The following is a 67,259-nucleotide window of genomic DNA, read 5'->3' as shown; positions in this document are numbered from 1 at the left end:
GGATCGGGTTAGGCTTAGCGTTAGGGTCAGGATTACGGTTAGTGTTAGGGTTAGTGTTAGGTTTGGGGTTAGGGTTATGGTTAGGGATTAGGGTTAGGGTCAGGATTACGGTGAGTGTTAGGTTTAGGGTTAGGGTTAGGGTTAGGTTAAGTGTTTTGGTTAGGGTTAGGTTTTGGTTTAGGGTTACGTTTAAGGTTAGGTTTAAGGTAAGTGTTACGGTTAGTGTGAGATTTAGGGTTAGGGTTAGTTTCGGGATAAGTGTTGAAGTTAGTGTTAGGCTTAGGGTTAGGTTTAGTGTTAGGGTTAGGATTAGGAATAGGGTTAGGTGTTAAAGTGATGTTTAATTTAGGTTTTGGTTCAGGGTTATGATTAGGGTTCAGGCTATGGTTAGGGTTAGGGTTAAGTTAAGGTTATTGTTAGGACTACAGGTTAGGGTTAGGGATTATGTGTTTGGATTAGGATCAGTGTTAGTGCTAGGCAAGTTTAGGTTTAGGGTTATCGTAGCGTTAGTGTTAGGGTTAGGGTTACGGTTAGGGTTAGAGTTTAGGATCAGAGTTAGGGTTAGGGTTAGTGTTACAGTTAGGATTATAGTTAAGTTTAGGGATTAGTGTTAGAGTTAGGGTTAAGGTTATGTTCAGGGCTAGGGTTAGGGTTAGTGTTAGGATTAGGGTTATTGTTAGGGTTAGATGTTAGGGTTAGGGTTAGGGGTATGTTTAGAGTTTAGAGGTTAGGGTTAGGGTTTGGTTTAGGGTTAAGATTAGGTTTAGGGTTTGGATTAGGGTTAGGGTTAGAGTTAGCAATAGGGGTAGGCTTAGGGTTAGGGTTTGGGTTAATGTTAGGGTTAGGTTTAGGTTTAGGGTTAAGTTTATTGTTAGGGCTACATTTCAGGGTAAGGGGTTATGGGTTAGGATTAGTATTAGGGTTAGTGCTAGGAAGGGTTAGGTTTAGTGTTAGGCTTGGGTTATCGTAGTGTTAATGTTTGGGTTAGGGTTATGGTTAGTGTTTGAGTTTAGGGTCAGGGTTAGGGTTAGGGTTAGGGTTCTGATTATTTTTCAGGTTAGAGATTAGTGTTAGTGTTTGGGTTAGGTTTAGGGTTGGGTCAGGTTTAGTGTTAGGGTTAGTGTTAGGATTAGGGTTATTGTTAGGCTTAGAGGTTAGATTTGGGTTAGGGTTATGGTTTGATGTTAGAGGTTAGGGTTAGCATTTGGATTAGGGTTAAGAGTTAGGGTTTGGATTAGGGTTAGGGTTAGGGTTAGGGATTGAGTTAGGTTTAGGGTTAGGCTTATGGTTATGGTTAGGGATCGGGTTAGGCTTAGCGTTAGGCTTAGGGTCAGGATTAGGGTTAGTGTTAGGGTTTTGGTTACAGTTAGGCATCATGGTTAGGGTTAGTGTTAGGTTTAGTGTTAGAGTTACGTTTAGGGTTAGGGTTAGTGGTTAGTGTTAGGTTTAGTGTTAGGGTGAGGGTTAGGGTTAGGGTGAGAGGTTAGGGTTAGGGTTAGTGTTATGGTTTGAGGTTAGATGTTAGGGTTAGCATTTGGATTAGGGTTAAAGTAAGGGTTAGGGTGTGGAGTAGGGTTAGGGTTAGGCTTAGGGTCAGGGTTAGGGATCGGGTTAGGCTTAGCGTTAGGGTCAGGATTACGGTTAGTGTTAGGGTTAGTGTTAGGTTTGGGGTTAGGGTTATGGTTAGGGATTAGGGTTAGGGTCAGGATTACGGTGAGTGTTAGGTTTAGGGTTAGGGTTAGGGTTAGGTTAAGTGTTTTGGTTAGGGTTAGGTTTTGGTTTAGGGTTTCATTTAAGGTTAGGTTTAAGGTAAGTGTTATGGTTAGTGTGAGGTTTAGGGTTAGGGTTAGTTTCGGGATAAGTGTTGAAGTTAGGGTTAGGCTTAGGGTTAGGTTTAGTGTTAGGGTTAGGATTAGGAATAGGGTTAGGTGTTAAAGTGATGTTTAATTTAGGTTTTGGTTCAGGGTTATGATTAGGGTTCAGGCTATGGTTAGGGTTAGGGTTAAGTTAAGGTTATTGTTAGGACTACAGGTTAAGGTTAGGGATTATGTGTTTGGATTAGGATTAGTGTTAGTGCTAGGCAAGTTTAGGTTTAGGGTTATCGTAGCGTTAGTGTTAGGGTTAAGGTTACAGTTAGGGTTAGAGTTTAGGATCAGAGTTAGGGTTAGGGTTAGTGTTACAGTTAGGATTATAGTTAAGTTTAGGGATTAGTGTTAGAGTTAGGGTTAAGTTTATGTTCAGGGCTAGGGTTAGGGTTAGTGTTAGGATTAGGGTTATTGTTAGGGTTAGATGTTAGGGTTAGGGTTAGGGTTATGGTTAGAGTTTAGAGGTTAGGGTTAGGGTTTGGATTAGGGTTAAGGTTAGGGTTAGGGTTTGGATTAGGGTTAGGGTTAGAGTTAGCAATAGGGGTAGGCTTAGGGTTAGGGTTTGGGTTAATGTTAGGGTTAGGTTTAGGTTTAGCGTTAAGTTTATTGTTAGGGCTACATTTCAGGGTAAGGGGTTTTGGGTTAGGATTAGTATTAGGGTTAGTGCTAGGAAGGGTTAGGTTTAGTGTTAGGCTTGGGTTATCGTAGCGTTAATGTTTGGGTTCGGGTTACGGTTAGGGTTTGAGTTTAGGGTCAGGGTTAGGGTTAGGGTTAGGGTTAGGGTTCTGATTATTGTTCAGGTTAGAGATTAGTGTTAGTGTTTGGGTTAGGTTTAGGGTTGGGTCAGGTTTAGTGTTAGGGTTAGTGTTAGGATTAGGGTTATTGTTAGGGTTAGAGGTTAGATTTGGGTTAGGGTTATGGTTTGAGGTTAGAGGTTAGGGTTAGCATTTGGATTAGGGTTAAGGTAAGAGTTAGGGTTTGGATTAGGGTTAGGGTTAGGGTTAGGGACTGAGTTAGGTTTAGGGTTAGGCTTATGGTTATGGTTAGGGATCGGGTTAGGCTTAGCGTTAGGCTTAGGGTCAGGATTAGGGTTAGTGTTAGGGTTTTGGTTACAGTTAGGCATCATGGATAGGGTTAGTGTTAGGTTTAGTGTTAGAGTTACGTTTAGGGTTAGGGTTAGTGGTTAGTGTTAGGTTTAGTGTTAGGGTGAGGGTTAGGGTTAGGGTGAGAGGTTAGGGTTAGGGTTAGTGTTAGGGTTAGTGTTATGGTTTGAGGTTAGATGTTAGGGTTATCATTTGGATTAGGGTTAAAGTAAGGTTTAGGGTGTGGAGTAGGGTTAGGGTTAGGGTTAGAGTTAGGGTTAGGGTTAGGCTTAGGGTCAGGGTTAGGGATCGGGTTAGGCTTAGCGTTAGGGTCAGGATTACGGTTAGTGTTAGGGTTAGTGTTAGGTTTGGGGTTAGGGTTATGGTTAGGGATTAGGGTTAGGGTCAGGATTACGGTGAGTGTTAGGTTTAGGGTTAGGGTTAGGGTTAGGTTAAGTGTTTTGGTTAGGGTTAGGTTTTGGTTTAGGGTTACGTTTAAGGTTAGGTTTAAAGTAAGTGTTATGGTTAGTGTGAGATTTAGGGTTAGGGTTAGTTTCGGGATAAGTGTTGAAGTTAGGGTTAGGCTTAGGGTTAGGTTTAGTGTTAGGGTTAGGATTAGGAATAGGGTTAGGTGTTAAAGTGATGTTTAATTTAGGTTTTGGTTCAGGGTTATGATTAGGGTTCAGGCTATGGTTAGGGTTAGGGTTAAGTTAAGGTTATTGTTAGGACTACAGGTTAGGGTTAGGGATTATGTGTTTGGATTAGGATCAGTGTTAGTGCTAGGCAAGTTTAGGTTTAGGGTTATCGTAGCGTTAGTGTTAGGGTTAGGGTTACGCATAGGGTTAGAGTTTAGGATCAGAGTTAGGGTTAGGGTTAGTGTTACAGTTAGGATTATACTTAAGTTTAGGGATTAGTGTTAGAGTTAGGGTTAAGGTTATGTTCAGGGCTAGGGTTAGGGTTAGTGTTAGGATTAGGGTTATTGTTAGGGTTAGATGTTAGGGTTAGGTTTAGGGATTGAGTTAGGTTTAGGGTTAGGCTTATGGTTATGGTTAAGGATCGGGTTAGGCTTAGCGTTAGGCTTAGGGTCAGGATTAGGGTTAGTGTTAGGGTTTTGGTTACAGTTAGGCATCATGGTTAGGGTTAGTGTTAGGTTTAGTGTTAGAGTTACGTTTAGGGTTAGGGTTAGTGGTTAGTGTTAGGTTTAGTGTTAGGGTGAGTGTTAGGGTTAGGGTGAGAGGTTAGGGTTAGGGTTAGTGTTAGGGTTAGTGTTATGGTTTGAGGTTAGATGTTGGGGTTAGCATTTGGATTAGGGTTAAAGTAAGTTTAGGGTGTGGAGTAGGGTTAGGGTTAGGGTTAGAGTTAGGGTTAGGGTTAGGCTTAGGGTCAGGGTTAGGGATCGGGTTAGGCTTAGCTTTAGGGTCAGGAATACGGTTAGTGTTAGGGTTAGTGTTAGGTTTGGGGTTAGGGTTATGGTTAGGGATTAGGGTTAGGGTCAGGATTACGGTGAGTGTTAGGTTTAGGGTTAGGGTTAGGGTTAGGTTAAGTGTTTTGGTTAGTGTTAGGTTTTTGTTTAGGGTTACGTTTAAGGTTAGGTTTAAGGTAAGTGTTACGGTTAGTGTGAGGTTTAGGGTTAGGGTTAGTTTCGGGATAAGTGTTGAAGTTAGGGTTAGGCTTAGGGTTAGGTTTAGTGTTAGGGTTAGGATTAGGAATAGGGTTAGGTGTTAAAGTGATGTTTAATTTAGGTTTTGGTTCAGGGTTATGATTAGGGTTCAGGCTATGGTTAGGGTTAGGGTTAAGTTAAGGTTATTGTTAGGACTACAGGTTAGGGTTAGGGATTATGTGTTTGGATTAGGATCAGTGTTAGTGCTAGGCAAGTTTAGGTTTAGGGTTATCGTAGCGTTAGTGTTAGGGTTAGGGTTACGGTTAGGGTTAGAGTTTAGGATCAGAGTTAGGGTTAGGGTTAGTGTTACAGTTAGGATTATAGTTAAGTTTAGGGATTAGTGTTAGAGTTAGGGTTAAGGTTATGTTCAGGGCTAGGGTTAGGGTTAGTGTTAGGATTAGGGTTATTTTAGGGTTAGATGTTAGGGTTAGGGTTAGGGTTATGGTTAGAGTTTGGAGGTTAGGGTTAGGGTTTGGATTAGGGTTAAGGTTAGGGTTAGGGTTTGGATTAGGGTTAGGGTTAGAGTTAGAAATAGGGGTAGACTTAGGGTTAGGGTTTGGGTTAATGTTAGGGTTAGGTTTAGGTTTAGGGTTAAGTTTATTTTTAGGGCTACATTTCAGGGTAAGGGGTTATGGGTTAGGATTAGTATTAGGGTTACTGCTAGGAAGGGTTAGGTTTAGTGTTAGGCTTGGGTTATCGTAGCGTTAATGTTTGGGTTAGGGTTATGGTTAGTGTTTGAGTTTAGGGTCAGGGTTAGGGTTAGGGTTAGGGTTAGGGTTCTGATTATTGTTCAGGTTAGAGATTAGTGTTAGTGTTTGGGTTAGGTTTAGGGTTAGGTCAGGTTTAGTGTTAGGGTTAGTGTTAGGATTAGGGTTATTGTTAGGCTTAGAGGTTAGATTTGGGTTAGGGTTATGGTTTGAGGTTAGAGGTTAGGGTTAGCATTTGGATTAGGGTTAAGGTAAGAGTTAGTGTTTGGATTAGGGTTAGGGTTAGGGTTAGGGATTGAGTTAGGTTTAGGGTTAGGCTTATTGTTATGTTTAGGGATCGGGTTAGGCTTAGCGTTAGGCTTAGGGTAAGGATTAGTGTTAGTGTTATGGTTTTGGTTACAGTTAGGCATCATGGTTAGGGTTAGTGTTAGGTTTAGTGTTAGAGTTACGTTTAGGGTTAGGGTTAGTGGTTAGTGTTAGGTTTAGTGTTAGGGTGAGGGTTAGGGTTAGGGTGAGAGGTTAGGGTTAGGGTTAGTGTTAGGGTTAGTGTTATGGTTTGAGGTTAGATGTTGGGGTTAGCATTTGGATTAGGGTTAAAGTAAGGGTTAGGGTGTGGAGTAGGGTTAGGGTTAGGGTTAGAGTTAGGGTTAGGGTTAGGCTTAGGGTCATGGTTAGGGATCGGGTTAGGCTTAGCTTTAGGGTCAGGAATACGGTTAGTGTTAGGGTTAGTGTTAGGTTTGGGGTTAGGGTTATGGTTAGGGATTAGGGTTAGGGTCAGGATTACGGTGAGTGTTAGGTTTAGGGTTAGGTTTAGGGTTAGGTTAAGTGTTTTGGTTAGGGTTAGGTTTTGGTTTAGGGTTACGTTTAAGGTTAGGTTTAAGGTAAGTGTTACGGTTAGTGTGAGGTTTAGGGTTAGGGTTAGTTTCGGGATAAGTGTTGAAGTTAGGGTTAGGCTTAGGGTTAGGTTTAGTGTTAGGGTTAGGATTAGGAATAGGGTTAGGTGTTAAAGTGATGTTTAATTTAGGTTTTGGTTCAGGGTTATGATTAGGGTTCAGGCTATGGTTAGGGTTAGGGTTAAGTTAAGGTTATTGTTAGGACTACAGGTTAGGGTTAGGGATTATGTGTTTGGATTAGGATCAGTGTTAGTGCTAGGCAAGTTTAGGTTTAGGGTTATCGTAGCGTTAGTGTTAGGGTTAGGGTTACGGTTAGGGTTAGAGTTTAGGATCAGAGTTAGGGTTAGGGTTAGTGTTACAGTTAGGATTATAGTTAAGTTTAGGGATTAGTGTTAGAGTTAGGGTTAAGGTTATGTTCAGGGCTAGGGTTAGGGTTAGTGTTAGGATTAGGGTTATTGTTAGGGTTAGATGTTAGGGTTAGGGTTAGGGTTATGGTTAGAGTTTAGAGGTTAGGGTTAGGGTTTGGATTAGGGTTAAGGTTAGGGTTAGGGTTTGGATTAGGGTTAGGGTTAGAGTTAGCAATAGGGGTAGACTTAGGGTTAGGGTTTGGGTTAATGTTAGGGTTAGGTTTAGGTTTAGGGTTAAGTTTATTGTTAGGGCTACATTTCAGGGTAAGGGGTTATGGGTTAGGATTAGTATTAGTGTTAGTGCTAGGAAGGGTTAGGTTTAGTGTTAGGCTTGTTTTATCGTAGCGTTAATGTTTGGGTTAGGGTTACGGTTAGGGTTTGAGTTTAGGGTCAGGGTTAGGGTTAGGGTTAGTGTTAGGGTTCTGATTATTGTTCAGGTTAGAGATTAGTGTTAGTGTTTGGGTTAGGTTTAGCATTGGGTCCGGTTTACTGTTAGGGTTAGTGTTAGGATTAGGATTATTGTTAGGGTTAGAGGTTAGAGTTGGGGTTAGGGTTATGGTTTGAGGTTAGAGGTTAGGGTTAGCATTTGGATTAGGGTTAAGGTAAGGGTTAGGGTTTGGATTAGGGTTAGGGTTAGGGTTTGAGATAGGTTTAGGGTTAGGCTTAGGGTTATGGTTAGGGATCGGGTTAGGCTTATCATTAGGCTTAGGGTCAGGATTAGGGTTAGTGTCAGGGTTTTGTTTACAGTTAGGCATCATGGTTAGGGTTAGTGTTAGGTTTAGTGTTAGAGTTACGTTTAGGGTTAGGGTTAGGGTTAGGGTTAGGGTTAGGGTTAGGGTGAGGGTTAGGTTTAGTGTGAGATGTTAGGGTTAGTGTTAGTGTTAGGGTTAAGATTATGGTTTGAGGTTAGGGTTAGGGTTAGGGTTAGGGTTAGGGTTAGGGTTAGGGTTAGGGTGAGGGTTAGGTTTAGGGTGAGATGTTAGGGTTAGTGTTAGTGTTAGGGTTAGGATTATGGTTTGAGGTTAGAGGTTAGGGTTAGCATTTAGATTAGGGTTAAGGTAAGGGTCAGTGTTTTGAGTAGGATTAGGGTTAGGGTTAGAGTTAGGGTTAGGGTTAGGCTTAGGGTTACTGTTAGGGATCGGTTTAGGCTTAGCGTTAATCTTAGGGTCAGTATTAGTGTTAGTGTTAGGGTTTGGGTTACAGCTAGGCATCAGGGCTAGTGTTAGTATTAGTTTTAGTGTTAGAGTTAGGTTTAGGGTTAGGGTTAGTGGTTAGCGTTAGGGTTAGGGTTAGGGTGAGGGTTAGGGTTAGGGTGAGCGTTTAGGGTTAGGGTTAGTGTTAGGGTTAGGGTTAGGTTAGTGTTAGGGTTAGGGTTAAAGGTAAGGGTGAGGGTTACGTTAGGGCTCGGTTTAGGGTTACAGTTAGGGTTTGGGTTATGGTTATGTTTAGGGTTAGTGGTAGAGCTAGACAGGGTTAGAGTTAGGGTTTGATTTAAGGTTAGGGTTATCATAGGGTTAGGCTTAGGGATAGTTTAAGGTCAGGGTTAGGGTTAGAGTTAGTGTGAAGTTTAGGGTTATTGTTAGCGTAAGAGTTTATTTTTAGGTTTAGGGTAGCTTTAGAGTTTAGAGTGAGGGTTAGGATTAGCGATAGGTTTTGAGTTAGAGTTCGGATTACTGTTAGTTTAGGGTTGGGCTTAGCGTCAGTTTAGGGTCAGTGTTAGGTGTTAGTGTTAGGGTTAGCGTTATTGTTAGAGATTAGTGTTAGGGTTAAGCTTAGGGTTAGGGTAAGTGTTAGGATTAGGGGTTAGAGGTTAGGGTTAGGGTTAGGTTTAGGGTTAGGGTTAGTGTTATGGTTTAGTGTTAGGGTTAGGGTTCGGTTTAGGGTTAGGTTTAAGGTTACGGTTATGTATTAGGGTTGGGGTTAGGTTTAGGGGTAGGGAATAGGTTTCGGTTTATTTAGGGTTAGGGTTACGGTTAGTGTTTATGTTTGTGTTAAGGTTAGGTTTAGTGTTAGGGGTATGTGTTATGGTTATGGTTATGGTTAGGGTTAGGTATAGGGGTAGGTTTAGGGTTAGGTTTTGGGTTACTGTTAGGTTTAGGGTTAGGTTTTTGGGGTAGGTTTAGGGTTAAGGATTAGGGTTAGAATTAGTGTTAGGGTTAGGCTTAGGTTTAGGTTTAGGGATTGTGTTAGGTTTAGGGTTAGGGTTTGGGTAACCATTAGGCGTCAGGGTTAGGTCTAGGATCAGGGTTAGGGTTAGGGTTAGGATTAGGGTTAGGGTTAGTGGTTAGCATTAGGGTTAGGATTAGGATTATGGTTATGGTTAGGGTGAGGGTTAGCGTTAGGTTTGGGGTTAGGGTTAGAGGTTAGGATTAGTGTTAGTGTTAAGTTTAAGATTAGGGTCAGGGTTAGTGGTTATGGTGATGGTAACCTTAGGGCTCGGTTTAGTGTTACGGTTAAGGTTAGGGTTACGGTCGGGGTTAGGTTTAGATTTAGGTTTAGAACTAGGCAGGGTTAGAGTTAGCTTTAGGGATAAGGTTAGAGTTATTGTAGTGTTTGGGTTAGTGTTAGTGTTAGGGATACGGTTACAGTTTAAGGTCAGTGTTAAGGCAAGAGTTACTGTTTGCTTTAGGGTTATTGTTAGTGTAAATGTTTAGGGTTAGGGTTAGGTTAGGGTTAGGGTTAGGGCTACAGTTTAGGTTTAGGGGTTATGGGTTTGGATTAGGATTAGTGTTAGTGCTAGGCAGGTTTAGGTTTAGGGTTATCGTAGCGTTAGTGTTAGGGTTAGGGTTATGGTTAGGGTTAGAGTTTAGGATCAGAGTTAGGGTTAGGGTTAGTGTTACAGATAGAATTATTGTTAAGTTTAGAGATTAGTGTTAGAGTTAGGGTTAGGGTTATGTTCAGGGTTAGGGTTAGGGTTACTGTTAGGATTAGGTTTATTGTTAGGGTTAGATGTTAGGGTTAGGGTTAGGGTTATGTTTAGAGTTTAGAGGTTAGGGTTAGGGTTTGGATTAGGGTTAAGGTTAGGGTTAGGGTTTGGATTAGGGTTAGGGTTAGAGTTAGCAATAGGGGTAGGCTTAGGGTTAGGGTTTGGGTTAATGTTAGGGTTAGGTTTAGGTTTAGGGTTAAGTTTATTGTTAGGGCTACATTTCAGGGTTAGGGGTTATGGGTTAGGATTAGTATTAGGGTTAGTGCTAGGAAGGGTTAGGTTTAGTGTTAGGCTTGGGTTATCGTAGCGTTAATGTTTGGGTTAGGGTTACGTTTAGGGTTTGAGTTTAGGGTCAGGGTTAGGGTTAGGGTTAGTGTTAGGGTTCTGATTATTGTTCAGGTTAGAGATTAGTGTTAGTGTTTGGGTTAGGTTTAGGGTTGGGTCAGGTTTAGTGTTAGGATTAGTGTTAGGATTAGGGTTATTGTTAGGGTTAGAGGTTAGATTTGGGTTAGGGTTATGGTTTGAGGTTAGAGGTTAGGGTTAGCATTTGGATTAGGGTTAAGGTAAGAGTTAGGGTTTGGATTAGGGTTAGGGTTAGGGTTAGGGATTGAGTTAGGTTTAGGGTTAGGCTTATGGTTATGGTTAGGGATCGGGTTAGGCTTAGCGTTAGGCTTAGGGTCAGGATTAGGTTTAGTGTTAGGGTTTTGGTTACAGTTAGGCATCATGGTTAGGGTTAGTGTTAGGTTTAGTGTTAGAGTTACGTTTAGGGTTAGGGTTAGTGGTTAGTGTTAGGTTTAGTGTTAGGGTGAGGGTTAGGGTTAGGGTGAGAGGTTAGGGTTAGGGTTAGTGTTAGGGTTAGTGTTATGGGTTGAGGTTAGATGTTAGGGTTAGCATTTGGATTAGGGTTAAAGTAAGGGTTAGGGTGTGGAGTAGGGTTAGGGTTAGGGTTAGAGTTAGGGTTAGGGTTAGGCTTAGGGTCAGGGTTAGGGATCGGGTTAGGCTTAGCGTTAGGGTCAGGATTACGGTTAGTGTTAGGGTTAGTGTTAGGTTTGGGGTTAGGGTTATGGTTAGGGATTAGGGTTAGGGTCAGGATTACGGTGAGTGTTAGGTTTAGGGTTAGGGTTAGGGTTAGGTTAAGTGTTTTGGTTAGGGTTAGGTTTTGGTTTAGGGTTACGTTTAAGGTTAGGTTTAAGGTAAGTGTTACGGTTAGTGTGAGGTTTAGGGTTAGGGTTAGTTTCGGGATAAGTGTTGAAGTTAGGGTTAGGCTTAGGGTTAGGTTTAGTGTTAGGGTTAGGATTAGGAATAGGGTTAGGTGTTAAAGTGATGTTTAATTTAGGTTTTGGTTCAGGGTTATGATTAGGGTTCAGGCTATGGTTAGGGTTAGGGTTAAGTTAAGGTTATTGTTAGGACTACAGGTTAGGGTTAGGGATTATGTGTTTGGATTAGGATCAGTGTTAGTGTTAGGCAAGTTTAGGTTTAGGGTTATCGTAGCGTTAGTGTTAGGGTTAGGGTTACGTTTAGGGTTAGAGTTTAGGATCAGAGTTAGGGTTAGGGTTAGTGTTACAGTTAGGATTATAGTTAAGTTTAGGGATTAGTGTTAGAGTTAGGGTTAAGGTTATGTTCAGGGCTAGGGTTAGGGTTAGTGTTAGGATTAGGATTATTGTTAGGGTTAGATGTTAGGGTTAGGATTAGGGTTATGGTTAGAGTTTAGAGGTTAGGGTTAGGGTTTGGATTAGGGTTAAGGTTAGGGTTAGGGTTTGGATTAGGGTTAGGGTTAGAGTTAGCAATAGGGGTAGGCTTAGGGTTAGGGTTTGGGTTAATGTTAGGGTTAGGTTTAGGTTTAGGGTTAAGTTTATTGTTAGGGCTACATTTCAGGGTAAGGGGTTATGGGTTAGGATTAGTATTAGGGTTACTGCTAGGAAGGGTTAGGTTTAGTGTTAGGCTTGTTTTATCGTAGCGTTAATGTTTGGGTTAGGGTTACGGTTAGGGTTTGAGTTTAGGGTCAGGGTTAGGGTTAGGGTTAGTGTTAGGGTTCTGATTATTGTTCAGGTTAGAGATTAGTGTTAGTGTTTGGGTTAGGTTTAGGGTTGGGTCAGGTTTAGTGTTAGGGTTAGTGTTAGGATTAGGGTTATTGTTAGGGTTAGAGGTTAGATTTGGTTTAGGGTTATGGTTTGAGGTTAGAGGTTAGGGTTAGCATTTGGATGAGGGTTAAGTTAAGAGTTAGGGTTTGGATTAGGGTTAGGGTTAGGGTTAGGGATTGAGTTAGGTTTAGGGTTAGGCTTATGGTTATGGTTAGGGATCGGGTTAGGCTTAGCGTTAGGCTTAGGGTCAGGATTAGGGTTAGTGTTAGGGTTTTGGTTACAGTTAGGCAACATGGTTAGGGTTAGTGTTAGGTTTAGTATTAGAGTTACGTTTAGGGTTAGGGTTAGGGTTAGTGTTAGGTTTAGTGTTAGGGTGAGGGTTATGGTTAAGGTGAGAGGTTAGTGTTAGGGTTAGTGTTAGGGTTAGTGTTATGGTTTGAGGTTAGATGTTAGGGTTAGCATTTGGATTAGGGTTAAAGTAAGGTTTAGGGTGTGGAGTAGGGTTAGGGTTAGGGTTAGAGTTAGGGTTAGGGTTAGGCTTAGGGTCAGGGTTAGGGATCGGGTTAGGCTTAGCGTTAGGGTCAGGATTACGGTTAGTGTTAGGGTTAGTGTTAGGTTTGGGGTTAGGGTTATGGTTAGGGATTAGGGTGAGGGTCAGGATTACGGTGAGTGTTAGGTTTAGGGTTAGGGTTAGGGTTAGGTTAAGTGTTTTGGTTAGGGTTAGGTTTTGGTTTAGGGTTACATTTAAGGTTAGTTTTAAGGTAAGTGTTACGGTTAGTGTGAGGTTTAGGGTTAGGGTTAGTTTCGGGATAAGTGTTGAAGTTAGGTTTAGGCTTAGGGTTAGGTTTAGTGTTAGGGTTAGGATTAGGAATAGGGTTAGGTGTTAAAGTGATGTTTAATTTAGGTTTTGGTTCAGGGTTATGATTAGGGTTCAGGCTATGGTTAGGGTTAGGGTTAAGTTAAGGTTATTGTTAGGACTACAGGTTAGGGTTAGGGATTATGTGTTTGGATTAGGATTAGTGTTAGTGCTAGGCAAGTTTAGGTTTAGGGTTATCGTAGCGTTAGTGTTAGGGTTAGGGTTACGGTTAGGGTTAGAGTTTAGGATCAGAGTTAGGGTTAGGGTTAGTGTTACAGTTAGGATTATAGTTAAGGTTAGGGATTAGTGTTAGAGTTAGGGTTAAGGTTATGTTCAGGTTAGGGATTAGTGTTAGAGTTAGGGTTAAGGTTATGTTCAGGGCTAGGGTTAGGGTTAGTGTTAGGATTAGGGTTATTGTTAGGGTTAGATGTTAGGGTTAGGGTTAGGGTTATGTTTAGAGTTTAGAGGTTAGGGTTAGGGTTTGGTTTAGGGTTAAGATTAGGTTTAGGGTTTGGATTAGGGTTAGGGTTAGAGTTAGCAATAGGGGTGGGCTTAGGGTTAGGGTTTGGGTTAATGTTAGGGTTAGGTTTAGGTTTAGGGTTAAGTTTATTGTTAGGGCTACATTTCAGGGTAAGGGGTTATGGGTTAGGATTAGTATTAGGGTTACTGCTAGGAAGGGTTAGGTTTAGTGTTAGGCTTGGGTTATCGTAGTGTTAATGTTTGGGTTAGGGTTATGCTTAGTGTTTGAGTTTAGGGTCAGGGTTAGGGTTAGGGTTAGGGTTCTGATTATTTTTCAGGTTAGAGATTAGTGTTAGTGTTTGGGTTAGGTTTAGGGTTGGGTCAGGTTTAGTGTTAGGGTTAGTGTTAGGATTAGGGTTATTGTTAGGCTTAGAGGTTAGATTTGGGTTAGGGTTATGGTTTGAGGTTAGAGGTTAGGGTTAGCATTTGGATTAGGGTTAAGTTAAGAGTTAGGGTTTGGATTAGGGTTAGGGTTAGGGTTAGGGATTGAGTTAGGTTTAGGGTTAGGCTTATGGTTATGGTTAGGGATCGGGTTAGGCTTAGCGTTAGGCTTAGGGTCAGGATTAGGGTTAGTGTTAGGGTTTTGGTTACAGTTAGGCATCATGGTTAGGGTTAGTGTTAGGTTTAGTGTTAGAGTTACGTTTAGGGTTAGGGTTAGTGGTTAGTGTTAGGTTTAGTGTTAGGGTGAGGGTTAGGGTTAGGGTGAGAGGTTAGGGTTAGGGTTAGTGTTATGGGTTGAGGTTAGATGTTAGGGTTAGCATTTGGATTAGGGTTAAAGTAAGGGTTAGGGTGTGGAGTAGGGTTAGGGTTAGGGTTAGAGTTAGGGTTAGGGTTAGGCTTAGGGTCAGGGTTAGGGATCGGGTTAGGCTTAGCGTTAGGGTCAGGATTACGGTTAGTGTTAGGGTTAGTGTTAGGTTTGGGGTTAGGGTTATGGTTAGGGATTAGGGTTAGGGTCAGGATTACGGTGAGTGTTAGGTTTAGGGTTAGGGTTAGGGTTAGGTTAAGTGTTTTGGTTAGGGTTAGGTTTTGGTTTAGGGTTTCATTTAAGGTTAGGTTTAAGGTAAGTGTTATGGTTAGTGTGAGGTTTAGGGTTAGGGTTAGTTTCGGGATAAGTGTTGAAGTTAGGGTTAGGCTTAGGGTTAGGTTTAGTGTTAGGGTTAGGATTAGGAATAGGGTTAGGTGTTAAAGTGATGTTTAATTTAGGTTTTGGTTCAGGGTTATGATTAGGGTTCAGGCTATGGTTAGGGTTAGGGTTAAGTTAAGGTTATTGTTAGGACTACAGGTTAAGGTTAGGGATTATGTGTTTGGATTAGGATTAGTGTTAGTGCTAGGCAAGTTTAGGTTTAGGGTTATCGTAGCGTTAGTGTTAGGGTTAAGGTTACAGTTAGGGTTAGAGTTTAGGATCAGAGTTAGGGTTAGGGTTAGTGTTACAGTTAGGATTATAGTTAAGTTTAGGGATTAGTGTTAGAGTTAGGGTTAAGTTTATGTTCAGGGCTAGGGTTAGGGTTAGTGTTAGGATTAGGGTTATTGTTAGGGTTAGATGTTAGGGTTAGGGTTAGGGTTATGGTTAGAGTTTAGAGGTTAGGGTTAGGGTTTGGATTAGGGTTAAGGTTAGGGTTAGGGTTTGGATTAGGGTTAGGGTTAGAGTTAGCAATAGGGGTAGGCTTAGGGTTAGGGTTTGGGTTAATGTTAGGGTTAGGTTTAGGTTTAGCGTTAAGTTTATTGTTAGGGCTACATTTCAGGGTAAGGGGTTTTGGGTTAGGATTAGTATTAGGGTTAGTGCTAGGAAGGGTTAGGTTTAGTGTTAGGCTTGGGTTATCGTAGCGTTAATGTTTGGGTTCGGGTTACGGTTAGGGTTTGAGTTTAGGGTCAGGGTTAGGGTTAGGGTTAGGGTTAGGGTTCTGATTATTGTTCAGGTTAGAGATTAGTGTTAGTGTTTGGGTTAGGTTTAGGGTTGGGTCAGGTTTAGTGTTAGGGTTAGTGTTAGGATTAGGGTTATTTTTAGGGTTAGAGGTTAGATTTGGGTTAGGGTTATGGTTTGAGGTTAGAGGTTAGGGTTAGCATTTGGATTAGGGTTAAGGTAAGAGTTAGGGTTTGGATTAGGGTTAGGGTTAGGGTTAGGGACTGAGTTAGGTTTAGGGTTAGGCTTATGGTTATGGTTAGGGATCGGGTTAGGCTTAGCGTTAGGCTTAGGGTCAGGATTAGGGTTAGTGTTAGGGTTTTGGTTACAGTTAGGCATCATGGATAGGGTTAGTGTTAGGTTTAGTGTTAGAGTTACGTTTAGGGTTAGGGTTAGTGGTTAGTGTTAGGTTTAGTGTTAGGGTGAGGGTTAGGGTTAGGGTGAGAGGTTAGGGTTAGGGTTAGTGTTAGGGTTAGTGTTATGGTTTGAGGTTAGATGTTAGGGTTATCATTTGGATTAGGGTTAAAGTAAGGGTTAGGGTGTGGAGTAGGGTTAGGGTTAGGGTTAGAGTTAGGGTTAGGGTTAGGCTTAGGGTCAGGGTTAGGGATCGGGTTAGGCTTAGCGTTAGGGTCAGGATTACGGTTAGTGTTAGGGTTAGTGTTAGGTTTGGGGTTAGGGTTATGGTTAGGGATTAGGGTTAGGGTCAGGATTACGGTGAGTGTTAGGTTTAGGGTTAGGGTTAGGGTTAGGTTAAGTGTTTTGGTTAGGGTTAGGTTTTGGTTTAGGGTTACGTTTAAGGTTAGGTTTAAAGTAAGTGTTATGGTTAGTGTGAGATTTAGGGTTAGGGTTAGTTTCGGGATAAGTGTTGAAGTTAGGGTTAGGCTTAGGGTTAGGTTTAGTGTTAGGGTTAGGATTAGGAATAGGGTTAGGTGTTAAAGTGATGTTTAATTTAGGTTTTGGTTCAGGGTTATGATTAGGGTTCAGGCTATGGTTAGGGTTAGGGTTAAGTTAAGGTTATTGTTAGGACTACAGGTTAGGGTTAGGGATTATGTGTTTGGATTAGGATCAGTGTTAGTGCTAGGCAAGTTTAGGTTTAGGGTTATCGTAGCGTTAGTGTTAGGGTTAGGGTTACGCATAGGGTTAGAGTTTAGGATCAGAGTTAGGGTTAGGGTTAGTGTTACAGTTAGGATTATACTTAAGTTTAGGGATTAGTGTTAGAGTTAGGGTTAAGGTTATGTTCAGGGCTAGGGTTAGGGTTAGTGTTAGGATTAGGGTTATTGTTAGGGTTAGATGTTAGGGTTAGGTTTAGGGATTGAGTTAGGTTTAGGGTTAGGCTTATGGTTATGGTTAAGGATCGGGTTAGGCTTAGCGTTAGGCTTAGGGTCAGGATTAGGGTTAGTGTTAGGGTTTTGGTTACAGTTAGGCATCATGGTTAGGGTTAGTGTTAGGTTTAGTGTTAGAGTTACGTTTAGGGTTAGGGTTAGTGGTTAGTGTTAGGTTTAGTGTTAGGGTGAGTGTTAGGGTTAGGGTGAGAGGTTAGGGTTAGGGTTAGTGTTAGGGTTAGTGTTATGGTTTGAGGTTAGATGTTGGGGTTAGCATTTGGATTAGGGTTAAAGTAAGTTTAGGGTGTGGAGTAGGGTTAGGGTTAGGGTTAGAGTTAGGGTTAGGGTTAGGCTTAGGGTCAGGGTTAGGGATCGGGTTAGGCTTAGCTTTAGGGTCAGGAATACGGTTAGTGTTAGGGTTAGTGTTAGGTTTGGGGTTAGGGTTATGGTTAGGGATTAGGGTTAGGGTCAGGATTACGGTGAGTGTTAGGTTTAGGGTTAGGGTTAGGGTTAGGTTAAGTGTTTTGGTTAGGGTTAGGTTTTTGTTTAGGGTTACGTTTAAGGTTAGGTTTAAGGTAAGTGTTACGGTTAGTGTGAGGTTTAGGGTTAGGGTTAGTTTCGGGATAAGTGTTGAAGTTAGGGTTAGGCTTAGGGTTAGGTTTAGTGTTAGGGTTAGGATTAGGAATAGGGTTAGGTGTTAAAGTGATGTTTAATTTAGGTTTTGGTTCAGGGTTATGATTAGGGTTCAGGCTATGGTTAGGGTTAGGGTTAAGTTAAGGTTATTGTTAGGACTACAGGTTAGGGTTAGGGATTATGTGTTTGGATTAGGATCAGTGTTAGTGCTAGGCAAGTTTAGGTTTAGGGTTATCGTAGCGTTAGTGTTAGGGTTAGGGTTACGGTTAGGGTTAGAGTTTAGGATCAGAGTTAGGGTTAGGGTTAGTGTTACAGTTAGGATTATAGTTAAGTTTAGGGATTAGTGTTAGAGTTAGGGTTAAGGTTATGTTCAGGGCTAGGGTTAGGGTTAGTGTTAGGATTAGGGTTATTTTAGGGTTAGATGTTAGGGTTAGGGTTAGGGTTATGGTTAGAGTTTGGAGGTTAGGGTTAGGGTTTGGATTAGGGTTAAGGTTAGGGTTAGGGTTTGGATTAGGGTTAGGGTTAGAGTTAGAAATAGGGGTAGACTTAGGGTTAGGGTTTGGGTTAATGTTAGGGTTAGGTTTAGGTTTAGGGTTAAGTTTATTTTTAGGGCTACATTTCAGGGTAAGGGGTTATGGGTTAGGATTAGTATTAGGGTTACTGCTAGGAAGGGTTAGGTTTAGTGTTAGGCTTGGGTTATCGTAGCGTTAATGTTTGGGTTAGGGTTATGGTTAGTGTTTGAGTTTAGGGTCAGGGTTAGGGTTAGGGTTAGGGTTAGGGTTCTGATTATTGTTCAGGTTAGAGATTAGTGTTAGTGTTTGGGTTAGGTTTAGGGTTAGGTCAGGTTTAGTGTTAGGGTTAGTGTTAGGATTAGGGTTATTGTTAGGCTTAGAGGTTAGATTTGGGTTAGGGTTATGGTTTGAGGTTAGAGGTTAGGGTTAGCATTTGGATTAGGGTTAAGGTAAGAGTTAGTGTTTGGATTAGGGTTAGGGTTAGGGTTAGGGATTGAGTTAGGTTTAGGGTTAGGCTTATTGTTATGTTTAGGGATCGGGTTAGGCTTAGCGTTAGGCTTAGGGTAAGGATTAGTGTTAGTGTTATGGTTTTGGTTACAGTTAGGCATCATGGTTAGGGTTAGTGTTAGGTTTAGTGTTAGAGTTACGTTTAGGGTTAGGGTTAGTGGTTAGTGTTAGGTTTAGTGTTAGGGTGAGGGTTAGGGTTAGGGTGAGAGGTTAGGGTTAGGGTTAGTGTTAGGGTTAGTGTTATGGTTTGAGGTTAGATGTTGGGGTTAGCATTTGGATTAGGGTTAAAGTAAGGGTTAGGGTGTGGAGTAGGGTTAGGGTTAGGGTTAGAGTTAGGGTTAGGGTTAGGCTTAGGGTCATGGTTAGGGATCGGGTTAGGCTTAGCTTTAGGGTCAGGAATACGGTTAGTGTTAGGGTTAGTGTTAGGTTTGGGGTTAGGGTTATGGTTAGGGATTAGGGTTAGGGTCAGGATTACGGTGAGTGTTAGGTTTAGGGTTAGGTTTAGGGTTAGGTTAAGTGTTTTGGTTAGGGTTAGGTTTTGGTTTAGGGTTACGTTTAAGGTTAGGTTTAAGGTAAGTGTTACGGTTAGTGTGAGGTTTAGGGTTAGGGTTAGTTTCGGGATAAGTGTTGAAGTTAGGGTTAGGCTTAGGGTTAGGTTTAGTGTTAGGGTTAGGATTAGGAATAGGGTTAGGTGTTAAAGTGATGTTTAATTTAGGTTTTGGTTCAGGGTTATGATTAGGGTTCAGGCTATGGTTAGGGTTAGGGTTAAGTTAAGGTTATTGTTAGGACTACAGGTTAGGGTTAGGGATTATGTGTTTGGATTAGGATCAGTGTTAGTGCTAGGCAAGTTTAGGTTTAGGGTTATCGTAGCGTTAGTGTTAGGGTTAGGGTTACGGTTAGGGTTAGAGTTTAGGATCAGAGTTAGGGTTAGGGTTAGTGTTACAGTTAGGATTATAGTTAAGTTTAGGGATTAGTGTTAGAGTTAGGGTTAAGGTTATGTTCAGGGCTAGGGTTAGGGTTAGTGTTAGGATTAGGGTTATTGTTAGGGTTAGATGTTAGGGTTAGGGTTAGGGTTATGGTTAGAGTTTAGAGGTTAGGGTTAGGGTTTGGATTAGGGTTAAGGTTAGGGTTAGGGTTTGGATTAGGGTTAGGGTTAGAGTTAGCAATAGGGGTAGACTTAGGGTTAGGGTTTGGGTTAATGTTAGGGTTAGGTTTAGGTTTAGGGTTAAGTTTATTGTTAGGGCTACATTTCAGGGTAAGGGGTTATGGGTTAGGATTAGTATTAGTGTTAGTGCTAGGAAGGGTTAGGTTTAGTGTTAGGCTTGTTTTATCGTAGCGTTAATGTTTGGGTTAGGGTTACGGTTAGGGTTTGAGTTTAGGGTCAGGGTTAGGGTTAGGGTTAGTGTTAGGGTTCTGATTATTGTTCAGGTTAGAGATTAGTGTTAGTGTTTGGGTTAGGTTTAGCATTGGGTCCGGTTTACTGTTAGGGTTAGTGTTAGGATTAGGATTATTGTTAGGGTTAGAGGTTAGAGTTGGGGTTAGGGTTATGGTTTGAGGTTAGAGGTTAGGGTTAGCATTTGGATTAGGGTTAAGGTAAGGGTTAGGGTTTGGATTAGGGTTAGGGTTAGGGTTTGAGATAGGTTTAGGGTTAGGCTTAGGGTTATGGTTAGGGATCGGGTTAGGCTTATCATTAGGCTTAGGGTCAGGATTAGGGTTAGTGTCAGGGTTTTGTTTACAGTTAGGCATCATGGTTAGGGTTAGTGTTAGGTTTAGTGTTAGAGTTACGTTTAGGGTTAGGGTTAGGGTTAGGGTTAGGGTTAGGGTTAGGGTGAGGGTTAGGTTTAGTGTGAGATGTTAGGGTTAGTGTTAGTGTTAGGGTTAAGATTATGGTTTGAGGTTAGGGTTAGGGTTAGGGTTAGGGTTAGGGTTAGGGTTAGGGTTAGGGTGAGGGTTAGGTTTAGGGTGAGATGTTAGGGTTAGTGTTAGTGTTAGGGTTAGGATTATGGTTTGAGGTTAGAGGTTAGGGTTAGCATTTAGATTAGGGTTAAGGTAAGGGTCAGTGTTTTGAGTAGGATTAGGGTTAGGGTTAGAGTTAGGGTTAGGGTTAGGCTTAGGGTTACTGTTAGGGATCGGTTTAGGCTTAGCGTTAATCTTAGGGTCAGTATTAGTGTTAGTGTTAGGGTTTGGGTTACAGCTAGGCATCAGGGCTAGTGTTAGTATTAGTTTTAGTGTTAGAGTTAGGTTTAGGGTTAGGGTTAGTGGTTAGCGTTAGGGTTAGGGTTAGGGTGAGGGTTAGGGTTAGGGTGAGCGTTTAGGGTTAGGGTTAGTGTTAGGGTTAGGGTTAGGTTAGTGTTAGGGTTAGGGTTAAAGGTAAGGGTGAGGGTTACGTTAGGGCTCGGTTTAGGGTTACAGTTAGGGTTTGGGTTATGGTTATGTTTAGGGTTAGTGGTAGAGCTAGACAGGGTTAGAGTTAGGGTTTGATTTAAGGTTAGGGTTATCATAGGGTTAGGCTTAGGGATAGTTTAAGGTCAGGGTTAGGGTTAGAGTTAGTGTGAAGTTTAGGGTTATTGTTAGCGTAAGAGTTTATTTTTAGGTTTAGGGTAGCTTTAGAGTTTAGAGTGAGGGTTAGGATTAGCGATAGGTTTTGAGTTAGAGTTCGGATTACTGTTAGTTTAGGGTTGGGCTTAGCGTCAGTTTAGGGTCAGTGTTAGGTGTTAGTGTTAGGGTTAGCGTTATTGTTAGAGATTAGTGTTAGGGTTAAGCTTAGGGTTAGGGTAAGTGTTAGGATTAGGGGTTAGAGGTTAGGGTTAGGGTTAGGTTTAGGGTTAGGGTTAGTGTTATGGTTTAGTGTTAGGGTTAGGGTTCGGTTTAGGGTTAGGTTTAAGGTTACGGTTATGTATTAGGGTTGGGGTTAGGTTTAGGGGTAGGGAATAGGTTTCGGTTTATTTAGGGTTAGGGTTACGGTTAGTGTTTATGTTTGTGTTAAGGTTAGGTTTAGTGTTAGGGGTATGTGTTATGGTTATGGTTATGGTTAGGGTTAGGTATAGGGGTAGGTTTAGGGTTAGGTTTTGGGTTACTGTTAGGTTTAGGGTTAGGTTTTTGGGGTAGGTTTAGGGTTAAGGATTAGGGTTAGAATTAGTGTTAGGGTTAGGCTTAGGTTTAGGTTTAGGGATTGTGTTAGGTTTAGGGTTAGGGTTTGGGTAACCATTAGGCGTCAGGGTTAGGTCTAGGATCAGGGTTAGGGTTAGGGTTAGGATTAGGGTTAGGGTTAGTGGTTAGCATTAGGGTTAGGATTAGGATTATGGTTATGGTTAGGGTGAGGGTTAGCGTTAGGTTTGGGGTTAGGGTTAGAGGTTAGGATTAGTGTTAGTGTTAAGTTTAAGATTAGGGTCAGGGTTAGTGGTTATGGTGATGGTAACCTTAGGGCTCGGTTTAGTGTTACGGTTAAGGTTAGGGTTACGGTCGGGGTTAGGTTTAGATTTAGGTTTAGAACTAGGCAGGGTTAGAGTTAGCTTTAGGGATAAGGTTAGAGTTATTGTAGTGTTTGGGTTAGTGTTAGTGTTAGGGATACGGTTACAGTTTAAGGTCAGTGTTAAGGCAAGAGTTACTGTTTGCTTTAGGGTTATTGTTAGTGTAAATGTTTAGGGTTAGGGTTAGGTTAGGGTTAGGGTTAGGGCTACAGTTTAGGTTTAGGGGTTATGGGTTTGGATTAGGATTAGTGTTAGTGCTAGGCAGGTTTAGGTTTAGGGTTATCGTAGCGTTAGTGTTAGGGTTAGGGTTATGGTTAGGGTTAGAGTTTAGGATCAGAGTTAGGGTTAGGGTTAGTGTTACAGATAGAATTATTGTTAAGTTTAGAGATTAGTGTTAGAGTTAGGGTTAGGGTTATGTTCAGGGTTAGGGTTAGGGTTACTGTTAGGATTAGGTTTATTGTTAGGGTTAGATGTTAGGGTTAGGGTTAGGGTTATGTTTAGAGTTTAGAGGTTAGGGTTAGGGTTTGGATTAGGGTTAAGGTTAGGGTTAGGGTTTGGATTAGGGTTAGGGTTAGAGTTAGCAATAGGGGTAGGCTTAGGGTTAGGGTTTGGGTTAATGTTAGGGTTAGGTTTAGGTTTAGGGTTAAGTTTATTGTTAGGGCTACATTTCAGGGTTAGGGGTTATGGGTTAGGATTAGTATTAGGGTTAGTGCTAGGAAGGGTTAGGTTTAGTGTTAGGCTTGGGTTATCGTAGCGTTAATGTTTGGGTTAGGGTTACGTTTAGGGTTTGAGTTTAGGGTCAGGGTTAGGGTTAGGGTTAGTGTTAGGGTTCTGATTATTGTTCAGGTTAGAGATTAGTGTTAGTGTTTGGGTTAGGTTTAGGGTTGGGTCAGGTTTAGTGTTAGGATTAGTGTTAGGATTAGGGTTATTGTTAGGGTTAGAGGTTAGATTTGGGTTAGGGTTATGGTTTGAGGTTAGAGGTTAGGGTTAGCATTTGGATTAGGGTTAAGGTAAGAGTTAGGGTTTGGATTAGGGTTAGGGTTAGGGTTAGGGATTGAGTTAGGTTTAGGGTTAGGCTTATGGTTATGGTTAGGGATCGGGTTAGGCTTAGCGTTAGGCTTAGGGTCAGGATTAGGTTTAGTGTTAGGGTTTTGGTTACAGTTAGGCATCATGGTTAGGGTTAGTGTTAGGTTTAGTGTTAGAGTTACGTTTAGGGTTAGGGTTAGTGGTTAGTGTTAGGTTTAGTGTTAGGGTGAGGGTTAGGGTTAGGGTGAGAGGTTAGGGTTAGGGTTAGTGTTAGGGTTAGTGTTATGGGTTGAGGTTAGATGTTAGGGTTAGCATTTGGATTAGGGTTAAAGTAAGGGTTAGGGTGTGGAGTAGGGTTAGGGTTAGGGTTAGAGTTAGGGTTAGGGTTAGGCTTAGGGTCAGGGTTAGGGATCGGGTTAGGCTTAGCGTTAGGGTCAGGATTACGGTTAGTGTTAGGGTTAGTGTTAGGTTTGGGGTTAGGGTTATGGTTAGGGATTAGGGTTAGGGTCAGGATTACGGTGAGTGTTAGGTTTAGGGTTAGGGTTAGGGTTAGGTTAAGTGTTTTGGTTAGGGTTAGGTTTTGGTTTAGGGTTACGTTTAAGGTTAGGTTTAAGGTAAGTGTTACGGTTAGTGTGAGGTTTAGGGTTAGGGTTAGTTTCGGGATAAGTGTTGAAGTTAGGGTTAGGCTTAGGGTTAGGTTTAGTGTTAGGGTTAGGATTAGGAATAGGGTTAGGTGTTAAAGTGATGTTTAATTTAGGTTTTGGTTCAGGGTTATGATTAGGGTTCAGGCTATGGTTAGGGTTAGGGTTAAGTTAAGGTTATTGTTAGGACTACAGGTTAGGGTTAGGGATTATGTGTTTGGATTAGGATCAGTGTTAGTGTTAGGCAAGTTTAGGTTTAGGGTTATCGTAGCGTTAGTGTTAGGGTTAGGGTTACGTTTAGGGTTAGAGTTTAGGATCAGAGTTAGGGTTAGGGTTAGTGTTACAGTTAGGATTATAGTTAAGTTTAGGGATTAGTGTTAGAGTTAGGGTTAAGGTTATGTTCAGGGCTAGGGTTAGGGTTAGTGTTAGGATTAGGATTATTGTTAGGGTTAGATGTTAGGGTTAGGATTAGGGTTATGGTTAGAGTTTAGAGGTTAGGGTTAGGGTTTGGATTAGGGTTAAGGTTAGGGTTAGGGTTTGGATTAGGGTTAGGGTTAGAGTTAGCAATAGGGGTAGGCTTAGGGTTAGGGTTTGGGTTAATGTTAGGGTTAGGTTTAGGTTTAGGGTTAAGTTTATTGTTAGGGCTACATTTCAGGGTAAGGGGTTATGGGTTAGGATTAGTATTAGGGTTACTGCTAGGAAGGGTTAGGTTTAGTGTTAGGCTTGTTTTATCGTAGCGTTAATGTTTGGGTTAGGGTTACGGTTAGGGTTTGAGTTTAGGGTCAGGGTTAGGGTTAGGGTTAGTGTTAGGGTTCTGATTATTGTTCAGGTTAGAGATTAGTGTTAGTGTTTGGGTTAGGTTTAGGGTTGGGTCAGGTTTAGTGTTAGGGTTAGTGTTAGGATTAGGGTTATTGTTAGGGTTAGAGGTTAGATTTGGTTTAGGGTTATGGTTTGAGGTTAGAGGTTAGGGTTAGCATTTGGATGAGGGTTAAGTTAAGAGTTAGGGTTTGGATTAGGGTTAGGGTTAGGGTTAGGGATTGAGTTAGGTTTAGGGTTAGGCTTATGGTTATGGTTAGGGATCGGGTTAGGCTTAGCGTTAGGCTTAGGGTCAGGATTAGGGTTAGTGTTAGGGTTTTGGTTACAGTTAGGCAACATGGTTAGGGTTAGTGTTAGGTTTAGTATTAGAGTTACGTTTAGGGTTAGGGTTAGGGTTAGTGTTAGGTTTAGTGTTAGGGTGAGGGTTATGGTTAAGGTGAGAGGTTAGTGTTAGGGTTAGTGTTAGGGTTAGTGTTATGGTTTGAGGTTAGATGTTAGGGTTAGCATTTGGATTAGGGTTAAAGTAAGGTTTAGGGTGTGGAGTAGGGTTAGGGTTAGGGTTAGAGTTAGGGTTAGGGTTAGGCTTAGGGTCAGGGTTAGGGATCGGGTTAGGCTTAGCGTTAGGGTCAGGATTACGGTTAGTGTTAGGGTTAGTGTTAGGTTTGGGGTTAGGGTTATGGTTAGGGATTAGGGTGAGGGTCAGGATTACGGTGAGTGTTAGGTTTAGGGTTAGGGTTAGGGTTAGGTTAAGTGTTTTGGTTAGGGTTAGGTTTTGGTTTAGGGTTACATTTAAGGTTAGTTTTAAGGTAAGTGTTACGGTTAGTGTGAGGTTTAGGGTTAGGGTTAGTTTCGGGATAAGTGTTGAAGTTAGGTTTAGGCTTAGGGTTAGGTTTAGTGTTAGGGTTAGGATTAGGAATAGGGTTAGGTGTTAAAGTGATGTTTAATTTAGGTTTTGGTTCAGGGTTATGATTAGGGTTCAGGCTATGGTTAGGGTTAGGGTTAAGTTAAGGTTATTGTTAGGACTACAGGTTAGGGTTAGGGATTATGTGTTTGGATTAGGATTAGTGTTAGTGCTAGGCAAGTTTAGGTTTAGGGTTATCGTAGCGTTAGTGTTAGGGTTAGGGTTACGGTTAGGGTTAGAGTTTAGGATCAGAGTTAGGGTTAGGGTTAGTGTTACAGTTAGGATTATAGTTAAGGTTAGGGATTAGTGTTAGAGTTAGGGTTAAGGTTATGTTCAGGTTAGGGATTAGTGTTAGAGTTAGGGTTAAGGTTATGTTCAGGGCTAGGGTTAGGGTTAGTGTTAGGATTAGGGTTATTGTTAGGGTTAGATGTTAGGGTTAGGGTTAGGGTTATGTTTAGAGTTTAGAGGTTAGGGTTAGGGTTTGGTTTAGGGTTAAGATTAGGTTTAGGGTTTGGATTAGGGTTAGGGTTAGAGTTAGCAATAGGGGTGGGCTTAGGGTTAGGGTTTGGGTTAATGTTAGGGTTAGGTTTAGGTTTAGGGTTAAGTTTATTGTTAGGGCTACATTTCAGGGTAAGGGGTTATGGGTTAGGATTAGTATTAGGGTTACTGCTAGGAAGGGTTAGGTTTAGTGTTAGGCTTGGGTTATCGTAGTGTTAATGTTTGGGTTAGGGTTATGCTTAGTGTTTGAGTTTAGGGTCAGGGTTAGGGTTAGGGTTAGGGTTCTGATTATTTTTCAGGTTAGAGATTAGTGTTAGTGTTTGGGTTAGGTTTAGGGTTGGGTCAGGTTTAGTGTTAGGGTTAGTGTTAGGATTAGGGTTATTGTTAGGCTTAGAGGTTAGATTTGGGTTAGGGTTATGGTTTGAGGTTAGAGGTTAGGGTTAGCATTTGGATTAGGGTTAAGTTAAGAGTTAGGGTTTGGATTAGGGTTAGGGTTAGGGTTAGGGATTGAGTTAGGTTTAGGGTTAGGCTTATGGTTATGGTTAGGGATCGGGTTAGGCTTAGCGTTAGGCTTAGGGTCAGGATTAGGGTTAGTGTTAGGGTTTTGGTTACAGTTAGGCATCATGGTTAGGGTTAGTGTTAGGTTTAGTGTTAGAGTTACGTTTAGGGTTAGGGTTAGTGGTTAGTGTTAGGTTTAGTGTTAGGGTGAGGGTTAGGGTTAGGGTGAGAGGTTAGGGTTAGGGTTAGTGTTATGGGTTGAGGTTAGATGTTAGGGTTAGCATTTGGATTAGGGTTAAAGTAAGGGTTAGGGTGTGGAGTAGGGTTAGGGTTAGGGTTAGAGTTAGGGTTAGGGTTAGGCTTAGGGTCAGGGTTAGGGATCGGGTTAGGCTTAGCGTTAGGGTCAGGATTACGGTTAGTGTTAGGGTTAGTGTTAGGTTTGGGGTTAGGGTTATGGTTAGGGATTAGGGTTAGGGTCAGGATTACGGTGAGTGTTAGGTTTAGGGTTAGGGTTAGGGTTAGGTTAAGTGTTTTGGTTAGGGTTAGGTTTTGGTTTAGGGTTTCATTTAAGGTTAGGTTTAAGGTAAGTGTTATGGTTAGTGTGAGGTTTAGGGTTAGGGTTAGTTTCGGGATAAGTGTTGAAGTTAGGGTTAGGCTTAGGGTTAGGTTTAGTGTTAGGGTTAGGATTAGGAATAGGGTTAGGTGTTAAAGTGATGTTTAATTTAGGTTTTGGTTCAGGGTTATGATTAGGGTTCAGGCTATGGTTAGGGTTAGGGTTAAGTTAAGGTTATTGTTAGGACTACAGGTTAAGGTTAGGGATTATGTGTTTGGATTAGGATTAGTGTTAGTGCTAGGCAAGTTTAGGTTTAGGGTTATCGTAGCGTTAGTGTTAGGGTTAAGGTTACAGTTAGGGTTAGAGTTTAGGATCAGAGTTAGGGTTAGGGTTAGTGTTACAGTTAGGATTATAGTTAAGTTTAGGGATTAGTGTTAGAGTTAGGGTTAAGTTTATGTTCAGGGCTAGGGTTAGGGTTAGTGTTAGGATTAGGGTTATTGTTAGGGTTAGATGTTAGGGTTAGGGTTAGGGTTATGGTTAGAGTTTAGAGGTTAGGGTTAGGGTTTGGATTAGGGTTAAGGTTAGGGTTAGGGTTTGGATTAGGGTTAGGGTTAGAGTTAGCAATAGGGGTAGGCTTAGGGTTAGGGTTTGGGTTAATGTTAGGGTTAGGTTTAGGTTTAGCGTTAAGTTTATTGTTAGGGCTACATTTCAGGGTAAGGGGTTTTGGGTTAGGATTAGTATTAGGGTTAGTGCTAGGAAGGGTTAGGTTTAGTGTTAGGCTTGGGTTATCGTAGCGTTAATGTTTGGGTTCGGGTTACGGTTAGGGTTTGAGTTTAGGGTCAGGGTTAGGGTTAGGGTTAGGGTTAGGGTTCTGATTATTGTTCAGGTTAGAGATTAGTGTTAGTGTTTGGGTTAGGTTTAGGGTTGGGTCAGGTTTAGTGTTAGGGTTAGTGTTAGGATTAGGGTTATTTTTAGGGTTAGAGGTTAGATTTGGGTTAGGGTTATGGTTTGAGGTTAGAGGTTAGGGTTAGCATTTGGATTAGGGTTAAGGTAAGAGTTAGGGTTTGGATTAGGGTTAGGGTTAGGGTTAGGGACTGAGTTAGGTTTAGGGTTAGGCTTATGGTTATGGTTAGGGATCGGGTTAGGCTTAGCGTTAGGCTTAGGGTCAGGATTAGGGTTAGTGTTAGGGTTTTGGTTACAGTTAGGCATCATGGATAGGGTTAGTGTTAGGTTTAGTGTTAGAGTTACGTTTAGGGTTAGGGTTAGTGGTTAGTGTTAGGTTTAGTGTTAGGGTGAGGGTTAGGGTTAGGGTGAGAGGTTAGGGTTAGGGTTAGTGTTAGGGTTAGTGTTATGGTTTGAGGTTAGATGTTAGGGTTAGCATTTGGATTAGGGTTAAAGTAAGGGTTAGGGTGTGGAGTAGGGTTAGGGTTAGGGTTAGAGTTAGGGTTAGGGTTAGGCTTAGGGTCAGGGTTAGGGATCGGGTTAGGCTTAGCGTTAGGGTCAGGATTACGGTTAGTGTTAGGGTTAGTGTTAGGTTTGGGGTTAGGGTTATGTTTAGGGATTAGGGTTAGGGTCAGGATTACGGTGAGTGTTAGGTTTAGGGTTAGGGTTAGGGTTAGGTTAAGTGTTTTGGTTAGGGTTAGGTTTTGGTTTAGGGTTACGTTTAAGGTTAGGTTTAAAGTAAGTGTTACGGTTAGTGTGAGATTTAGGGTTAGGGTTAGTTTCGGGATAAGTGTTGAAGTTAGGGTTAGGCTTAGGGTTAGGTTTAGTGTTAGGGTTAGGATTAGGAATAGGGTTAGGTGTTAAAGTGATGTTTAATTTAGGTTTTGGTTCAGGGTTATGATTAGGTTTCAGGCTATGGTTAGGGTTAGGGTTAAGTTAAGGTTATTGTTAGGACTACAGGTTAGGGTTAGGGATTATGTGTTTGGATTAGGATCAGTGTTAGTGCTAGGCAAGTTTAGGTTTAGGGTTATCGTAGCGTTAGTGTTAGGGTTAGGGTTACGCAAAGGGTTAGAGTTTAGGATCAGAGTTAGGGTTAGGGTTAGTGTTACAGTTAGGATTATACTTAAGTTTAGGGATTAGTGTTAGAGTTAGGGTTAAGGTTATGTTCAGGGCTAGGGTTAGGGTTAGTGTTAGGATTAGGGTTATTGTTAGGGTTAGATGTTAGGGTTAGGGTTAGGGATTGAGTTAGGTTTAGGGTTAGGCTTATGGTTATGGTTAAGGATCGGGTTAGGCTTAGCGTTAGGCTTAGGGTCAGGATTAGGGTTAGTGTTAGGGTTTTGGTTACAGTTAGGCATCATGGTTAGGGTTAGTGTTAGGTTTAGTGTTAGAGTTACGTTTAGGGTTAGGGTTAGTGGTTAGTGTTAGGTTTAGTGTTAGGGTGAGTGTTAGGGTTAGGGTGAGAGGTTAGGGTTAGGGTTAGTGTTAGGGTTAGTGTTATGGTTTGAGGTTAGATGTTGGGGTTAGCATTTGGATTAGGGTTAAAGTAAGGGTTAGGGTGTGGAGTAGGGTTAGGGTTAGGGTTAGAGTTAGGGTTAGGGTTAGGCTTAGGGTCAGGGTTAGGGATCGGGTTAGGCTTAGCTTTAGGGTCAGGAATACGGTTAGTGTTAGGGTTAGTGTTAGGTTTGGGGTTAGGGTTATGGTTAGGGATTAGGGTTAGGGTCAGGATTACGGTGAGTGTTAGGTTTAGGGTTAGGGTTAGGGTTAGGTTAAGTGTTTTGGTTAGGGTTAGGTTTTTGTTTAGGGTTACGTTTAAGGTTAGGTTTAAGGTAAGTGTTACGGTTAGTGTGAGGTTTAGGGTTAGGGTTAGTTTCGGGATAAGTGTTGAAGTTAGGGTTAGGCTTAGGGTTAGGTTTAGTGTTAGGGTTAGGATTAGGAATAGGGTTAGGTGTTAAAGTGATGTTTAATTTAGGTTTTGGTTCAGGGTTATGATTAGGGTTCAGGCTATGGTTAGGGTTAGGGTTAAGTTAAGGTTATTGTTAGGACTACAGGTTAGGGTTAGGGATTATGTGTTTGGATTAGGATCAGTGTTAGTGCTAGGCAAGTTTAGGTTTAGGGTTATCGTAGCGTTAGTGTTAGGGTTAGGGTTACGGTTAGGGTTAGAGTTTAGGATCAGAGTTAGGGTTAGGGTTAGTGTTACAGTTAGGATTATAGTTAAGTTTAGGGATTAGTGTTAGAGTTAGGGTTAAGGTTATGTTCAGGGCTAGGGTTAGGGTTAGTGTTAGGATTAGGGTTATTTTAGGGTTAGATGTTAGGGTTAGGGTTAGGGTTATGGTTAGAGTTTGGAGGTTAGGGTTAGGGTTTGGATTAGGGTTAAGGTTAGGTTTAGGGTTTGGATTATGGTTAGGGTTAGAGTTAGAAATAGGGGTAGACTTAGGGTTAGGGTTTGGGTTAATGTTAGGGTTAGGTTTAGGTTTAGGGTTAAGTTTATTTTTAGGGCTACATTTCAGGGTAAGGGGTTATGGGTTAGGATTAGTATTAGGGTTACTGCTAGGAAGGGTTAGGTTTAGTGTTAGGCTTGGGTTATCGTAGTGTTAATGTTTGGGTTAGGGTTATGGTTAGTGTTTGAGTTTAGGGTCAGGGTTAGGGTTAGGGTTAGGGTTAGGGTTCTGATTATTGTTCAGGTTAGAGATTAGTGTTAGTGTTTGGGTTAGGTTTAGGGTTGGGTCAGGTTTAGTGTTAGGGTTAGTGTTAGGATTATGGTTATTGTTAGGCTTAGAGGTTAGATTTGGGTTAGGGTTATGGTTTGAGGTTAGAGGTTAGGGTTAGCATTTGGATTAGGGTTAAGGTAAGAGTTAGGGTTTGGATTAGGGTTAGGGTTAGGGTTAGGGATTGAGTTAGGTTTAGGGTTAGGCTTATGGTTATGTTTAGGGATCGGGTTAGGCTTAGCGTTAGGCTTAGGGTAAGGATTAGGGTTAGTGTTATGGTTTTGGTTACAGTTAGGCATCATGGTTAGGGTTAGTGTTAGGTTTAGTGTTAGAGTTACGTTTAGTGTTAGGGTTAGTGGTTAGTGTTAGGTTTAGTGTTAGGGTGAGGGTTAGGGTTAGGGTGAGAGGTTAGGGTTAGGGTTAGTGTTAGGGTTAGTGTTATGGTTTGAGGTTAGATGTTGGGGTTAGCATTTGGATTAGGGTTAAAGTAAGGGTTAGGGTGTGGAGTAGGGTTAGGGTTAGGGTTAGAGTTAGGGTTAGGGTTAGGCTTAGGGTCAGGGTTAGGGATCGGGTTAGGCTTAGCTTTAGGGTCAGGAATACGGTTAGTGTTAGGGTTAGTGTTAGGTTTGGGGTTAGGGTTATGGTTAGGGATTAGGGTTAGGGTCAGGATTACGGTGAGTGTTAGGTTTAGGGTTAGGTTTAGGGTTAGGTTAAGTGTTTTGGTTAGGGTTAGGTTTTGGTTTAGGGTTACGTTTAAGGTTAGGTTTAAGGTAAGTGTTACGGTTAGTGTGAGGTTTAGGGTTAGGGTTAGTTTCGGGATAAGTGTTGAAGTTAGGGTTAGGCTTAGGGTTAGGTTTAGTGTTAGGGTTAGGATTAGGAATAGGGTTAGGTGTTAAAGTGATGTTTAATTTAGGTTTTGGTTCAGGGTTATGATTAGGGTTCAGGCTATGGTTAGGGTTAGGGTTAAGTTAAGGTTATTGTTAGGACTACAGGTTAGGGTTAGGGATTATGTGTTTGGATTAGGATCAGTGTTAGTGCTAGGCAAGTTTAGGTTTAGGGTTATCGTAGCGTTAGTGTTAGGGTTAGGGTTACGGTTAGGGTTAGAGTTTAGGATCAGAGTTAGGGTTAGGGTTAGTGTTACAGTTAGGATTATAGTTAAGTTTAGGGATTAGTGTTAGAGTTAGGGATAAGGTTATGTTCAGGGCTAGGGTTAGGGTTAGTGTTAGGATTAGGGTTATTGTTAGGGTTCGATGTTAGGGTTAGGGTTAGGGTTATGGTTAGAGTTTGGAGGTTAGGGTTAGGGTTTGGATTAGGGTTAAGGTTAGGGTTAGGGTTTGGATTAGGGTTAGGGTTAGAGTTAGCAATAGGGGTAGACTTAGGGTTAGGGTTTGGGTTAATGTTAGGGTTACGTTTAGGTTTAGGGTTAAGTTTATTGTTAGGGCTACATTTCAGGGTAAGGGGTTATGGGTTAGGATTAGTATTAGGGTTACTGCTAGGAAGGGTTAAGTTTAGTGTTAGTCTTGGGTTATCGTAGTGTTAATGTTTGGGTTAGGGTTATGGTTAGTGTTTGAGTTTAGGGTCAGGGTTAGGGTTAGGGTTAGGGTTAGGGTTCTAATTATTGTTCAGGTTAGAGATTAGTGTTAGTGTTTGGGTTAGGTTTAGGGTTGGGTCAGGTTTAGTGTTAGGGTTAGTGTTAGGATTAGGGTTATTGTTAGGCTTAGAGGTTAGATTTGGGTTAGGGTTATGGTTTGAGGTTAGAGGTTAGGGTTAGCATTTGGATTAGGGTTAAGGTAAGAGTTAGGGTTTGGATTAGGGTTAGGGTTAGGGTTAGGGATTGCGTTAGGTTTAGGGTTAGGCTTATGGTTATGGTTAGGGATCGGGTTAGGCTTAGCGTTAGGCTTAGGGTCAGGATTAGGGTTAGTGTTAGGGTTTTGGTTACAGTTAGGCATCATGGTTAGGGTTAGTGTTAGGTTTAGTGTTAGAGTTACGTTTAGGGTTAGGGTTAGTGGTTAGTGTTAGGTTTAGTGTTAGGGTGAGGATTAGGGTTAGGGTGAGAGGTTAGGGTTAGGGTTAGTGTTAGGGTTAGTGTTATGGTTTGAGGTTAGATGTTGGGGTTAGCATTTGGATTAGGGTTAAAGTAAGGGTTAGGGTGTGGAGTAGGGTTAGGGTTAGGGTTAGAGTTAGGGTTAGGGTTAGGCTTAGGGTCATTGTTAGGTATCGGGTTAGGCTTAGCTTTAGGGTCAGGAATACGGTTAGTGTTAGGGTTAGTGTTAGGTTTGGGGTTAGGGTTATGGTTAGGGATTAGGGTTAGGGTCAGGATTACGGTGAGTGTTAGGTTTAGGGTTAGGGTTAGGGTTAGGTTAAGTGTTTTGGTTAGGGTTAGGTTTTGGTTTAGGGTTACGTTTAAGGTTAGGTTTAAGGTAAGTGTTACGGTTAGTGTGAGGTTTAGGGTTAGGGTTAGTTTCGGGATAAGTGTTGAAGTTAGGGTTAGGCTTAGGGTTAGGTTTAGTGTTAGGGTTAGGATTAGGAATAGGGTTAGGTGTTAAAGTGATGTTTAATTTAGGTTTTGGTTCAGGGTTATGATTAGGGTTCAGGCTATGGTTAGGGTTAGGGTTAAGTTAAGGTTATTGTTAGGACTACAGGTTAGGGTTAGGGATTATGTGTTTGGATTAGGATCAGTGTTAGTGCTAGGCAAGTTTAGGTTTAGGGTTATCGTAGCGTTAGTGTTAGGGTTAGGGTTACGGTTAGGGTTAGAGTTTAGGATCAGAGTTAGGGTTAGGGTTAGTGTTACAGTTAGGATTATAGTTAAGTTTAGGGATTAGTGTTAGAGTTAGGGTTAAGGTTATGTTCAGGGCTAGGGTTAGGGTTAGTGTTAGGATTAGGGTTATTGTTAGGGTTAGATGTTAGGGTTAGGGTTAGGGTTATGGTTAGAGTTTAGAGGTTAGGGTTAGGGTTTGGATTAGGGTTAAGGTTAGGGTTAGGGTTTGGATTAGGGTTAGGGTTAGAGTTAGCAATAGGGGTAGACTTAGGGTTAGGGTTTGGGTTAATGTTAGGGTTAGGTTTAGGTTTAGGGTTAAGTTTATTGTTAGGGCTACATTTCAGGGTAAGGTGTTATGGGTTAGGATTAGTATTAGGGTTAGTGCTAGGAAGGGTTAGGTTTAGTGTTAGGCTTGTTTTATCGTAGCGTTAATGTTTGGGTTAGGGTTACGGTTAGGGTTTGAGTTTAGGGTCAGGGTTAGGGTTAGGGTTAGTGTTAGGGTTCTGATTATTGTTCAGGTTAGAGATTAGTGTTAGTGTTTGGGTTAGGTTTAGCATTGGGTCCGGTTTACTGTTAGGGTTAGTGTTAGGATTAGGATTATTGTTAGGGTTAGAGGTTAGAGTTGGGGTTAGGGTTATGGTTTGAGGTTAGAGGTTAGGGTTAGCATTTGGATTAGGGTTAAGGTAAGGGTTAGGGTTTGGATTAGGGTTAGGGTTAGGGTTTGAGATAGGTTTAGGGTTAGGCTTATGGTTATGGTTAGGGATCGGGTTAGGCTTATCGTTAGGCTTAGGGTCAGGATTAGGGTTAGTGTCAGGGTTTTGTTTACAGTTAGGCATCATGGTTAGGGTTAGTGTTAGGTTTAGTGTTAGAGTTACGTTTAGGGTTAGGGTTAGGGTTAGGGTTAGGGTTAGGGTTAGGGTGAGGGTTAGGTTTAGTGTGAGATGTTAGGGTTAGTGTTAGTGTTAGGGTTAAGATTATGGTTTGAGGTTAGGGTTAGGGTTAGGGTTAGGGTTAGGGTTAGGGTTAGGGTTAGGGTGAGGGTTAGGTTTAGGGTGAGATGTTAGGGTTAGTGTTAGTGTTAGGGTTAGGATTATGGTTTGAGGTTAGAGGTTAGGGTTAGCATTTAGATTAGGGTTAAGGTAAGGGTCAGTGTTTGGAGTAGGATTAGGGTTAGGGTTAGAGTTAGGGTTAGGGTTAGGCTTAGGGTCAGGTTTAGGGATCGGGTTAGGCTTAGCGTTAGGGTCAGGATTACAGTTAGTGTTAGGGTTAGTGTTAGGTTTGGGGTTAGGGTTATGGTTAGGGATTAGGGTGAGGGTCAGGATTACGGTGAGTGTTAGGTTTAGGGTTAGGGTTAGTGGTTAGCGTTAGGGTTAGGGTTAGGGTGAGGGTTAGGGTTAGGGTGAGAGTTTAGGGTTAGGGTTAGTGTTAGGGTTAGGGTTAGGTTAGTGTTAGGGTTAGGGTTAAAGGTAAGGGTGAGGGTTACGTTAGGGCTCGGTTTAGGGTTACAGTTAGGGTTTGGGTTATGGTTATGTTTAGGGTTAGTGGTAGAGCTAGACAGGGTTAGAGTTAGGGTTTGATTTAAGGTTAGGGTTATCATAGGGTTAGGCTTAGGGATAGTTTAAGGTCAGGGTTAGGGTTAGAGTTAGTGTGAAGTTTAGGGTTATTGTTAGCGTAAGAGTTTATTTTTAGGTTTAGGGTAGCTTTAGAGTTTAGAGTGAGGGTTAGGATTAGCGATAGGTTTTGAGTTAGAGTTCGGATTACTGTTAGTTTAGGGTTGGGCTTAGCGTCAGTTTAGGGTCAGTGTTAGGTGTTAGTGTTAGGGTTAGCGTTATTGTTAGAGATTTGTGTTAGGGTTAAGCTTAGGGTTAGGGTAAGTGTTAGGATTAGGGGTTAGAGGTTAGGGTTAGGGTTAGGTTTAGGGTTAGGGTTAGTGTTATGGTTTAGTGTTAGGGTTAGGGTTCGGTTTAGGGTTAGGTTTAAGGTTACGGTTATGTATTAGGGTTGGGGTTAGGTTTAGGGGTAGGGAATAGGTTTCGGTTTATTTAGGGTTAGGGTTACGGTTAGTGTTTATGTTTGTGTTAAGGTTAGGTTTAGTGTTAGGGGTATGTGTTATGGTTATGGTTATGGTTAGGGTTAGGTATAGGGGTAGGTTTAGGGTTAGGTTTTGGGTTACTGTTAGGTTTAGGGTTAGGTTTTTGGGGTAGGTTTAGGGTTAAGGATTAGGGTTAGAATTAGTGTTAGGGTTAGGCTTAGGTTTAGGTTTAGGGATTGTGTTAGGTTTAGGGTTAGGGTTTGGGTAACCATTAGGCGTCAGGGTTAGGTCTAGGATCAGGGTTAGGGTTAGGGTTAGGATTAGGGTTAGGGTTAGTGGTTAGCATTAGGGTTAGGATTAGGATTATGGTTATGGTTAGGGTGAGGGTTAGCGTTAGGTTTGGGGTTAGGGTTAGAGGTTAGGATTAGTGTTAGTGTTAAGTTTAAGATTAGGGTCAGGGTTAGTGGTTATGGTGATGGTAACCTTAGGGCTCGGTTTAGTGTTACGGTTAAGGTTAGGGTTACGGTCGGGGTTAGGTTTAGATTTAGGTTTAGAACTAGGCAGGGTTAGAGTTAGCTTTAGGGATAAGGTTAGAGTTATTGTAGTGTTTGGGTTAGTGTTAGTGTTAGGGATACGGTTACAGTTTAAGGTCAGTGTTAAGGCAAGAGTTACTGTTTGCTTTAGGGTTATTGTTAGTGTAAATGTTTAGGGTTAGGGTTAGGTTAGGGTTAGGGTTAGGGCTACAGTTTAGGTTTAGGGGTTATGGGTTTGGATTAGGATTAGTGTTAGTGCTAGGCAGGTTTAGGTTTAGGGTTATCGTAGCGTTAGTGTTAGGGTTAGGGTTATGGTTAGGGTTAGAGTTTAGGATCAGAGTTAGGGTTAGGGTTAGTGTTACAGATAGAATTATTGTTAAGTTTAGAGATTAGTGTTAGAGTTAGGGTTAGGGTTATGTTCAGGGTTAGGGTTAGGGTTACTGTTAGGATTAGGTTTATTGTTAGGGTTAGATGTTAGGGTTAGGGTTAGGGTTATGTTTAGAGTTTAGAGGTTAGGGTTAGGGTTTGGATTAGGGTTAAGGTTAGGGTTAGGGTTTGGATTAGGGTTAGGGTTAGAGTTAGCAATAGGGGTAGGCTTAGGGTTAGGGTTTGGGTTAATGTTAGGGTTAGGTTTAGGTTTAGGGTTAAGTTTATTGTTAGGGCTACATTTCAGGGTTAGGGGTTATGGGTTAGGATTAGTATTAGGGTTAGTGCTAGGAAGGGTTAGGTTTAGTGTTAGGCTTGGGTTATCGTAGCGTTAATGTTTGGGTTAGGGTTATGTTTAGGGTTTGAGTTTAGGGTCAGGGTTAGGGTTAGGGTTAGTGTTAGGGTTCTGATTATTGTTCAGGTTAGAGATTAGTGTTAGTGTTTGGGTTAGGTTTAGGGTTGGGTCAGGTTTAGTGTTAGGATTAGTGTTAGGATTAGGGTTATTGTTAGGGTTAGAGGTTAGATTTGGGTTAGGGTTATGGTTTGAGGTTAGAGGTTAGGGTTAGCATTTGGATTAGGGTTAAGGTAAGAGTTAGGGTTTGGATTAGGGTTAGGGTTAGGGTTAGGGATTGAGTTAGGTTTAGGGTTAGGCTTATGGTTATGGTTAGGGATCGGGTTAGGCTTAGCGTTAGGCTTAGGGTCAGGATTAGGTTTAGTGTTAGGGTTTTGGTTACAGTTAGGCGTCATGGTTAGGGTTAGTGTTAGGTTTAGTGTTAGAGTTACGTTTAGGGTTAGGGTTAGTGGTTAGTGTTAGGTTTAGTGTTAGGGTGAGGGTTAGGGTTAGGGTGAGAGGTTAGGGTTAGGGTTAGTGTTAGGGTTAGTGTTATGGGTTGAGGTTAGATGTTAGGGTTAGCATTTGGATTAGGGTTAAAGTAAGGGTTAGGGTGTGGAGTAGGGTTAGGGTTAGGGTTAGAGTTAGGGTTAGGGTTAGGCTTAGGGTCAGGGTTAGAGATCGGGTTAGGCTTAGCGTTAGGGTCAGGATTACGGTTAGTGTTAGGGTTAGTGTTAGGTTTGGGGTTAGGGTTATGGTTAGGGATTAGGGTTAGGGTCAGGATTACGGTGAGTGATAGGTTTAGGGTTAGGGTTAGGGTTAGGTTAAGTGTTTTGGTTAGGGTTAGGTTTTGGTTTAGGGTTACGTTTAAGGTTAGGTTTAAGGTAAGTGTTACGGTTAGTGTGAGGTTTAGGGTTAGGGTTACTTTCGGGATAAGTGTTGAAGTTAGGGTTAGGCTTAGGGTTAGGTTTAGTGTTAGGGTTAGGATTAGGAATAGGGTTAGGTGTTAAAGTGATGTTTAATTTAGGTTTTGGTTCAGGGTTATGATTAGGGTTCAGGCTATGGTTAGGGTTAGGGTTAAGTTAAGGTTATTGTTAGGACTACAGGTTAGGGTTAGGGATTATGTGTTTGGATTAGGATCAGTGTTAGTGTTAGGCAAGTTTAGGTTTAGGGTTATCGTAGCGTTAGTGTTAGGGTTAGGGTTACGGTTAGGGTTAGAGTTTAGGATCAGAGTTAGGGTTAGGGTTAGTGTTACAGTTAGGATTATAGTTAAGTTTAGGGATTAGTGTTAGAGTTAGGGTTAAGGTTATGTTCAGGGCTAGGGTTAGGGTTAGTGTTAGGATTAGGATTATTGTTAGGGTTAGATGTTAGGGTTAGGATTAGGGTTATGGTTAGAGTTTAGAGGTTAGGGTTAGGGTTTGGATTAGGGTTAAGGTTAGGGTTAGGGTTTGGATTAGGGTTAGGGTTAGAGTTAGCAATAGGGGTAGGCTTAGGGTTAGGGTTTGGGTTAATGTTAGGGTTAGGTTTAGGTTTAGGGTTAAGTTTATTGTTAGGGCTACATTTCAGGGTAAGGGGTTATGGGTTAGGATTAGTATTAGGGTTACTGCTAGGAAGGGTTAGGTTTAGTGTTAGGCTTGTTTTATCGTAGCGTTAATGTTTGGGTTAGGGTTACGGTTAGGGTTTGAGTTTAGGGTCAGGGTTAGGGTTAGGGTTAGTGTTAGGGTTCTGATTATTGTTCAGGTTAGAGATTAGTGTTAGTGTTTGGGTTAGGTTTAGGGTTGGGTCAGGTTTAGTGTTAGGGTTAGTGTTAGGATTAGGGTTATTGTTAGGGTTAGAGGTTAGATTTGGTTTAGGGTTATGGTTTGAGGTTAGAGGTTAGGGTTAGCATTTGGATGAGGGTTAAGTTAAGAGTTAGGGTTTGGATTAGGGTTAGGGTTAGGGTTAGGGATTGAGTTAGGTTTAGGGTTAGGCTTATGGTTATGGTTAGGGATCGGGTTAGGCTTAGCGTTAGGCTTAGGGTCAGGATTAGGGTTAGTGTTAGGGTTTTGGTTACAGTTAGGCAACATGGTTAGGGTTAGTGTTAGGTTTAGTATTAGAGTTACGTTTAGGGTTAGGGTTAGGGTTAGTGTTAGGTTTAGTGTTAGGGTGAGGGTTATGGTTAGGGTGAGAGGTTAGTGTTAGGGTTAGTGTTAGGGTTAGTGTTATGGTTTGAGGTTAGATGTTAGGGTTAGCATTGGATTAGGGTTAAAGTAAGGTTTAGGGTGTGGAGTAGGGTTAGGGTTAGGGTTAGAGTTAGGGTTAGGGTTAGGCTTAGGGTCATGGTTAGGGATCGGGTTAGGCTTAGCGTTAGGGTCAGGATTACGGTTAGTGTTAGGGTTAGTGTTAGGTTTGGGGTTAGGGTTATGGTTAGGGATTAGGGTGAGGGTCAGGATTACGGTGAGTGTTAGGTTTAGGGTTAGGGTTAGGGTTAGGTTAAGTGTTTTGGTTAGGGTTAGGTTTTGGTTTAGGGTTACATTTAAGGTTAGTTTTAAGGTAAGTGTTACGGTTAGTGTGAGGTTTAGGGTTAGGGTTAGTTTCGGGATAAGTGTTGAAGTTAGGGTTAGGCTTAGGGTTAGGTTTAGTGTTAGGGTTAGGATTAGGAATAGGGTTAGGTGTTAAAGTGATGTTTAATTTAGGTTTTGGTTCAGGGTTATGATTAGGGTTCAGGCTATGGTTAGGGTTAGGGTTAAGTTAAGGTTATTGTTAGGACTACAGGTTAGGGTTAGGGATTATGTGTTTGGATTAGGATTAGTGTTAGTGCTAGGCAAGTTTAGGTTTAGGGTTATCGTAGCGTTAGTGTTAGGGTTAGGGTTACGGTTAGGGTTAGAGTTTAGGATCAGAGTTAGGGTTAGGGTTAGTGTTACAGTTAGGATTATAGTTAAGGTTAGGGATTAGTGTTAGAGTTAGGGTTAAGGTTATGTTCAGGTTAGGGATTAGTGTTAGAGTTAGGGTTAAGGTTATGTTCAGGGCTAGGGTTAGGGTTAGTGTTAGGATTAGGGTTATTGTTAGGGTTAGATGTTAGGGTTAGGGTTAGGGTTATGGTTAGAGTTTAGAGGTTAGGGTTAGGGTTTGGATTAGGGTTAAGGTTAGGGTTAGGGTTTGGATTAGGGTTAGGGTTAGAGTTAGCAATAGGGGTAGGCTTAGGGTTAGGGTTTGGGTTAATGTTAGGGTTAGGTTTAGGTTTAGGGTTAAGTTTATTGTTAGGGCTACATTTCAGGGTAAGGGGTTATGGGTTAGGATTAGTATTAGGGTTACTGCTAGGAAGGGTTAGGTTTAGTGTTAGGCTTGGGTTATCGTAGCGTTAATGTTTGGGTTAGGGTTACGTTTAGGGTTTGAGTTTAGGGTCAGGGTTAGGGTTAGGGTTAGTGTTAGGGTTCTGATTATTGTTCAGGTTAGAGATTAGTGTTAGTGTTTGGGTTAGGTTTAGGGTTGGGTCAGGTTTAGTGTTAGGGTTAGTGTTAGGATTAGGGTTATTGTTAGGGTTAGAGGTTAGATTTGGGTTAGGGTTATGGTTTGAGGTTAGAGGTTAGGGTTAGAATTTGGATTAGGGTTAAGGTAAGAGTTAGGGTTTGGATTAGGGTTAGGGTTAGGGTTAGGGATTGAGTTAGGTTTAGGGTTAGGCTTATGGTTATGGTTAGGGATCGGGTTAGGCTTAGCGTTAGGCTTAGGGTCAGGATTAGGGTTAGTGTTAGGGTTTTGGTTACAGTTAGGCATCATGGTTAGGGTTAGTGTTAGGTTTAGTGTTAGAGTTACGTTTAGGGTTAGCGTTAGTGGTTAGTGTTAGGTTTAGTGTTAGTGTGAGGGTTAGGGTTAGGGTGAGAGGTTAGGGTTAGGGTTAGTGTTAGGGTTAGGGTTATGGTTTGAGGTTAGATGTTAGGGTTAGCATTTGGATTAGTGTTAAAGTAAGGGTTAGGGTGTGGAGTAGGGTTAGGGTTAGGGTTAGAGTTAGGGTTAGGGTTAGGCTTAGGGTCAGGGTTAGGGATCGGGTTAGGCTTAGCGTTAGGGTCAGGATTACGGTTAGTGTTATGGTTTTGGTTACAGTTAGGCATCATGGTTAGGGTTAGTGTTAGGTTTAGTGTTAGAGTTACGTTTAGGGTTAGGGTTAGGGTTAGGGTTAGGGTTAGGGTTAGGGTTAGGGTGAGGGTTAGGTTTAGTGTGAGATGTTAGGGTTAGTGTTAGTGTTAGGGTTAAGATTATGGTTTGAGGTTAGGTGTAGGGTTAGGGTTAGGGTTAGGGTTAGGGTTAGGGTTAGGGTGAGGGTTAGGTTTAGGGTGAGATGTTAGGGTTAGTGTTAGTGTTAGGGTTAGGATTATGGTTTGAGGTTAGAGGTTAGGGTTAGCATTTAGATTAGGTTTAAGGTAAGGGTCAGTGTTTGGAGTAGGATTAGGGTTAGGGTTAGAGTTAGGGTTAGGGTTAGGCTTAGGGTTACGGTTAGGGATCGGTTTAGGCTTAGCGTTAATCTTAGGGTCAGTATTAGTGTTAGTGTTAGGGTTTGGGTTACAGCTAGGCATCAGGGCTAGTGTTAGTATTAGTTTTAGTGTTAGAGTTAGGTTTAGGGTTAGGGTTAGTGGTTAGCGTTAGGGTTAGGGTTAGGGTGAGGGTTAGGGTTAGGGTGAGAGGTTAGGGTTAGGGTTAGTGTTAGGGTTAGGGTTAGGTTAGTGTTAGGGTTAGGGTTAAAGGTAAGGGTGAGGGTTACGTTAGGGCTCGGTTTAGGGTTACAGTTAGGGTTTGGGTTATGGTTATGTTTAGGGTTAGTGGTAGAGCTAGACAGGGTTACAGTTAGGGTTTGATTTAAGGTTAGGGTTATCATAGGGTTAGGCTTAGGGATAGTTTAAGGTCAGGGTTAGGGTTACAGTTAGTGTGAAGTTTAGGGTTATTGTTAGCGTAAGAGTTTATTTTTAGGTTTAGGGTAGCTTTAGAGTTTAGAGTGAGGGTTAGGATTAGCGATAGGTTTTGAGTTAGAGTTCGGATTACTGTTAGTTTAGGGTTGGGCTTAGCGTCAGTTTAGGGTCAGTGTTAGGTGTTAGTGTTAGGGTTAGCGTTATTGTTAGAGATTTGTGTTAGGGTTAAGCTTAGGGTTAGGGTAAGTGTTAGGATTAGGGGTTAGAGGTTAGGGTTAGGGTTAGGTTTAGGGTTAGGGTTAGTGTTATGGTTTAGTGTTAGGGTTAGGGTTCGGTTTAGGGTTAGGTTTAAGGTTACGGTTATGTATTAGGGTTGGGGTTAGGTTTAGGGGTAGGGAATAGGTTTCGGTTTATTTAGGGTTAGGGTTACGGTTAGTGTTTATGTTTGTGTTAAGGTTAGGTTTAGTGTTAGGGGTATGTGTTATGGTTATGGTTATGGTTAGGGTTAGGTATAGGGGTAGGTTTAGGGTTAGGTTTTGGGTTACTGTTAGGTTTAGGGTTAGGTTTTTGGGGTAGGTTTAGGGTTAAGGATTAGGGTTAGAATTAGTGTTAGGGTTAGGCTTAGGTTTAGGTTTAGGGATTGTGTTAGGTTTAGGGTTAGGGTTTGGGTAACCATTAGGCGTCAGGGTTAGGTCTAGGATCAGGGTTAGGGTTAGGGTTAGGATTAGGGTTAGGGTTAGTGGTTAGCATTAGGGTTAGGATTAGGATTATGGTTATGGTTAGGGTGAGGGTTAGCGTTAGGGTTGGGGTTAGGGTTAGAGGTTAGGATTAGTGTTAGTGTTAAGTTTAAGATTAGGGTTAGGGTTAGTGGTTATGGTGATGGTAACCTTAGGGCTCGGTTTAGTGTTACGGTTAAGGTTAGGGTTACGGTCGGGGTTAGGTTTAGATTTAGGTTTAGAACTAGGCAGGGTTAGAGTTAGCTTTAGGGATAAGGTTAGAGTTATTGTAGTGTTTGGGTTAGTGTTAGTGTTAGGGATACGGTTACAGTTTAAGGTCAGTGTTAAGGCAAGAGTTACTGTTTGCTTTAGGGTTATTGTTAGTGTAAATGTTTAGGGTTAGGGTTAGGTTAGGGTTAGGGTTAGGGCTACAGTTTAGGTTTAGGGGTTATGGGTTTGGATTAGGATTAGTGTTAGTGCTAGGCAGGTTTAGGTTTAGGGTTATCGTAGCGTTAGTGTTAGGGTTAGGGTTATGGTTAGGGTTAGAGTTTAGGATCAGAGTTAGGGTTAGGGTTAGTGTTACAGATAGAATTATTGTTAAGTTTAGAGATTAGTGTTAGAGTTAGGGTTAGGGTTATGTTCAGGGTTAGGGTTAGGGTTACTGTTAGGATTAGGTTTATTGTTAGGGTTAGATGTTAGGGTTAGGGTTAGGGTTATGTTTAGAGTTTAGAGGTTAGGGTTAGGGTTTGGATTAGGGTTAAGGTTAGGGTTAGGGTTTGGATTAGGGTTAGGGTTAGAGTTAGCAATAGGGGTAGGCTTAGGGTTAGGGTTTGGGTTAATGTTAGGGTTAGGTTTAGGTTTAGGGTTAAGTTTATTGTTAGGGCTACATTTCAGGGTTAGGGGTTATGGGTTAGGATTAGTATTAGGGTTAGTGCTAGGAAGGGTTAGGTTTAGTGTTAGGCTTGGGTTATCGTAGCGTTAATGTTTGGGTTAGGGTTACGTTTAGGGTTTGAGTTTAGGGTCAGGGTTAGGGTTAGGGTTAGTGTTAGGGTTCTGATTATTGTTCAGGTTAGAGATTAGTGTTAGTGTTTGGGTTAGGTTTAGGGTTGGGTCAGGTTTAGTGTTAGGATTAGTGTTAGGATTAGGGTTATTGTTAGGGTTAGAGGTTAGATTTGGGTTAGGGTTATGGTTTGAGGTTAGAGGTTAGGGTTAGCATTTGGATTAGGGTTAAGGTAAGAGTTAGGGTTTGGATTAGGGTTAGGGTTAGGGTTAGGGATTGAGTTAGGTTTAGGGTTAGGCTTATGGTTATGGTTAGGGATCGGGTTAGGCTTAGCGTTAGGCTTAGGGTCAGGATTAGGGTTAGTGTTAGGGTTTTGGTTACAGTTAGGCATCATGGTTAGGGTTAGTGTTAGGTTTAGTGTTAGAGTTACGTTTAGGGTTAGGGTTAGTGGTTAGTGTTAGGTTTAGTGTTAGGGTGAGGGTTAGGGTTAGGGTGAGAGGTTAGGGTTAGGGTTAGTGTTAGGGTTAGTGTTATGGGTTGAGGTTAGATGTTAGGGTTAGCATTTGGATTAGGGTTAAAGTAAGGGTTAGGGTGTGGAGTAGGGTTAGGGTTAGGGTTAGAGTTAGGGTTAGGGTTAGGCTTAGGGTCAGGGTTAGGGATCGGGTTAGGCTTAGCGTTAGGGTCAGGATTACGGTTAGCGTTAGGGTTAGTGTTAGGTTTGGGGTTAGGGTTATGGTTAGGGATTAGGGTTAGGGTCAGGATTACGGTGAGTGTTAGGTTTAGGGTTAGGGTTAGGGTTAGGTTAAGTGTTTTGGTTAGGGTTAGGTTTTAGTTTAGGGTTACGTTTAAGGTTAGGTTTAAGGTAAGTGTTACGGTTAGTGTGAGGTTTAGGGTTAGGGTTAGTTTCGGGATAAGTGTTGAAGTTAGGGTTAGGCTTAGGGTTAGGTTTAGTGTTAGGGTTATGATTAGGAATAGGGTTAGGTGTTAAAGTGATGTTTAATTTAGGTTTTGGTTCAGGGTTATGATTAGGGTTCAGGCTATGGTTAGGGTTAGGGTTAAGTTAAGGTTATTGTTAGGACTACAGGTTAGGGTTAGGGATTATGTGTTTGGATTAGGATCAGTGTTAATGTTAGGCAAGTTTAGGTTTAGGGTTATCGTAGCGTTAGTGTTAGGGTTAGGGTTACGGTTAGGGTTAGAGTTCAGGATCAGAGTTAGGGTTAGGGTTAGTGTTACAGTTAGGATTATAGTTAAGTTTAGGGATTAGTGTTAGAGTTAGGGTTAAGGTTATGTTCAGGGCTAGGGTTAGGGTTAGTGTTAGGATTAGGGTTATTGTTAGGGTTAGATGTTAGGGTTAGGATTAGGGTTATGGTTAGAGTTTAGAGGTTAGGGTTAGGGTTTGGATTAGGGTTACGGTTAGGGTTAGGGTTTGGATTAGGGTTAGGGTTAGAGTTAGCAATAGGGGTAGGCTTAGGGTTAGGGTTTGGGTTAATGTTAGGGTTAGGTTTAGGTTTAGGGTTAAGTTTATTGTTAGGGCTACATTTCAGGGTAAGGGGTTATGGGTTAGGATTAGTATTAGGGTTAGTGCTAGGAAGGGTTAGGTTTAGTGTTAGGCTTGTTTTATCGTAGCGTTAATGTTTGGGTTAGGGTTACGGTTAGGGTTTGAGTTTAGGGTCAGGGTTAGGGTTAGGGTTAGTGTTAGGGTTCTGATTATTGTTCAGGTTAGAGATTAGTGTTAGTGTTTGGGTTAGGTTTAGGGTTGGGTCAGGTTTAGTGTTAGGGTTAGTGTTAGGATTAGGGTTATTGTTAGGGTTAGAGGTTAGATTTGGTTTAGGGTTATGGTTTGAGGTTAGAGGTTAGGGTTAGCATTTGGATGAGGGTTAAGTTAAGAGTTAGGGTTTGGATTAGGGTTAGGGTTAGGGTTAGGGATTGAGTTAGGTTTAGGGTTAGGCTTATGGTTATGGTTAGGGATCGGGTTAGGCTTAGCGTTAGGCTTAGGGTCAGGATTAGGGTTAGTGTTAGGGTTTTGGTTACAGTTAGGCAACATGGTTAGGGTTAGTGTTAGGTTTAGTATTAGAGTTACGTTTAGGGTTAGGGTTAGGGTTAGTGTTAGGTTTAGTGTTAGTGTGAGGGTTAGGGTTAGGGTGAGAGGTTAGGGTTAGGGTTAGTGTTAGGGTTAGGGTTATGGTTTGAGGTTAGATGTTAGGGTTAGCATTTGGATTAGTGTTAAAGTAAGGGTTAGGGTGTGGAGTAGGGTTAGGGTTAGGGTTAGAGTTAGGGTTAGGGTTAGGCTTAGGGTCAGGGTTAGGGATCGGGTTAGGCTTAGCGTTAGGGTCAGGATTACGGTTAGTGTTATGGTTTTGGTTACAGTTAGGCATCATGGTTAGGGTTAGTGTTAGGTTTAGTGTTAGAGTTACGTTTAGGGTTAGGGTTAGGGTTAGGGTTAGGGTTAGGGTTAGGGTTAGGGTGAGGGTTAGGTTTAGTGTGAGATGTTAGGGTTAGTGTTAGTGTTAGGGTTAAGATTATGGTTTGAGGTTAGGTGTAGGGTTAGGGTTAGGGTTAGGGTTAGGGTTAGGGTTAGGGTGAGGGTTAGGTTTAGGGTGAGATGTTAGGGTTAGTGTTAGTGTTAGGGTTAGGATTATGGTTTGAGGTTAGAGGTTAGGGTTAGCATTTAGATTAGGTTTAAGGTAAGGGTCAGTGTTTGGAGTAGGATTAGGGTTAGGGTTAGAGTTAGGGTTAGGGTTAGGCTTAGGGTTACGGTTAGGGATCGGTTTAGGCTTAGCGTTAATCTTAGGGTCAGTATTAGTGTTAGTGTTAGGGTTTGGGTTACAGCTAGGCATCAGGGCTAGTGTTAGTATTAGTTTTAGTGTTAGAGTTAGGTTTAGGGTTAGGGTTAGTGGTTAGCGTTAGGGTTAGGGTTAGGGTGAGGGTTAGGGTTAGGGTGAGAGGTTAGGGTTAGGGTTAGTGTTAGGGTTAGGGTTAGGTTAGTGTTAGGGTTAGGGTTAAAGGTAAGGGTGAGGGTTACGTTAGGGCTCGGTTTAGGGTTACAGTTAGGGTTTGGGTTATGGTTATGTTTAGGGTTAGTGGTAGAGCTAGACAGGGTTACAGTTAGGGTTTGATTTAAGGTTAGGGTTATCATAGGGTTAGGCTTAGGGATAGTTTAAGGTCAGGGTTAGGGTTACAGTTAGTGTGAAGTTTAGGGTTATTGTTAGCGTAAGAGTTTATTTTTAGGTTTAGGGTAGCTTTAGAGTTTAGAGTGAGGGTTAGGATTAGCGATAGGTTTTGAGTTAGAGTTCGGATTACTGTTAGTTTAGGGTTGGGCTTAGCGTCAGTTTAGGGTCAGTGTTAGGTGTTAGTGTTAGGGTTAGCGTTATTGTTAGAGATTTGTGTTAGGGTTAAGCTTAGGGTTAGGGTAAGTGTTAGGATTAGGGGTTAGAGGTTAGGGTTAGGGTTAGGTTTAGGGTTAGGGTTAGTGTTATGGTTTAGTGTTAGGGTTAGGGTTCGGTTTAGGGTTAGGTTTAAGGTTACGGTTATGTATTAGGGTTGGGGTTAGGTTTAGGGGTAGGGAATAGGTTTCGGTTTATTTAGGGTTAGGGTTACGGTTAGTGTTTATGTTTGTGTTAAGGTTAGGTTTAGTGTTAGGGGTATGTGTTATGGTTATGGTTATGGTTAGGGTTAGGTATAGGGGTAGGTTTAGGGTTAGGTTTTGGGTTACTGTTAGGTTTAGGGTTAGGTTTTTGGGGTAGGTTTAGGGTTAAGGATTAGGGTTAGAATTAGTGTTAGGGTTAGGCTTAGGTTTAGGTTTAGGGATTGTGTTAGGTTTAGGGTTAGGGTTTGGGTAACCATTAGGCGTCAGGGTTAGGTCTAGGATCAGGGTTAGGGTTAGGGTTAGGATTAGGGTTAGGGTTAGTGGTTAGCATTAGGGTTAGGATTAGGATTATGGTTATGGTTAGGGTGAGGGTTAGCGTTAGGGTTGGGGTTAGGGTTAGAGGTTAGGATTAGTGTTAGTGTTAAGTTTAAGATTAGGGTTAGGGTTAGTGGTTATGGTGATGGTAACCTTAGGGCTCGGTTTAGTGTTACGGTTAAGGTTAGGGTTACGGTCGGGGTTAGGTTTAGATTTAGGTTTAGAACTAGGCAGGGTTAGAGTTAGCTTTAGGGATAAGGTTAGAGTTATTGTAGTGTTTGGGTTAGTGTTAGTGTTAGGGATACGGTTACAGTTTAAGGTCAGTGTTAAGGCAAGAGTTACTGTTTGCTTTAGGGTTATTGTTAGTGTAAATGTTTAGGGTTAGGGTTAGGTTAGGGTTAGGGTTAGGGCTACAGTTTAGGTTTAGGGGTTATGGGTTTGGATTAGGATTAGTGTTAGTGCTAGGCAGGTTTAGGTTTAGGGTTATCGTAGCGTTAGTGTTAGGGTTAGGGTTATGGTTAGGGTTAGAGTTTAGGATCAGAGTTAGGGTTAGGGTTAGTGTTACAGATAGAATTATTGTTAAGTTTAGAGATTAGTGTTAGAGTTAGGGTTAGGGTTATGTTCAGGGTTAGGGTTAGGGTTACTGTTAGGATTAGGTTTATTGTTAGGGTTAGATGTTAGGGTTAGGGTTAGGGTTATGTTTAGAGTTTAGAGGTTAGGGTTAGGGTTTGGATTAGGGTTAAGGTTAGGGTTAGGGTTTGGATTAGGGTTAGGGTTAGAGTTAGCAATAGGGGTAGGCTTAGGGTTAGGGTTTGGGTTAATGTTAGGGTTAGGTTTAGGTTTAGGGTTAAGTTTATTGTTAGGGCTACATTTCAGGGTTAGGGGTTATGGGTTAGGATTAGTATTAGGGTTAGTGCTAGGAAGGGTTAGGTTTAGTGTTAGGCTTGGGTTATCGTAGCGTTAATGTTTGGGTTAGGGTTACGTTTAGGGTTTGAGTTTAGGGTCAGGGTTAGGGTTAGGGTTAGTGTTAGGGTTCTGATTATTGTTCAGGTTAGAGATTAGTGTTAGTGTTTGGGTTAGGTTTAGGGTTGGGTCAGGTTTAGTGTTAGGATTAGTGTTAGGATTAGGGTTATTGTTAGGGTTAGAGGTTAGATTTGGGTTAGGGTTATGGTTTGAGGTTAGAGGTTAGGGTTAGCATTTGGATTAGGGTTAAGGTAAGAGTTAGGGTTTGGATTAGGGTTAGGGTTAGGGTTAGGGATTGAGTTAGGTTTAGGGTTAGGCTTATGGTTATGGTTAGGGATCGGGTTAGGCTTAGCGTTAGGCTTAGGGTCAGGATTAGGGTTAGTGTTAGGGTTTTGGTTACAGTTAGGCATCATGGTTAGGGTTAGTGTTAGGTTTAGTGTTAGAGTTACGTTTAGGGTTAGGGTTAGTGGTTAGTGTTAGGTTTAGTGTTAGGGTGAGGGTTAGGGTTAGGGTGAGAGGTTAGGGTTAGGGTTAGTGTTAGGGTTAGTGTTATGGGTTGAGGTTAGATGTTAGGGTTAGCATTTGGATTAGGGTTAAAGTAAGGGTTAGGGTGTGGAGTAGGGTTAGGGTTAGGGTTAGAGTTAGGGTTAGGGTTAGGCTTAGGGTCAGGGTTAGGGATCGGGTTAGGCTTAGCGTTAGGGTCAGGATTACGGTTAGCGTTAGGGTTAGTGTTAGGTTTGGGGTTAGGGTTATGGTTAGGGATTAGGGTTAGGGTCAGGATTACGGTGAGTGTTAGGTTTAGGGTTAGGGTTAGGGTTAGGTTAAGTGTTTTGGTTAGGGTTAGGTTTTAGTTTAGGGTTACGTTTAAGGTTAGGTTTAAGGTAAGTGTTACGGTTAGTGTGAGGTTTAGGGTTAGGGTTAGTTTCGGGATAAGTGTTGAAGTTAGGGTTAGGCTTAGGGTTAGGTTTAGTGTTAGGGTTATGATTAGGAATAGGGTTAGGTGTTAAAGTGATGTTTAATTTAGGTTTTGGTTCAGGGTTATGATTAGGGTTCAGGCTATGGTTAGGGTTAGGGTTAAGTTAAGGTTATTGTTAGGACTACAGGTTAGGGTTAGGGATTATGTGTTTGGATTAGGATCAGTGTTAATGTTAGGCAAGTTTAGGTTTAGGGTTATCGTAGCGTTAGTGTTAGGGTTAGGGTTACGGTTAGGGTTAGAGTTCAGGATCAGAGTTAGGGTTAGGGTTAGTGTTACAGTTAGGATTATAGTTAAGTTTAGGGATTAGTGTTAGAGTTAGGGTTAAGGTTATGTTCAGGGCTAGGGTTAGGGTTAGTGTTAGGATTAGGGTTATTGTTAGGGTTAGATGTTAGGGTTAGGATTAGGGTTATGGTTAGAGTTTAGAGGTTAGGGTTAGGGTTTGGATTAGGGTTACGGTTAGGGTTAGGGTTTGGATTAGGGTTAGGGTTAGAGTTAGCAATAGGGGTAGGCTTAGGGTTAGGGTTTGGGTTAATGTTAGGGTTAGGTTTAGGTTTAGGGTTAAGTTTATTGTTAGGGCTACATTTCAGGGTAAGGGGTTATGGGTTAGGATTAGTATTAGGGTTAGTGCTAGGAAGGGTTAGGTTTAGTGTTAGGCTTGTTTTATCGTAGCGTTAATGTTTGGGTTAGGGTTACGGTTAGGGTTTGAGTTTAGGGTCAGGGTTAGGGTTAGGGTTAGTGTTAGGGTTCTGATTATTGTTCAGGTTAGAGATTAGTGTTAGTGTTTGGGTTAGGTTTAGGGTTGGGTCAGGTTTAGTGTTAGGGTTAGTGTTAGGATTAGGGTTATTGTTAGGGTTAGAGGTTAGATTTGGTTTAGGGTTATGGTTTGAGGTTAGAGGTTAGGGTTAGCATTTGGATGAGGGTTAAGTTAAGAGTTAGGGTTTGGATTAGGGTTAGGGTTAGGGTTAGGGATTGAGTTAGGTTTAGGGTTAGGCTTATGGTTATGGTTAGGGATCGGGTTAGGCTTAGCGTTAGGCTTAGGGTCAGGATTAGGGTTAGTGTTAGGGTTTTGGTTACAGTTAGGCAACATGGTTAGGGTTAGTGTTAGGTTTAGTATTAGAGTTACGTTTAGGGTTAGGGTTAGGGTTAGTGTTAGGTTTAGTGTTAGGGTGAGGGTTAGGGTTAGGGTGAGAGGTTAGTGTTAGGGTTAGTGTTAGGGTTAGTGTTATGGTTTGAGGTTAGATGTTAGGGTTAGCATTTGGATTAGGGTTAAAGTAAGGTTTAGGGTGTGGAGTAGGGTTAGGGTTAGGGTTAGAGTTAGGGTTAGGGTTAGGCTTAGGGTCAGGGTTAGGGATCGGGTTAGGCTTAGCGTTAGGGTCAGGATTACGGTTAGTGTTAGGGTTAGTGTTAGGTTTGGGGTTAGGGTTATGGTTAGGGATTAGGGTGAGGGTCAGGATTACGGTGAGTGTTAGGTTTAGGGTTAGGTTTAGGGTTAGGTTAAGTGTTTTGGTTAGGGTTAGGTTTTGGTTTAGGGTTACATTTAAGGTTAGTTTTAAGGTAAGTGTTACGGTTAGTGTGAGGTTTAGGGTTAGGGTTAGTTTCGGGATAAGTGTTGAAGTTAGGGTTAGGCTTAGGGTTAGGTTTAGTGTTAGGGTTAGGATTAGGAATAGGGTTAGGTGTTAAAGTGATGTTTAATTTAGGTTTTGGTTCAGGGTTATGATTAGGGTTCAGGCTATGGTTAGGGTTAGGGTTAAGTTAAGGTTATTGTTAGGACTACAGGTTAGGGTTAGGGATTATGTGTTTGGATTAGGATTAGTGTTAGTGCTAGGCAAGTTTAGGTTTAGGGTTATCGTAGCGTTAGTGTTAGGGTTAGGGTTACGGTTAGGGTTAGAGTTTAGGATCAGAGTTAGGGTTAGGGTTAGTGTTACAGTTAGGATTATAGTTAAGGTTAGGGATTAGTGTTAGAGTTAGGGTTAAGGTTATGTTCAGGTTAGGGATTAGTGTTAGAGTTAGGGTTAAGGTTATGTTCAGGGCTAGGGTTAGGGTTAGTGTTAGGATTAGGGTTATTGTTAGGGTTAGATGTTAGGGTTAGGGTTAGGGTTATGGTTAGAGTTTAGAGGTTAGGGTTAGGGTTTGGATTAGGGTTAAGGTTAGGGTTAGGGTTTGGATTAGGGTTAGGGTTAGAGTTAGCAATAGGGGTAGGCTTAGGGTTAGGGTTTGGGTTAATGTTAGGGTTAGGTTTAGGTTTAGGGTTAAGTTTATTGTTAGGGCTACATTTCAGGGTAAGGGGTTATGGGTTAGGATTAGTATTAGGGTTACTGCTAGGAAGGGTTAGGTTTAGTGTTAGGCTTGGGTTATCGTAGTGTTAATGTTTGGGTTCGGGTTACGGTTAGGGTTTGAGTTTAGGGTCAGGGTTAGGGTTAGGGTTAGTGTTAGGGTTCTGATTATTGTTCAGGTTAGAGATTAGTGTTAGTGTTTGGGTTAGGTTTAGGGTTGGGTCAGGTTTAGTGTTAGGGTTAGTGTTAGGATTAGGGTTATTGTTAGGGTTAGAGGTTAGATTTGGGTTAGGGTTATGGTTTGAGGTTAGAGGTTAGGGTTAGAATTTGGATTAGGGTTAAGGTAAGAGTTAGGGTTTGGATTAGGGTTAGGGTTAGGGTTAGGGATTGAGTTAGGTTTAGGGTTAGGCTTATGGTTATGGTTAGGGATCGGGTTAGGCTTAGCGTTAGGCTTAGGGTCAGGATTAGGGTTAGTGTTAGGGTTTTGGTTACAGTTAGGCATCATGGTTAGGGTTAGTGTTAGGTTTAGTGTTAAAGTTACGTTTAGGTTTAGGGTTAGTGGTTAGTGTTAGGTTTAGTGTTAGGGTGAGGGTTAGGGTTAGGGTGAGAGGTTAGGGTTAGGGTTAGTGTTAGGGTTAGGGTTATGGTTTGAGGTTAGATGTTAGGGTTAGCATTTGGATTAGGGTTAAAGTAAGGGTTAGGGTGTGGAGTAGGGTTAGGGTTAGGGTTAGAGTTAGGGTTAGGGTTAGGCTTAGGGTCAGGGTTAGGGATCGGGTTAGGCTTAGCGTTAGGGTCAGGATTACGGTTAGTGTTAGGGTTAGTGTTAGGTTTGGGGTTAGGGTTATGGTTAGGGATTAGGGTTAGGGTCAGGATTACGGTGAGTGTTAGGTTTATTGTTAGGGTTAGGGTTAGGTTAAGTGTTTTGGTTAGGGTTAGGTTTTGCTTTAGAGTTACCTTTAAGGTTAGGTTTAAGGTAAGTTGTACGGTTAGTTTTAGGTTTAGGGTTAGGGTTAGTTTCGGGATAAGTGTTGAAGTTAGGGTTAGGCTTAGGGTTAGGTTTAGTGTTAGGGTTAGGATTAGTAATAGGGTTAGGTGTTAAAGTGATGTTTAATTTAGGTTTTGGTTCAGGGTTATGATTAGGGTTCAGGCTATGGTTAGGGTTAGGCTTAAGTTAAGGTTATTTTTAGGACTACAGGTTAGGGTTAGGGATTATGTGTTTGGATTAGGATCAGTGTTAATGCTAGGCAAGTTTAGGTTTAGGGTTATCGTAGCGTTAGTGTTAGGGTTAGGGTTACGTTTAGGGTTAGAGTTTAGGATCAGAGTTAGGGTTTGGGTTAGTGTTACAGTTAGGATTATAGTTAAGGTTAGGGATTAGTGTTAGAGTTAGGGTTAAGTTTATGTTCAGGGCTAGGGTTAGGGTTAGTGTTAGGATTAGGGTTATTGTTAGGGTTAGATGTTAGGGTTAGGGTTAGGGTTATGGTTAGAGTTTAGAGGTTAGGGTTAGGGTTTGGATTAGGGTTAAGGTCAGGGTTAGGGTTTGGATTAGGGTTAGGGTTAGAGTTAGCAATAGGGGTAGGCTTAGGGTTAGGGTTTGGGTTAATGTTAGGGTTAGGTTTAGGTTTAGGGTTAAGTTTATTGTTAGGGCTACATTTCAGGGTAAGGGGTTATGGGTTAGGATTAGTATTAGGGTTACTGCTAGGAAGGGTTAGGTTTAGTGTTAGGCTTGGGTTATCGTAGTGTTAATGTTTGGGTTCGGGTTACGGTTAGGGTTTGAGTTTAGGGTCAGGGTTAGGGTTAGGGTTAGTGTTAGGGTTCTGCTTATTGTTCAGGTTAGAGATTAGTGTTAGTGTTTGGGTTAGGTTTAGGGTTGGGTCAGGTTTAGTGTTAGGGTTAGTGTTAGGATTAGGGTTATTGTTAGGGTTAGAGGTTAGATTTGGGTTAGGGTTATGGTTTGAGGTTAGAGGTTAGGGTTAGAATTTGGATTAGGGTTAAGGTAAGAGTTAGGGTTTGGATTAGGGTTAGGGTTAGGGTTAGGGATTGAGTTAGGTTTAGGGTTAGGCTTATGGTTATGGTTAGGGATCGGGTTAGGCTTAGCGTTAGGCTTAGGGTCAGGATTAGGGTTAGTGTTAGGGTTTTGGTTACAGTTAGGCCTCATGGTTAGGGTTAGTGTTAGGTTTAGTGTTTAAGTTACGTTTAGGTTTAGGGTTAGTGGTTAGTGTTAGGTTTAGTGTTAGGGTGAGGGTTAGGGTTAGGGTGAGAGGTTAGGGTTAGGGTTAGTGTTAGGGTTAGGGTTATGGTTTGAGGTTAGATGTTAGGGTTAGCATTTGGATTAGGGTTAAAGTAAGGGTTAGGGTGTGGAGTAGGGTTAGGGTTAGGGTTAGAGTTAGGGTTAGGGTTAGGCTTAGGGTCAGGGTTAGGGATCGGGTTAGGCTTAGCGTTAGGGTCAGGATTACGGTTAGTGTTAGGGTTAGTGTTAGGTTTGGGGTTAGGGTTATGGTTAGGGATTAGGGTTAGGGTCAGGATTACGGTGAGTGTTAGGTTTAGGGTTAGGGTTAGGGTTAGGTTAAGTGTTTTGGTTAGGGTTAGGTTTTGGTTTAGAGTTACCTTTAAGGTTAGGTTTAAGGTAAGTTGTACGGTTAGTTTTAGGTTTAGGGTTAGGGTTAGTTTCGGGATAAGTGTTGAAGTTAGGGTTAGGCTTAGGGTTAGGTTTAGTGTTAGGGTTAGGATTAGTAATAGGGTTAGGTGTTAAAGTGATGTTTAATTTAGGTTTTGGTTCAGGGTTATGATTAGGGTTCAGGCTATGGTTAGGGTTAGGCTTAAGTTAAGGTTATTTTTAGGACTACAGGTTAGGGTTAGGGATTATGTGTTTGGATTAGGATCAGTGTTAATGCTAGGCAAGTTTAGGTTTAGGGTTATCGTAGCGTTAGTGTTAGGGTTAGGGTTACGTTTAGGGTTAGAGTTTAGGATCAGAGTTAGGGTTTGGGTTAGTGTTACAGTTAGGATTATAGTTAAGGTTAGGGATTAGTGTTAGAGTTAGGGTTAAGTTTATGTTCAGGGCTAGGGTTAGGGTTAGTGTTAGGATTAGGGTTATTGTTAGGGTTAGATGTTAGGGTTAGGGTTAGGGTTATGGTTAGAGTTTAGAGGTTAGGGTTAGGGTTTGGATTAGTGTTAAGGTCAGGGTTAGGGTTTGGATTAGGGTTAGGGTTAGAGTTAGCAATAGGGGTAGGCTTAGGGTTAGGGTTTGGGTTAATGTTAGGGTTAGGTTTAGGTTTAGGGTTAAGTTTATAGTTAGGGCTACATTTCAGGGTAAGGGGTTATGGGTTAGGATTAGTATTAGGGTTACTGCTAGGAAGGGTTAGGTTTAGTGTTAGGCTTGGGTTATCGTAGTGTTAATGTTTGGGTTCGGGTTACGGTTAGGGTTTGAGTTTAGGGTCAGGGTTAGGGTTAGGGTTAGTGTTAGGGTTCTGATTATTGTTCAGGTTAGAGATTAGTGTTAGTGTTTGGGTTAGGTTTAGGGTTGGGTCAGGTTTAGTGTTAGGGTTAGTGTTAGGATTAGGGTTATTGTTAGGGTTAGAGGTTACATTTGGGTTAGGGTTATGGTTTGAGGTTAGAGGTTAGGGTTAGCATTTGGATTAGGGTTAAGGTAAGAGTTAGGGTTTGGATTAGGGTTAGGGTTAGGGTTAGGGATTGAGTTAGGTTTAGGGTTAGGCTTATGGTTATGGTTAGGGATCGGGTTAGGCTTAGCGTTAGGCTTAGGGTCAGGATTAGGGTTAGTGTTAGGGTTTTGGTTACAGTTAGGCATCATGGTTAGGGTTAGTGTTAGGTTTAGTGTTAGAGTTACGTTTAGGGTTAGCGTTAGTGGTTAGTGTTAGGTTTAGTGTTAGTGTGAGGGTTAGGGTTAGGGTGAGAGGTTAGGGTTAGGGTTAGTGTTAGGGTTAGGGTTATGGTTTGAGGTTAGATGTTAGGGTTAGCATTTGGATTAGGGTTAAAGTAAGGGTTAGGGTGTGGAGTAGGGTTAGGGTTAGGGTTAGAGTTAGGGTTAGGGTTAGGCTTAGGGTCAGGGTTAGGGATCGGGTTAGGCTTAGCGTTAGGGTCAGGATTACGGTTAGTGTTAGGGTTAGTGTTAGGTTTGGGGTTAGGGTTATGGTTAGGGATTAGGGTTAGGGTCAGGATTACGGTGAGTGTTAGGTTTAGCGTTAGGGTTAGGGTTAGGTTAAGTGTTTTGGTTTAGGGTTACGTTTAAGGTAAGTGCTACGGTTAGTGTGCGGTTTAGGGTTAGGGTTAGTTTCGGGATAAGTGTTGAAGTTAGGGTTAGGCTTAGGGTTAGGTTTAGTGTTAGGGTTAGGATTAGGAATAGGGTTAGGTGTTAAAGTGATGTTTAATTTAGGTTTTGGTTCAGGGTTATGATTAGGGTTCAGGCTATTGTTAGGGTTAGGGTTAAGTTAAGGTTATTGTTAGGACTACAGGTTAGGGTTAGGGATTATGTGTTTGGATTAGGATCAGTGTTAGTGCTAGGCAAGTTTAGGTTTAGGGTTATCGTAGTGTTAGTGTTAGGGTTAGGGTTACGGTTAGGGTTAGAGTTTAGGATCAGAGTTAGGGTTAGGGTTAGTGTTACAGTTAGGATTATAGTTAAGGTTAGGGATTTGTGTTAGAGTTAGGGATAAGGTTATGTTCAGGGCTAGGGTTAGGGTTAGTGTTAGGATTAGGGTTATTGTTAGGGTTAGATGTTAGGGTTAGGGTTAGGGTTATGGTTAGAGTTTAGAGGTTAGGGTTAGGGTTTGGATTAGGGTTAAGGTTAGGGTTAGGGTTTGGATTAGGGTTAGGGTTAGAGTTAGCAATAGGGGTAGGCTTAGGGTTAGGGTTTGGGTTAATGTTAGGGTTAGGTTTAGGTTTAGGGTTAAGTTTATTGTTAGGGCTACATTTCAGGGTAAGGGGTTATGGGTTAGGATTAGTATTAGGGTTAGTGCTAGGAAGGGTTAGGTTTAGTGTTAGGCTTGGGTTATCGTAGCGTTAATGTTTTGGTTAGGTTTATGTTTAGGGTTTGAGTTTAGGGTCAGGGTTAGGGTTAGGGTTAGTGTTAGGGTTCTGATTATTGTTCAGGTTAGAGATTAGTGTTAGTGTTTGGGTTAGGTTTAGGGTTGGGTCAGGTTTAGTGTTAGGGTTAGTGTTAGGATTAGGGTTATTGTTAGGGTTAGAGGTTAGATTTGGTTTAGGGTTATGGTTTGAGGTTAGAGGTTAGGGTTAGCATTTGGATTAGGGTTAAGGTAAGAGTTAGGGTTTGGATTAGGGTTAGGGTTAGGGTTAGGGATTGAGTTAGGTTAGGGTTAGGGTTAGGGTTAGGGTTAGGGTGAGGTTTAGGTTTAGGGTGAGATGTTAGGGTTAGTGTTAGTGTTAGGGTTAGGATTATGGTTTGAGGTTAGAGGTTAGGGTTAGCATTTGGATTAGGGTTAAGGTAAGGGTCAGGGTTTGGAGTAGGATTAGGGTTATGGTTAGAGTTAGGGTTAGGGTTAGGCTTAGGGTTAGGGTTAGGGATCGGTTTAGGCTTAGCGTTAATCTTAGGGTCAGTATTAATGTTAGTGTTAGGGTTTGGGTTACAGCTAGGCATCAGGGCTAGTGTTAGTATTAGGTTTAGTGTTAGAGTTAGGTTTAGGGTTAGGGTTAGTGGTTAGCATTAGGGTTAGGCTTAGGTTGAGGGTTAGGTTTAGGGTGAGAGGTTAGTGTTAGGGTTAGTGTTAGGGTTAGGGTTAGGGTTAGTGTTAGGGTTAGGGTTAAAGGTAAGGGTGAGGGTTACGTTAGGGCTCGGTTTAGGGTTACAGTTAGGGTTTGGGTTATGGTTATGTTTAGGGTTAGTGGTAGAGCTAGACAGGGTTAGAGTTAGGGTTTGGGTTAAGGTTAGGGTTATCATAGGGTTAGGCTTAGGGATAGTTTAAGGTCAGGGTTAGGGTTAGAGTTAGTGTGAAGTTTAGGGTTATTGTTAGCGTAAGAGTTTATTTTTAGGTTTAGGGTAGCTTTAGAGTTTAGAGTGAGGGTTAGGATTAGCGATAGGTTTTGAGTTAGAGTTCGGATTACTGTTAGTTTAGGGTTGGGCTTAGCGTCAGTTTAGGGTCAGTGTTAGGTGTTAGTGTTAGGGTTAGCGTTATTGTTAGAGATTAGTGTTAGGGTTAAGCTTAGGGTTAAGGTAAGTGTTAGGATTAGGGGTTAGAGGTTAGGGTTAGGGTTAGGTTTAGGGTTAGGGTTAGTGTTATGGTTTAGTGTTAGGGTTAGGGTTCGGTTTAGGGTTAGGTTTAAGGTTACGGTTATGTATTAGGGTTGGGGTTAGGTTTAGGGGTAGGGAATAGGTTTCGGTTTATTTAGGGTTAGGGTTACGGTTAGTGTTTATGTTTGTGTTAAGGTTAGGTTTAGTGTTAGGGGTATGTGTTATGGTTATGGTTATGGTTAGGGTTAGGTATAGGGGTAGGTTTAGGGTTAGGTTTTGGGTTACTGTTAGGTTTAGGGTTAGGTTTTTGGGGTAGGTTTAGGGTTAAGGATTAGGGTTAGAATTAGTGTTAGGGTTAGGCTTAGGTTTAGGTTTAGGGATTGTGTTAGGTTTAGGGTTAGGGTTTGGGTAACCATTAGGCGTCAGGGTTAGGTCTAGGATCAGGGTTAGGGTTAGGGTTAGGATTAGGGTTAGGGTTAGTGGTTAGCATTAGGGTTAGGATTAGGATTATGGTTATGGTTAGGGTGAGGGTTAGCGTTAGGGTTGGGGTTAGGGTTAGAGGTTAGGATTAGTGTTAGTGTTAAGTTTAAGATTAGGGTTAGGTTTAGTGGTTATGGTGATGGTAACCTTAGGGCTCGGTTTAGTGTTACGGTTAAGGTTAGGGTTACGGTCGGGGTTAGGTTTAGATTTAGGTTTAGAACTAGGCAGGGTTAGAGTTAGCTTTAGGGATAAGGTTAGAGTTATTGTAGTGTTTGGGTTAGTGTTAGTGTTAGGGATACGGTTACAGTTTAAGGTCAGTGTTAAGGCAAGAGTTACTGTTTGCTTTAGGGTTATTGTTAGTGTAAATGTTTAGGGTTAGGGTTAGGTTAGGGTTAGGGTTAGGGCTACAGTTTAGGTTTAGGGGTTATGGGTTTGGATTAGGATTAGTGTTAGTGCTAGGCAGGTTTAGGTTTAGGGTTATCGTAGCGTTAGTGTTAGGGTTAGGGTTATGGTTAGGGTTAGAGTTTAGGATCAGAGTTAGGGTTAGGGTTAGTGTTACAGATAGAATTATTGTTAAGTTTAGAGATTAGTGTTAGAGTTAGGGTTAGGGTTATGTTCAGGGTTAGGGTTAGGGTTACTGTTAGGATTAGGTTTATTGTTAGGGTTAGATGTTAGGGTTAGGGTTAGGGTTATGTTTAGAGTTTAGAGGTTAGGGTTAGGGTTTGGATTAGGGTTAAGGTTAGGGTTAGGGTTTGGATTAGGTTTAGGGTTAGGGTTAGAGTTAGCGTTAGGGATAGGCTTAGGGTTAGGGTTAGGATTAACGTTAGGGTTAGGTTTAGGTTTAGGGTTAAGTTTATTGTTAGGGATACATTTCAGGGTTAGGGGTTATGGGTTAGGATTAGTATTAGTGTTAGTGCTAGGAAGGGTTAGGTTTAGTGTTAGGCTTGGGTTATCGTAGCGTTAATGTTTGGGTTAGGGTTACGTTTAGGGTTTGAGTTTAGGGTCAGGGTTAGGGTTAGGGTTAGTGTTAGGGTTCTGATTATTGTTCAGGTTAGAGATTAGTGTTAGTGTTTGGGTTAGGTTTAGGGTTGGGTCAGGTTTAGTGTTAGGGTTAGTGTTAGGATTAGGGTTATTGTTAGGGTTAGAGGTTAGATTTGGGTTAGGGTTATGGTTTGAGGTTAGAGGTTAGGGTTAGCATTTGGATTAGGGTTAAGTTAAGAGTTAGGGTTTGGATTAGGGTTAGGGTTAGGGTTAGGGATTGAGTTAGGTTTAGGGTTAGGCTTATGGTTATGGTTAGGGATCGGGTTAGGCTTAGCGTTAGGCTTAGGGTCAGGATTAGGGTTAGTGTTAGGGTTTTGGTTACAGTTAGGCCTCATGGTTAGGGTTAGTGTTAGGTTTAGTGTTTAAGTTACGTTTAGGTTTAGGGTTAGTGGTTAGTGTTAGGTTTAGTGTTAGGGTGAGGGTTAGGGTTAGGTTGAGAGGTTAGGGTTAGGGTTAGTGTTAGGGTTATGGTTTGAGGTTAGATATTAGGGGTAGCATTTGGATTAGGGTTAAGGTAAGGGTTAGGGTTTGGAGTGGGATTAGGGTTAGGGTTAGAGTTAGGGTTAGCGTTAGTCGTAGTGTTAGGATTAGGGTTAGAGTTAGCGCCAGGGTTAGGCTTAGGGTTAGTGTTAGGATTAATGTTAGGGTTAGGTTTAGGGTTAGGGTTAAGTTTATTGTTAGGGCTACATTTTAGGGTTAGGGGTTATGTGTTAGGATTAGTATTAGGGTTAGTGTTGGTAGGGTTAGGGTTAGTGTTACGCTTGGGTTATCATAGCAATAAGGTTTGGGTTAGGGTTACGGTTAGGGTTTGAGTTTAGCGTCAGGGTTAGGGTTAGGGTTAGGTTTATAGTTAGGGTTAGAAGTTAGAGTTAGGTTTAGGGTTATGGTTTGTGGTTAGAGGTTAGGGTTAGCATTTGGATTAGGGTTAAGGTAAGGGTTAGGGTTTGGATTAGGGTTAGTGTTAGGGTTAGGGTTAGAGTTAGGGTTAGGGTTAGGCTTAGGGTTAGGGTTTAGGATCGGGTTAGGCTTAACGTTAGGCTTAGGGTCAGGATTAGGGTTAGTGTTAGGGTTAGGTTTAGGGTTAGGGTTAGGGTTAGAGTTAGGGTTAGAGTTAGGCTTAGGGTTAGGTTTAGGGATCAGGTTAGGCTTAGCGTGAGGCTTAGGGTCAGGATTAGGGTTAGTGTTAGCGTTTTGCTTACAGTTAGGCATCATGGTTAGTGTTAGTATTAGGTTTAGTGTTAGAGTTAGGTTTAGGGTTAGGGTTAGTAGTTAGCATTAGGGTTAGGGTGAGGGTTAGGGTTAGGGTGAGAGGTTAGTGTTAGGGTTAGTGTTAGGGTTACGGTTAGAGGTAAGGGTGAGGGTTACATTAGGGCTCGGTTTAGGGTTACATTTAGGTTTAGGGTTATGGTTATGGTTAGGGTTAGGGGTAGAGCTAGACAGGGTTAGAGTTAGGGTTTGGGTAAAGGTTAGGGTTAACATAGGGTTAGGGTTAGAGATATAGAGTTTAAAGTTAGGGATATGGTTAGAGTTCTTGTTAAGTTTAGGGTTATTGTTAGTATAAGAGTTTACTTTTAGGGTTAGGGTTAGCGTTAGAGGTTAGAGTGAGGGTTAGGATTAGGGATAGCGATTGAGTTATGATTCGGATTAGTGTTAGGTTTAGGGTTAGGGTTAGCGTTAGTTTAGGGTCAGTGTTAGGTGTTAGTGTTAGGGTTAGCGTTATGGTTAGAGATTAGAGTTAGGGTTTAGTTTAGGGTTAGGGTAAGTGTTAGGGTTAGGAGTTAGAGGTGAGGGTTAGGGTTAGGTTTAGGTTTAGGGTTAGGGTTAGTGTTATGGTTTAGTGTTAGGGTTAGGGTTCGGTTTATAGTTAGGTTTAAGGTTAGGTTTATGGTAAGTGTTATGGCTAATGTTAGGTTTAGGGTTAGGGTTAGGGTTACGGTTGTGTATTAGGGTTGGGGTTAGGTTTCAGGGTAGGGATTAGGTTTCGATTTATTTAGGGTTAGGGTTAGGGTTAGTGTTTATGTTTGTGTTAAGTTTAGGTTTAGTGTTAGGGGTATGTGTTATCGTTATGGTTATGGTTAGGGTTAGGGATAGGGTTAGGTTTAGGGTTAGGTTTTGGAGTAGGGTTTGGGTTAATGATTAAGGTTAGGATTAGTGTTTGGGTTAGGGTTAGGGTTTGGGTTAGGGTTTGGGTAACCATTAGGCGTCAGGGATAGGTCTAGGATCAGGGTTAGGGTTAGGGTTAGGATTAGGGTTAGGGTTAGTGGTTAGCATTAGGGTTAGGAATAGGATTATGTTTATGGTTATGGTTAGGGTTAGCGTTAGGGTTACGGTTACGGTTAGGGTTAGGTTTAGTGTTAGGGTTAGGGTTAGGATTATGGTTATGGTTAGGGTGAGGGTTAGCGTTAGGGTTGGGGTTAGGGTTAGAGGTTAGGATTAGGGTTAGTGTTAAGGTAAAGGTTAGGGTTAGGGTTAGTGGTTAGGGTGATGGTTACCTTAGGGCTCGGTTTAGCGTTACGGTTAAGGTTAGGGTTACGGTCAGGGTTAGGGTTAGGTTTAGATTTAGGTTTAGAACTAGACAGGGTTAGAGTTAGCTTTAGGGATAAGGTTGGGGTTATCGTAGTGTTAGGGTTAGGGTTAGGGTTAGGGATACGGTTACAGTTTAAGGTCAGGGTTAAGGCTAGTGTTACTGTTTGCTTTAGGGTTATTGTTAGTGTAAAGGTTTAGGGTTAGGGTTAGGATTAGGGTTAGGGTTAGAGGTTTAGCTTAGGGTTAGTATTAGTGTTAGGGTTTTGGTTAGGGTTCAGATTATGTTTATGTTTACGGTTAGGGGTTAGTGTTTGGGTTAGGGTTAGGGTTAGTGTTAGGGTGAGTGTCAGTGTTAGGTATTAGTGTTAGGTTATCCTTACAGTTAGAGGTTTATGTTAGGGTTAGGCTTAGCATTAGTGTTAGGGTTAGGGTCCGAGGTTAGGGTTAGGGTAAGTGTTAAGGTTAGGGTTAGAGTTAGGTTTATGGTTAGGGTTAGGTTTCGGGTTAGCGTTAGGGTTAGAGGTTCGTGTTAGTGTTAGTGTTAGTGTCAGGGTTTGGGTTAGGCTTAGGGTTAGGGTTTATGGTTAGGGGTTAGAGTTTAAGGTTAGGGGTTAGGGTTAATGTTAGGTTTAGTTTTATAATTACAGTTAGTGTTAGGTTTAGGTTTAGGGCAATGTTTAAGGTTAGTTTTAGAAGTTAGGGTTAGGGTTAGGGTTAGGAATAGGTTTAGGGATATGGCTATAGTTAGGTTTAGGGGTTAGTGTTCGTGTTTGGGTTAGTGTTAGGGTTAGTGTTACAGTTGCAGTTAGGGTTAGGGTTAGGGATTAAGGATAGGGTTAGGATTAGTGTTAGGGTTAGGTACAGGGTTAGGGTTAGAGATCGGCTTAGGGTTAAGTTTAGTGTTAGAGTTACGGTTAGTTTTACCTTTAGGTTTAGGTTAGGGTTAGGATTAGGTTTAGGGTTAGAGTTAGGGTTAGGGGTTAGCGTTAGGGTTAGGGTTATGATTATAGTTATGATTATGGTTAGGGTTAGCGTTAAGGTTAGTGTTAGGGTTAGGGTTATGATTATGGTTATGATTATGGTTAGGGTTAGCGTTAAGGTTAGTGTTAGGGTTAGAGGTTAGGGTTAGGGTTAGTGTTACTGTTAGGGTTAGGGTTAGAGTTAGAGGTTAGGGTGAGCGTAAGTTAAGGTTCAGTTTAGGGTTAAGGTTAGTGTTAGTGTTACGGTTAGGGTTAGGATTAGTGTTAGTGTTAGGGTTAGAGCTAAACAGGGTTATGGTTAGGGTTAGGGTTAAGGTTACAGTTATCGTAGGGTTAGGTTTAGGGTTAGGGTTATAGTTCAGGGTCAGGGTTAGGGTTAGAGTTAGTGTTAGTGTTAGGGTTATTGTTAGGGTTAGAGGTTAGGGTTTGGGGTAGGGTTAGGGTTATGGTTTGAGGTTAGGGTTAGGGTTAGGATTAGGTTTAAGGTTAAGGTTTGAATTAGGGTTATGTTTAGGGTTAGGGTTTAGGGTTAGGGTTAGTGTTAGTGTTTGGGTTAGTGTTAGTGTTAGGCTTAGGTTTGGGGTTAGGGTTAGGGTTGGTTAGGGTTAGTGTTAGGCTTAGGGATAGGGTTAGCGTTAGAGGTTAGTGTTACGGTTAGGGTTAGGGTTAGGGTTAATATTAGTGTTAGAGGTGAGGTTAATGTAAGAGCTAGGGTTAGGGTTAGGTTAAGGGGTTAGTTCAGGATTAGGGTTAGGGTTCGGGTTGGAGTTATGGTTATGGTCTGTTTTAAGGATAGCGTTAGGTTTAGGGTTAAGATTAGAGTTTAGTGTTAGGGTTAGGGTTTAGGGTGAGGTTTAATTTAGGGTTCATTTCAGGGTTATGATTAGGGTTAGGGTTACAGTTAGGGTTAGGGTTAGTGTTAGGGTTAGGGTTAGGTTTAAGGTAAGGTTATTGTTAGGGTAATGGGTTAGGGTTAGTGGTTATGGGTTAGGATTAGGGTTAGGGTTAGCGCTAGGCAGTGTTAGTGTTAGGGTTTATCATAGGATTAGGGTTAAAGTTAGGGTTAGGGTTAGGGTTAGAGTTTAGGGTCAGGGTTAGGGTTAGGGTTAGTGTTAGGGTTAGGGTTATTCTTAGGGTTAGAGGCTAGTGTTAGAGTTAGTGTTAGGGCCTTATGTGAAGGTTAGGGTTAGGGTTAGGATTAGCGTTAGGGTTAGGGTTAAGGTTCGGGTTAGGGTTATGTTTAGGGTTAGGGTTATGGTTAGGTGATAGAGTTCAGGGTTAGGGCTTAGGGTTAATGTTAGCGTTAGTCTTAAGGTTACGGTTAGGGTTAGGGTTAGAGTTAAGTTTTGGTTTAGCGGTTAGGTTTAGGCTTAGGAATAGGGTTAGGGTTATGGTTATGGTTAAGTTTAGGGGTTAGTGTTAGTGTTTGGGTTAGTGTTAGGGTTAGTGTTAAGGTTGGGTTTAAGGTTAGGGTTAGGGAATAATTTTAGGTTTAGGATTAGGTGTAGGGTTAGAGATCGGGTTAGGGTCAGGTTTAGCGTTAGATTTAGGGTTACCTTTAGCCATTAGGGTTAGGATTAGGGTTAGGTTTAGGTTTAGGTTTAGGGTTAGGTGTTAGCATTAGGATTAGTGTTAGGGTTAGTGTTAGTGTTAGTGTTAGAATTATGGTTATGTTTATGGTTAGTATTAGCGTTAGGGTTAGTGTTAGAGTTAGAGGATAGGGTTAGGACTAGTGTTACGTTTAGGGTTAGGGTTAGAGTTAGAGGTTAGGGTGAGGGTTAAGTTAGGGTTAGGATCAGGCTTAGGGTTAGGATTTGTGTTACAGTTAGGCGTCACATTTAGGGTTAGGATTAGGGTTAGGGTTAGGTTGGGGTTTAGGGTTAGTGGTTAGCATTATGGTCAGTGTTAGGATTAGAGGTTAGGGTTAGTGTTAGTGTTAGGGTTAGGGTTACGGTTAGGGTTAGGGTTACGTTAGGGCTCGGTTTAGCGTTACAGTTAGGGTTAGGGTTACAGTTAGGGTTAGGTTTACGGTTAGGCTTAGAGCTAGACAGTGTTAGATTAAGGGTTATGGTTAATGTTCAGGTTAACATATGGTTAATGTTAGGGTTAGGGTTAGAGGTTAAGGTCAGGGTTAGTGTTAGAGTTAATGTTACATTTAGGGTTACTGTTAGCTTAAGCGTTTAGGGTTAGGGTTAGTGTTAAGTATGAGGTTACGGTTAGGATTAGGTTTAGGGTTTTATTTAGGGTTTGGATTACGGTTAGGTTTAGGGTTACGGGTTAGAGTTTGAGGTTAGCGTTAGGGTTAGGGTTTAGGGATAGGTATAGGTTTATGGTTATGGTTAGGGGTACGGTCAGGGTTAGGGTTAGTGTTATGGTTATGGTTAGGTATTAGTGTTAGGGTTAGTGTTGGGGTAGGTTTAGGGTAAGGGATTAGGGTTAGTGTTAGTGTTAGGCTTAGGGTTACGGTTAAGGATTGGGTTAGGTTTAGGTTTAGGGTTAGATTTAGGGTTATGGTTAGGTTTAGTGTTGTTGATATTGTAAGAATTAGAGATTAAGGTTAGGTTTAGGCTGAGGGTTAGGGTTAGTTTTAGGGGAAGGGGTTAGGTTTAGTGTTAGTGTTAGGGTTAGGGAATAGAGTTAGTGTTTGTTTTATGGTTATGATTAGGGTTAGGTTAGGGTTAGGGTCGGAGGTTTGGGTTAGGGTTAGGATTAGTGTTAGGCTTAGGGTTAGGGTTAGGGTTATGGTTAGTGTTAGTGTTAGGGTTAGGTTTAGAGTTTAGTGTTAGTGTTACGGTTAGGGTTACGGTTAGGGTTAGAGTTTAGGGTTAGGATTACTGTTAGGATTATTGTTAGGGTTATGGTTAGAGGGTTAGGGCTATGATTAGGTTTATAGGTTGGGGTTATGGTTAGGGTTAAACTTAGAGTTAGGGTTAGGGTTAGGTTAGGGTTAGGGCTGTGGTTGGTGTTAGGGTTAGGGATTATGGGTTAGGATTAGGGTTAGGGCTAGAGTTAGACAGGTGTCGGGCTGGGTTAGGGGTATGGTTTGGGTTAGTGTTAGCATTATGGTAGGGTTAGGGTTACGGTTAGGGATTAGCGTTAAGGTTAGGGTTAGGGTTATGGTTAGTGTTAGTGTTAGGGTTAGGTTTAGAGTTTAGTGTTAGTGTTACAGTTAGGGTTATGGTTAGGGTTAGAGTTTAGGGTTAGGGTTAGTGTTAGGATTATTGTTAGGGTTATGCTTAGAGGTTTAGGGCTATGATTAGGTTTATAGCTTGGAGTTATGGTTAGGGTTAAACCGAGTGTTAGGGTTAGGGTTAGGTTTAGGGTTAGGGCTGTGGTTGGTGTTAGGGTTAGGGATTATGGGGTAAGATTAGGGTTAGGGCTAGAGTTAGACAGGTTTAGGGCTGGGTTAGGGGTATGGTTAGGGTTAGTGTTAGCATTATGGTAGGGTTAGGTTTACAGTTAGGGATTAGTGTTAAGGTTAGTGTTAGTGTTAGTGTTAGTGTTAGGGTTAGGGCTAGGTTTAGGGATTAAGGTTTGTTTTAGGGTTAGGGTTAGGGTTTTGGCTAGTGTTAGGTTTAGGGATAGTGTTAGGATTATCGTGAGGAGTAGAGATTAAGGGTTGGTTTAGGCTTAGGGTTAGGGTTAAGTTTAGGGGTAAGGGTTAGGGTTAGTGTTAGGGTTAGGTTTAGGAATTAGGGCTAGTGTTTGGGTTAGGGTTAAGTTTAGAGTCAGAGGTTAGGGTTAGGGTTAGGTTTAGGATTAGGGTTAGGGTTAGGGTTATGGTTTGGGTTAGGGTTAGCTTTAGGTTAGTGTTTAGTGTTTGAAATAAGGGTTTAGGGTTATGGGTTACGGTTAGTGTTAGGGTTAAGATTATGGTTAGGGTTAGTGTTAGGGTTACGGTTAGGGTTAGAGGATTAGGGTTAGGGTTAGTGTTCCAGTTAAGTTTAGGCTTAGAGGTTAGGGTTAGGGTTAGGGTTGGGATTAGGGTTCGGGTTAGGGATTAGGGTTAGCCTTTGGGTTAGTGTTAGGGTTAGTGTTAGGTTTGGGGTTAGGGTTATGGTTAGGGATTAGGGTTAGGGTTAGGAGTACTTTGAGGGTTAGCGTTAGGGTTAGGGTCAGGGTTAGGTTAAGTGTTTGGTTTAGGGTTACGTTTAAGGTTAGGTTTAAAGTAAGGGTTACGGTTAGTGTTAGGTTTAGGATTAGGGTTAGGTTTCAGGATAAGTGTTGAAGTTAGGGTTAGGGTTAGGATTAGGAATAGGTTTAGGTGTTAGATTGATGTTTAATTTAGGGTTCTGTTCAGACTTATGATTAGGTTTAGGGTTATGGTTATGGTTAGGGTTAGGGTTAGTGTTAGAGTTTAGGGAAAGGGTTAGTGTTAGGGTTAGTGTTAGGGTTAGGGTTATTCTTAGGGTTAGAGGCTAGTGTTAGGGTTAGGGTTAGGGCCTTAAGTGAAGGTTACCGTTAGGGTTAGGATTAGCCTTAGGGATAGTGTTAGGGTTAGTGTTAGGATTAGGGTTATTGTTAGGGTTAGAAGTCAGGGTTAGGGTTAGGGTTATGGTTAGAGGTTAGAGGTTAGGGTTAGGGTTTGGATTAGGGTTAAGTTTAGGTTTAGGGTTTGGATTAGGGTTAGGGTTAGGGTTAGAGTTAGCGCTAGGGGTAGGCTTAGGGTTAGTGTTAGGGTTAATGTTAGGGTTAGGTTTAAGTTTATTGTTAGGGCTACATTTTAGAGTTAGGGGTTATGGGTTAGGATTAGTATTAGGGTTAGTGCTAGGTAGGGTTAGGTTTAGTGTTAGGCTTGGGTTATCGTAGCGTTAATGTTTGGGTTAGGGTTACGGTTAGGGTTTGAGTTTAGGGTCAGGGTTAGGGTTTGGGTTAGGGTTATAGTTAGGGTTAGAGGTTAGAGTTAGGGTTAGGGTTATGGTTTGAGGTTAGAGGTTAGGGGTTAGAGGTTAGCATTTGGATTAGGGTTAAGTAAGGGTTAGGGTTTGGATTAGGTTTAGGTTTAGGGTTAGGGTTTAGGGTTAGGGTTTGTTTTAGTGTTTGGGTTAGTGTTAGTGTTAGGGTTAGGTTTGGGGTTAGGGTTAGGGTTGGTTAGGTTTAGTGTTAGGCTTAGGCAGAGGGTTAGCATTAGAGGTTAGAGTTTGGATTAGGGTTAGGTTTAGGGTTAGGGTTTAGGTTTAGGGTTAGTGTTAGTGTTTGGGTTAGTGTTAGTGTTAGGCTTAGGTTTGGGGTTAGGGTTAGCATTGGTTAGGGTTAGTGTTAGGCTTAGGGATAGGGTTAGCATTAGAGGTTAGTTTTACGGTTAGGGTTAGGGTTAGGGTTAATGT

Source organism: Cavia porcellus, unplaced genomic scaffold, assembly GCF_034190915.1.
Source record: "Cavia porcellus strain 051 isolate PalLab524CR breed Dunkin Hartley unplaced genomic scaffold, mCavPor4.1 scaffold_1, whole genome shotgun sequence".
Classification (NCBI taxonomy): Eukaryota; Metazoa; Chordata; class Mammalia; order Rodentia; family Caviidae; genus Cavia; species Cavia porcellus.
The sequence above is the reverse complement of the archived record's forward strand: the minus strand, read 5'-3'. Positions refer to the sequence as shown.